General features: G+C 40.0%; 1 protein-coding gene and 1 long non-coding RNA gene across 3 annotated transcripts; one reads left to right on the top strand and one right to left on the bottom strand.

Annotated features, from left to right (window-relative positions):
* The first annotated feature begins 507 nt into the window (after positions 1–507).
* Positions 508–30888, top strand: LOC119739755 (PACRG-like protein). Of its 2 annotated transcripts, none has more exons than XM_038214807.1 (8): positions 508–612; positions 4841–5013; positions 7297–7364; positions 13395–13485; positions 15105–15239; positions 27545–27652; positions 28578–28658; positions 30707–30888. In XM_038214807.1, exons 2-8 carry the CDS (start codon positions 4855–4857, stop codon positions 30758–30760), a joined length of 696 nt encoding a protein of 231 aa, XP_038070735.1. In that variant the 5' UTR covers positions 508–612; positions 4841–4854; the 3' UTR covers positions 30761–30888. The 2 variants fall into 2 exon arrangements, with proteins under 2 accessions (XP_038070735.1, XP_038070736.1); XM_038214808.1 differs by having other exon boundaries at positions 553–607.
* Positions 30889–31430: 542 nt separating this feature from the next.
* On the bottom strand, positions 31431–34076 carry LOC119739756. Its single transcript, XR_005272627.1, has 2 exons — positions 33092–34076; positions 31431–32764 (listed from the first exon to the last, which is right to left on the bottom strand). It is a non-coding gene; the product is annotated as an uncharacterized LOC119739756 (long non-coding RNA).
* Between the last annotated feature and the right edge of the window lie 26872 nt (positions 34077–60948).

Here is a 60948-nt window from a genome sequence, read left to right as displayed (position 1 = left end):
AAACTTTCTTTCATTATTGATTGGCGTTGTTGTGTCAGTTCATGGCAGTAAGCCAATGAGCAAATTTTTCTCTCCGTGAAATAATTTCAATTATCATTTTATGGTTCACTATTTCAACAGAAAAACCGTGTCTCCCTGAAATGACAACAGCGCCCTCAGTTGTCTGGAAAAGCATGGAAAATTGTAAATGTTTAAAGAAGTGCACTTTTCAAAAAAATTATCCAAAAAGGAATATCAATTAGTTTTAAAGTAGCACAAAATAATTATGATCCTAAGAAATATTCACTTTCACAAGCCCTTTAAAAATTACTCTCACAAAATTGAAACCTACCTCTAAACCTACCTCAATTGTGCCCGCTCCAATAGTCTGTTAATGCTCTTGGATATGATTTTCGATTTGGTTTGATAAAATGAAATTTCTTAAAATTTTAAATTAATTTGACATTTTGTATTTTTGTATTTGTTTTTAATGATTTTGCATTTTATACAGGTTCATAAGATAAACATGTTTTTTAGTATTAGTAGCCACATCTTCTCATTCCTGTGCCTATGATTTAGATACTGACGGCTGCTGCTGAAAATGCGAAGAGGAAAGTCCCAGAAGAATGTAACGTAAGAAAACTGTTCGCTCTATAAACTGATAAATTTGATTTCATAGGAAATCTGTTAGAAATGTTAACAACTATCGACAGAAACTAGGAGCCTAACTCAGTTTGCACAGTCAGTGATATTGATAGTGATAATTAATCATATGTTATGAAGTTAATCATGTTAATGCCAAGAAGTTTTTGAGAGATTGATGGGCATGTTCAGCGAATTGAGATTGTTGTGCGCTTTCTAAGTTTCTTGCAATGTGCGCATTCTTAAGAATGAGCACGCATTCTTAAGAACGAGTGCGCATTCTTAAGAATGAGAATGACTGCTCATTCTTAAGATTGCGTGGGAACATTACATGCGATAAGTGTAGGCCCTGTTTTGTTTTGATTATAAAGATATTCCCTAGTCATGCTAGTCCATCATTTGTAATTTGTGCATTTTTTTCGTTTGAATAAAATTGAAGCAACAAAAGTGTTCAAAATTGAATGAAGGATACTGAACAACTAGCCTGATGAAGTTTCAGCTCAGCTTCAGCTGTATATTCCGAGAAAAACAGCATTTTAGGATCTCAATTTCAAATCAAAAGTTGCTGAATCATAATGTTTTGAATTGGGCCCGAATTCAGCGTCCGAGGCGCGTTTTCACTGAGCCGATTGCAGCTATACGCGATGTCGCGCACTCTTCCGACGAATTATAGCAACCGTGCGCGTGTGCGTCGTGCCAATGCTTGCGCGCGCTTCGCCGAATAACAAAACGAACTACTAATTTAAATTTTTCTACGGTGCGTCTTAAGACGGGTGCCTTAAGAAGCACCGTTGGAAAGGCCTTCTTTCGTTGATTACTTCAAAATGACAGCTTGCCAGAAAGAATAATTTCACAGGGAGTTTAGTCCCCTTACTATCTTTCAACCAAGTATGTTTTTCAACAATAATTACGCCAGTTACTTTTCGGATGGCTGCAAATGATGGACTATAGCTTTAAATTAGAGTCAAAGATGTTTTTATTGCTCAAAAATCACCTTTCCAATTCAAAAGCAGACTTCTCTCAATTCTAATGACACTTTTTTTGCCATCGGTTTACTGCTGGTTGGTGCCTTGCGAATCAGCGCGCCATGCATGTTCACGGTACATCGCGCGGTGATCGCCAACTTTACTTTCGGATTGCGTGTAGTTGCCGCACTGTCATCGTCATTTTACCTCCAAATTTTCCTCCAGAATTCTGCCCCCCTGCCCTCTATGACATACCTGTTTATTTAGAATGTCGCCAACTACATGTAGTTTGGTCGGTCTAATAATTTAAAGTGGATTTTGTTCCCTTATAGTAGAACTGAGTCCGTAGATACACTATCGCCCAAGCTATTACGTGTGCAATTTATGATTTTTAAATTTTGCGCAATCATAACAAACATTGCACGGCACAGTGGGTTGGCGTTGGTGGGCACAGTGACTGTGCAGTGTGCAATAACGTTGCACCACATGAATTTCCGAACTGTTTCGGGTTTTTGGGGGTTGATTTTCGGATTTTCACTAGATGGCTTAACCGCGACCCGACCTGACCCGAAATTCACAAACGCAAAACCGAAACCAACCCGACCTGACTGAAATGATGGAAACGGCCTAATCAAAATAGAAACTTTGGGTCGGTTTCGGGTCAGGTTTGCACAGCAATAATCATGCATCAGTTTCAAATGGACTTGGTGACAACATCATACAGACCTTATTATACAACACCTGAATAAATCCCCGTCATCTAATTGGTGGGTCGTTGATCACATGTCATTGAATTGTTCATCCCAACGCACGGCGCGCGCGTCGCGCAGCGCACAGTGCAATGGAAGTTCTATTGCACGGTGAATAGAACTTCCATTGCACGGTGTCACTGCTGCCGGTGGTGGCGCTGTTTTAAATCGAGATAAATTGAATATGATGGTTCTCAACCTGTTGAACAGTTTGCATGAATTAAATATGATGAACTTGTCGAACTTTTAAACAGTTTTTAACCGGAATAAATTGGCCATTTCGCCTCGTGTAATGGAACATTTCATCTGTCACCTCCTGAAATTATTCTTACCATTGCACTCACAAACATTCATTATTTGTATAATATCTCAGCAATTTTACACTAACTTGGTTGCCCCATAACGCAAGTCAAGTGACTGTTTACTTCCCAAGCAAAAGCTGTGGTCAAGTACCCCTCAGTGGTAAGAGATGGAGAGTTGGAGGAGACCACTTGAATAGAACTAAGAACTGCTGAAGACGCCTGACACTCATGCGAAGATGTTCTGGCTCTGTGCACATCCACAGTCAACATAAAATTAAAATAAAATGACTTGTGCATAGGTATTTCGCGCTATATGTGCACAAAACAGTACACACACACAATGTGTCCCATCCATGGGGCTCTGGAAAGTGGTAGATTTCCATATACGAAGTTCACTGATTTCCTCTGTATTGACTAACAAGCCCCCAGATAGCAATTTCATGTCATCAAAGTCAATTTGAGCAGTGAGAAAATAAAAGCATTTTCTTAGAAAACACTTAGAATTTTTCAGTCCAATCTCATAGGGTTTGTACACAGGGTGTTGAGTGAACTTTGTATGGAAATCTTTCCCTGGAAAGTGGTAGAAAAAAAGTAAACAAAGCTCTTTTGTTTGCGCACAGAGCCCATAGCTTTAGTACACAGTTTCAAAATAACATTTCAAATCCATTGAGGTTTTTAATATTCAGCAGTCAAAGGAGTACCGAAGTGTGATGTCATTTAGAACCAGAAAGTGTAGTGCAAACGAATGGAGTACGCGCGCGTGTTGGTTCACGGGCTGAATCACGCGCTAATGTCTTTCACACACATGTTGGGCACGTGACGTATTCACTTTGGTACTCCATAAGCCATTTGCGAATTAACTTCGAGTATTAAACATCTGGTACCCCACCTTGCTCGAATGCTTGGCACATTTTTAGTTTGCATTCTCCAGACCAAAGAGACTATATCACATGATTCGGGGCAAGCCTTACCCTAGCAACCCCAATGGCCTGAAAAGTGTCTTTGTGCCATTCTCATCCATTGTGAACAATGTACCGGTATTGATGCTAAGCATCTCTTATGTAACTACATGCAAGAGCTTGCCCCGAATCATGGGAAAGTGTTTTTGGTATAGCGAAGTAAAAATGTTAAAACGTGCCAAGCATTACATGTATGAGCAAGTCAGTGTACCAAATGTTATTCAAATTTAACTCGCAAAGGGTATGGGTTATTCGCAAGTGGCTTATTTGGTAGCTCAGTAGGATTATAGAGACTCATTTAGTAACCAGTGGAAGCAACTCTTTATCAGAAATTTAACTTTTGTAGTTTCCAAAAAACTTGAAAGGGAAGTAAATATAGGGCCTATAGTGGCTATATTGTTGGGACAAACTGGTAGCACATATGTACAACTTTATAGTATCAGAGGATTGAATTGGGCATGTTATAGTTTCCATGTATTTTCCCAAAGAAATTGTAAGATATGACTGTATGGTGGCATAGTTAAGAACTCATTTATTTAGTTCTTAACCAGTTTGTAATCTTCCAAAATATAAAACTGGAAACTCAGAAAATTTCCTTTTTGGGCCTTCTTATACTTTTCTTTTAACATGTTTAAAGCTATACTCCATCATTTGCAGCTATCCGAAAAGTAATTGGCGTAATTATTGTTGAAAAACATACTTGGTTGAAAGATAGTAAGGGGACTAAACTCCCTGTGAAATTATTCGTTCTGGCAAGCTGTCATTTTGAAGTAATCAACGAAAGAAGGCCTTTCCAACGGTGCTTCTTAAGATGCACCGTAGGAAATTTAAATTAGTAGTTCGTTTTGTTATTCGGCGAAGCACGCGCAAGCATTGGCACGACGCACATGCATGCGTGGTTGCTATAATTCGTCGGCTCCGTGTGCGACATCGCATAGCTGCAATCGGTTCAGTGAGAACGTGTCTCGGACGCTGAATTCAGGCCCAATTCAAAACATGATTCAGCAACTTTTGATTTGAAATTGAGATCCTAGAATGCTTTTTTTCTCAGAATATAAAGCTGAAGCTGAGCTGAAACTTCATCAGGTTAGTTGTTCAGTACCCTTCTTTAGATTTGAGCACTTTTGTTGCTTCAAGCGAACAAAATGCACAAATTACAAATGATGGACTATATCTTTAAGTGAAAACAGTATTTTGGTACATGTAGAATAAAATATGACTTTTTAAACCTGTTTTCTACTTAGTTGTCTGAGATGAAATGGCATCCCGATCCGCGCCCAGAACACCGGGGAAGTCTCCCTCCCAGCGGGCAGGTAGGCCGACCCCTGGGGGTATCGGTCATGGGGCTGGCGAAGGTGCAGCCTCCAGACCTGTGAAGAAACCCTCCGATAGACTGAACCCCAAAACTATTGACCCTGTGAGTCCCTTTTGTTTCTTCGGTATAAAATCGGGTTTTCGCGGCGGCGGGTTATCGCATATATATCAAACCATTACAATGTCTAGCCCCTAGGTTAAAAATTGGTCAGGTACTTTACCAGTGAGTTGCAACGATCCTGTTTGGCTTGAAAAGTTTTGGTCTCAAAATCAGACTGTGAAATTTTGTCAAGGTAGCGTTTGTTTATGGTGTAAATCGAGGACACACGCGTGCAACATCATCGGTGAATCGAGGACAGGAACCAAATCGAGGACGACCTCGATTAGAAAACGTGTACAAAACCAATAAGAGCTGTTGCAAAAAAAAGTTTGAGTGCAAACAAAGGAAAAGGGAAGGGAAACAAAAGAAAATCCTCGATTTACACCATAAACAAACGTGCTAGAAGAGGATTGTGTATTCCTTGGTGCAGGTAGACTAAAAATGTGAATTTCCCCATAAAATATTTGATGAAACGGATGTTCTTGTGTGGTGACATTGATGAATGCGCGAGTCGCAAGGGATGTTCATTATCCATGTCTTTGTTTATGCAGTCCAATTTTGTTCACAGAATGAAAATAAAACTTAATTATACCATGCTGTTCGTGCGGCATTATTAAAAGATCGGCGAAGCGTGAACAAAAACCTGCTCATGAAGTTTTACTTGTCTGTTGCATTTTGTGTTTCCGCGGTCTGGTGCCCTTGTCATTTGTGGAGTAGTTTCGCATCTATCAAAAGGTGGTGCATGGTACATATGAGTTTTGGCCTGACCCATTTTCGATGAAATCCTGTCTGGAATACTAGTATGGTTATTATTGTTGACATTAAAAACATTGCCTGAAGTTGCAAAACAACGGTAATTGGGTCATTTGTGTGCAGCTGCTCAGTGCATAAATTTGCTAAGCGTGAAGAAAAGCTAGGAACACGGTGAGAGCAAATTGGAAATGTTGGAATTTTTCAAATAGGCTAATATGCATTGAAATTCTCGATATCAACCTTTAGCAGGCATGAGAATCTTCCTGTTTAAACAGTTATTCCTGTTTTTTTTTGTTGCTCATATTTCTGTGTTTTTATTTATTTTTAGCCTGTTTTGGGGCTTTTTTGCCTGATTTCACATCTTTTTTCCAGTCTTTGCACAAGTTTCCTGGTTTTTTTTTCATTCAAATTCATTCTCATGCCTGATTTTTATTAGCTCTGCTACATGTATATCAGCAAAACGTTCAAACTTACACATCTAACCATTTTGGCGAGACATTTTGATTAAACTGAGATGACAATGTTCTGAAAGATATCGGTACACATTGTGAAGAAAACAGCCTTTTTTCAAATGAAGGAGTACTATTTTTTTTAACAAAAATGTACTGAACTTTTTATGCAGCAATTATTTTTCATCAAAAGTAAGTTCTTATATTAAGTTTGCAAAATTGCTATAGTCACTCAAGCCTTACTCACAATTTCCTTTTTTTGATCTCAAAATAAATAGTGCAAAAAAGTACCGGCTGCGTCGTCTTCATAATCGAAATAATGGAGATTGATTTCAATACAGGTACCGGTAGGTTGGGTTATAACACACATTTTTTTTCCGGCTTTGATAAGTCACAAAAAAGGTTGTTATGTAGTTTCCCAAACAAGAACGGAATTAAAATATAAATTGCTGAAAGGAAACTAAAGATGGCAGATCATCATAAACTGCCAGGGACAGAAATTTTCTGAGAATGAGAATCTTTCCTCATAGTCTGCTACTAAAAAGAACTTGTGGTTTTTGGTCTTAACATTTTTTTGAGAGTCAAAATATTGACCCCCGAAATTCATTCTCGGACATGGTCCTTGCAAGACTAAGGCCCCCCAAAAAATAATTCTGCTTTCGATTACATGACATTCGAAAATAGGATAGGTAGGTAGGGAATGTTTGTTTTTTTGCCAATTTTTTTGTGTGGACGATCATATGGAGGTGTCTGCATGTAGTCAAGGGTAAAAGGTAGAAAATGAAGGCTTTGGGTATTTTTATTTTCATTTCTCCCATAAAAAATCAGCGTAGGGGCTGTCAGAATAGGGTACATGTAGGTAGGGAAACCGGAAACAGAACTATTTTTTTTTGGCCTAATACAAAAACACTGAGTTTTTAAAGGATGGTTGTGTGGACGTTTATATCCTACTTTTTAATGCTCTTTCCAATTAACGTGACTTCGTTTAAAATGCATTTTGTAGCCCAATTGTGCACATTCAAGGATGTAAACTTGTCCTTTTAATTTGTTAATTTTGGTTTCATTTTGTCCCTTTTTATCACAGTTCAAGGAATCCAAGAATCCGAAGTCTGCCTTTGCAAGTGTCTATGCCAGTGGAGGCATTCCATGCAGGTACACGCACGCTCAAATTGTCATCTGAATTCAGTTTTTTTAACTTTTTTCCCCCCAGTAACTACAACACTGATGTACAATGTACAGTACTCCCAAATTTAGGCATCTGTAGGTGATGGGCAGGTATCAACTGCAGATTCTGCCTGGGGGAAGGAGGGGTTGGTGAGACTAAATATCATGATACCGTATTTTACCCTATAGCAAATGCCTTTCAATCAGTGTAGAATTACTATTAATATCTGCTCGCAGCCTGTTTGCATTGTTGAGAAATGCGATCTTGTGCATGTACATGTACATAGATCATGCGTGTCATTTACAGTTTTCTTGTTAAAGTAGGAATTTGACACATCATGGCTAATCATCATTGGAACTTGACCCATCATCAAAACATGTCCAATCTAAACAGAGCTTGCTTGTTAACTTTATGGACGTCATTCACAAGTACCGAGATAGTACCCCCTTAATACATGTAGTTACAACTTCATTCACAAGTATGATCTGAATGGTTACAAAGAGAGATTTGGGGAGACCACTTGGAGGGACATTTGTACATATTGCTGACGAAGCCCATGCAAAAACCTAATATATTTGTGTGTGTGTGCCATTCAGAATAACAACGGTCCTACGTACTATGCAAAGTGGTCAAAGAGAGCCATTTAACAATTGTTGACTGCTGTGATGTGGGATATGACGTTTTTAACACCCGAGGGGTGCATAGGGGGTGCATAGCACTACAGGCAAAGCCTTGATTGCTTTGCGCCCCGAGGGGGTTGAAAACGGCATATCCCACATTGGTTTGTTATATCGTGCCACTAAGTCACAAAGATAAATGGTTGTAACTTACCTTCTGAGAAATAAAGTAAATCACTGCAATGTAACCTTTGATACCTGAAGGTTTTGATGTCCTGGCGTACATGAGACTAAGCATTTGACGCAAGCGTGCCAGCAGGTTCCACACGCGCGCACAATGCACGCAATGAATGCAGTGCGATATTATCACCCTCAGTGTGTGACATGCATTTTTATTGGCTACATGTTGACGCGTGGCCGTGCTTGAACAATGAAACTACAACATCCAAGCACACGATATATGCTAACAACTTCTGTTGATGCATGGATTCCATTAGTTTTTCAACAAATCCATTTCACATTCTCCACTACCTTCTGTTTGGATGAATGTTATAGCCAACTTTTCAAATTTTTACTTGGTTTTTTTAATTTTTTTTTTTTTAGATTTAAACTTGTTCTTCAGACTGTAAAATTTGATAGTTTTCCTTTTTTGTTAACCTCTTATCAGCTGGGGAGAAATCTGGCTTTTTTGCACACACATTTCCCATAATACTACAATTGTAACTTCAGTGTTATAAATCTTAAGGATAACTGGGCACTGAATTGCACCATAATAGGGACAACAAAAATAAGCAGATTTATAGAAAATAACATTCAGGCAGAACTTTTCACGTCTAGCAGGAAAGCTAAACAGTGATCATATAGACAATACATGATTATTGTAATTCAAGTCACAAGTTTTCTCCCCTTTTTGGCATGATATAACACAACAATTATATTGTTGACTGCATCTTTTTACATAATCAAGTGACTTGTCTTTTTTAAGGTGTGAAAATTACATGCACAAATACAGTTCTAGTCAAGTATGTTATGATTCAGGAAAATGAAGGATTTCCAATTTACAGTGTATCACACTGTTCTCGGACCGTGCTATCGGTCGACCGTGCCGCCATCAGTTGATCGCGCTGCCATCGGTCAATCACCTGTTCTTTCTAGTTAAAACTCTGGAGGGTTGTTTTGAAAAAGGGAAGTAAAGTCTGAGATTTCCTTCGGGACCGATCGATCGAGTGAAGGCGCAGATCCACACATTGCGCCCAGCATATCCATAATCAAAAAACATATTTATGCTCATAGTCATCGTGGACAGAATTATTAAAATTTATCGTTTTATTGGTTGGTCTGGATCCTATGTCGTCAGCTCATGTTGCATACATGTTTGCGCATATATCCATTTTACTTCTCTGCAGCAGTGTCTGAGACATGTTCCCCATGGAACACCAGACGTGCAACTTCACACTGATTACCCCGACTGTAACGGGCTGTTTAACAAGATGTATCCAACATGTCATTTGCTTATTGATTCGTAACACTTGATACAGCACCCCGACGGTGTCCAGAATTTATTGGCATTCTTCACATTCACGGTTGGTGAAATTCACACCAGACCAGAGAATACATACCGGTACTTCATTCATTCATTCATTCATTCATTTTATTTATTCATCATGAAAATATGAAAATTGTCTTCCCAGTCATAAAAAACACACAAAAAACCATACTAATACATTTTACAACACCATGGTGGATAGAACAAGTAAAAATGCAACGAAAGTTCACAATGAAAATTAACACAGCACTTTGTATGAACTTTCTCGAAGAGGATGAATCCGGGAATGTTAAATTGAAAAATGTAGTTTTTATGAAACAAAGATTACAGTACTTATCTAGACAACATGACAGACAATGGAGAGAAAGCCAACATTTTGGGAAAGGAGCACCAAGAGCAATGGGGATAGGAATCAAGAAGTTTTAGCAAAATGTAATTGTAATTATTTTAATAATTTACAGTTCACAAATTAACTCACATAAACCAGAATAAACAGATGGAAACAGAAATTAATTGTTCATCATAAATCAAGTAAATCATACGAATTAGCCATTTCTTGTGAGAGGGGAGGGACATGAGCTTCCAGTGTGGGTGGAATCCTGATCTTGAGTTTGCAGGGGGAACATATTTCAGAAGTTGCGAGAGTTCTTGTCATGATTGGAGTTATCTTGATCAGCGACCTCTGAGACCAGGAGCTTGGTGTGACGGACAGGCATAGACCGGATCAGTGGAGCGGTCAGGCTAGCTGGGAACAGCACCAAAATGCTGGCCCGAGCCATAGAGGGCCAAGTCAGAGGTCAGTCCGGCGGCCGTTGTGGAAAGGGACTGTACCTAGTGCAGACGGCAACAGGCAAGGCACTGCCAAGTCAGTGGCACTTAGGAAGCCTGACAGTCGGGCGGCATGGCACCACCAGAGAGGGCTAGAGTCCTTCAAGGGTGAATTTCCAATGCTTTTAAATCCGGCGGGAAATTCCAACATCCATTCCACTGGTCAGGAATGTGGCTGGACTTTTGGCGCAAATTCTCCCATAGGGAACAAAAAGTCATAGCAGTTGGAACAAAGTAGGACAACTGAGGGGGCTATTGTGTTTTTTTTTACGTAATCAGTAATTTGCATTTACTTTAAAACTTTAAATTTGAATACTGTACATTTAAAAAAATTCTTAACAACATGTACTTCTATTGGCACACATATACATGTACAGTGAAATGTTCCCTGATCTTGCGTGCCTTGAACATTTAAAAAAAAACATCACGTGTACGCAATTACAATTACACACTTTACAAAGAAAGTAAAAGCATACAAAAATATACATTAATATTTATGTCATTAGTACTAAAACAGTATATAAATGGCAGCTAAAATAAAATGATGAAAAAAGAAAGAAGCCAGAACAACTTAACTAGTGTGGCATAATTAAAAATAAAAATTGCAGTCATGTTTACACCTACGGTATTTTGGAGTGCCATGATTAAGAATACAAACAGCTGTCGGATAAAAACTCGGCAATGTACGATTTGAACCAGATTTAATTGATGATATCGGTTCTTTGATCGTACGGGCTGGAAGAAGTCGTGTGCTGGATGAAGCTTGTCGTCTACCTGTCTACAATAGAGTGAGCCTTTTTCTTAACTTGAGAGTGCTACAAATCATCAAGTGATGGGAGTTGACATCCAGTGATCTTACTTGCAGTACAAGCAAACGATCCGACTGATATGCTTCCGGTATTGCCCAACCAAACGAGTAGGCCCCCTATTGACTGTGTCAAAACACTTTCAATCACCGCCCGGTAGAACTTCAACAGCAGTCTCTGACTGACATGGAAGCTTCTCAGCCATCTCAAGAAAAACAATCTTAGCTGTGTTTTTTTTACAATGAAACCAGCATTTAATCCGCATTTCAAGTGTGATGCTAATGAAAACCAAGGAATTGAAAATATTGCACTCTTTCAACTTCAGAGCTGTTGATGACTATTAAAGGAGCATAACTTCCTTCGTTTTGCTAACATTCAATTGTAAATTGTTCTCAGAGCACCAGTTTACAATAGATTGGACTTCATTACGATATGATGTCTCATCGTTTTTGATTAATCCACCCACAGTCGTGTCATCAGCATAATTATCGGCATAATTATTTAACAATAAAGTCGCCAGCAGAAGTAGTGACTCAATCGTATGTAAATAATGAGTACAGCAAAGGAGACAAAATACAACCTTGAGGCGTGCGGGTATTTAAAACCAAAGGTTTGGAATGATTATTACCGACTCTGACAATCTGGGAACGATCCAATAAAAAGTCTAAAACCCAAGTTTACAAACACTGACATTCAACCGTAACAAAATCAACTTGTCAACTAACTTTAAAGGAGAAATTGTGACAAAGGCTGAGCTATAATCAATAAATAAAAGTCTGGCATAATTAGCGATTTTCTGATCCAGAAACTGTGCAACATTTAATAATAGGGACACTGCGTCTTGGGACAGCCCAATTGGGCTACAAAACGCACTTTGAACGAAAAGATGTTAATCGGAAAGAACATTTGAAAGTAGGATATAAACATCCACACAACTATCCTTTAAAAACTGGGTGTTTTTGTGTTATTCCTGTATTATGTGTGCAAAAACGACTTTCGGGGTCCACTTTTGCAACCCCAAAAAGTCAAGCTGTTTGGGTGCTAGCTGTGATTTCATCCGTAAAGTGTTCACCTTTTGTGAACATGTAAGAAACCACATTTTGTGCATTGGTGATTGGTCACCGCTGTTCAGTACTGTGCTGTTGACACACACAACGTGTATATCGTACATTGACTGAAAACGACAGGAAAAGCATATTCGTACTCCGTCGTGTCCGATGTAAACAACCAGGTCTTTTTCGTCTTTTCTCGGGAACAGTAATACATTAGGTTGGTTTCCTTTCAACCAGATGTTTGAAATAGGATTTATAGTAAACAATCCAAAACATGAAATTTTCGGGGATTTCAGGACCTAGTGCCCTTTAATAATGCGAGAGAAACTGAATCCTCTACCGATCTGTTCTTTTTGAATGCAAACTGATATGGATCAAGAGTTGGTGGGATATTAGTTAAAATATATTGTCATACCCAGAGGCTCTAATCTAGACACTTTGTAACCATCGATGTCAATGCAACTTGGCGGTAATCATTCAAGTCGTTTAGGCACAGGAATGACAAATGATTTTTTTTGAATGCCTTTGGCACATGACAAATCTTCAAAGACCAATTAAATACTTCAAGCAAGTACTGTGACTAGTCAATTCAGTCAACGGACAAAAGCAGGCAAGTAGTAGGCAAAGCTGGCTTATCAATCACCTACAGTCAAAGCATAGCTGTATCAAGTTACATACATGTACAAATGTACATAAACAGTCACAGCCAGTCGATCCTGCTTTCTGTTGGCTGGGAGCTCTTAACTGTTGAAAACAGTCACTTGATTGATTTTGACTGAAAAGACAATGTATGTTTGCATAGGAGGGGTGTGGAAATTGTTAAAACTTCTACCGAAAAGTCGTGCGTAAATATAAACAAGTAGGGAATGGTTAGGCACATGGTTTAAATGTAAAAAAAAAAAAGGGGGGGGGGGGGAAATTGTCAATTTTGAGATTGACAAGTTCCACATCCTACCCGATACCGGGTATGTGTGCTCTAACCATATCTGTTCGTCTGCGAAACCTCTCTAATCTGATTAAAAGAAAAACCATTTGAAATTTGTTTTTAGGGTTGAAAACCTTGTTTTCCACTTTGCTCTTCAACATAGACCAGAATGCACTGTATCGACCAGAATGCACCGCATGATGTGTGATATCTTTTTTGTATTCTTTGTTTGTTTGTTTGCAGACTGGTCCACGGATCGGTGAAGCACAAGCTGCAGTGGGATTCCAACCCATCTGACCTGCCCTTTGACCCCTTGTTGGTGACCCTAGCCGAGGTAGGTTGTATTTTGTAAATATTCATTAAGAATAGGGGTGCATTCCTTCTATGCAAACAAATCTTTGTTTGCCAATTTTGACAACATTAGCACATGGGAACCAACTGTTTGCCACAATCGTTGGTGAACGTTGCCAACAAAGGCAAACAGGTTTTATGGGTCATTTCGCTGAGATTTTCCAAAATGGCTGCCTCACACATGGTGAACGTCATGCTTCTGTCAAATCTTAAATTTAGTTGATTTCTTCCATCTAAATTCCACCAGGAATCATATCACTGGCAAAAGTGTACTTCTAGTCACAAGTAATTTGTTGAAGGATTTTAAATGCTGCTATCTTAACAGTGACACAATTAGAATGGCTCTGCTGTTTTTACAACGATTTCTTTTAATGACATACATGTATTGTTCCATTTGGGGGTAGCCTTATAAATGTTGCCAATTTACTATACTAGCTACCTCCGTAAATAAAGGCCACACTTGGAACATATATCCGAACATGTAGAACTTTGTGAAATTTAGATTTTCACATTTGGGCTTTATTTGTAGTTTATTTGCACTTTAGAAGCATTCTCACCCTCTTTATAGCGATAGAACATTTATCCCCCCTTTTTCAGACATCTATATTTCGTGTAATTTCCAGGTTCGTTTGGACGCATTTGCATATCTAAATTCCAACACGAAATTACACAAAAAGTAGATGTCTCAAAAAGGGGGATACATTTTCTACCGCTATAAAGAGGGCGAGTATGCTTCTAAAGCATAAATAAACTACATGTACTAATAAAGCCTAAATGTGAAAATGCAAATTTGAAGTTCTACATGTTTGGGTACATGTTCCAAGTGTGGCCTTTATTTACGGAGGTAGTCCAGTAAATTGGCCACATTTATTGGGCTAACTTGGGGGTTGTACTTTAGAAGAGGCCCTCGCTAACGATTGATTCTCATGAGTGGAACTCATTGCCAGGGGTAGAGCAAATACACATGTATTGGTCCTAACCACCTGTATCCTTCGAAATCCACTCAGGAGGTTTTTGTGGATTTTGTAGGATCCAGGAAGGTACCTAGCAAAGCTTTTATTACTTAACATGAGTCCTGGATCCCTTTTAAAATAAGTACAAACGATGTGCCAGTATTTTCCTGTGTTCTGGAGCATTTGGGAAGATCCATCTCTGGGTAACCTAAGCCAAGACCTTAAAGTTTTGTGCTTATTTGTCTTTCCTCAAATCATGTCTGCATTTTGTGTCATCTACCTGGGTAGCTTGTGCCATGGGTGGCATTGGCGGCTAGTGCGTAAAGTGCTCGCCTCTCACCACTGTGGCCCGGGTTCGATCCCAGGCTCGGACCATATGTGAGTGGAGTTGTACGTTCATTCTGTCCTGTGCCACAAGGGTTTTTCTTCGGGCTCTCTGGTTTTCCTCCCTCCGCAAATATTAACAATTTCAATCTGGCTGTGCCCCGTGATCAGACATGGGTCGTACGGCAGCTGCCTAAGGCACCTTTACATGTGCACGCCTTCAGGTCAATCACTCTGCGTCCTTCGCAATTTAGCTTCTCAGCTTCGAGTAGGGATATTAGCCCCAAAATTATTATTGTTATTATTATTATTGTTCCATTTGCAGGGTCTCCAAGAGTTTAAGCATCCCTATCAGTTTGTTGCTCAGCAAGGGTTTAAGGAGCTGTTGGAGGTTCCTGATGCGAGCGTCAAGGCCTCGGTGGTCCTGCCAAGAATCATCGTCCCTCTCAGAACTGCCTTGGTAGGTTTATGCATTCTTGTCTTTCTTTAAGACACAAGCAATTGATATTGGATCACGACACATTGGCATCTGTGTTGTTTCACCCATAGTGACACTGTGAACATCCTGGATGTGATTTCCCTACAAAAATGGAAATGTTATTTGGGTGGATGTGATGTTGGAGCTAGAATGTGATTTTGGCAGGGATTATCCGAAATCACATCTGAGCCGGAAATCACATCCACTGTCTGGCCACTTAACCAAAATCACATCTACTGTACATGGGCCATATCCAAAATCACATCGTATTTTCACACCTCTCCAAAATCACATCCAGGATTAAGTCATAAACCCCAATTCCACATCCTGGTTGCCCCACTAGTCCAAGATCACATTTGTCAAAGGAGATTGACAGCTCTGTTATTCAATGTCACATCCTTGTGGTCAGGCGCACAACCATAACGGCCTATATTAATCACCGACTGACCACAATGTTTACCTATTAATTAGGGGACAATGACCAGGACATTTGTTTGTTTGCCTGTTGATATACTGCTCTGGCAGTTTTACCTACATGTATGCTGGCTACATTGCCATGTACAGTACACGCATTTATAGTTTGTTTTACAGTTGCTCTGCCACCACTTCCCTGAGCCAGACTTGGGCATCATGAGTCCACTCAGACTATTTTGACTCGCTCCCACAACCGTCATGGGAATATCCTGTATGGCGAGTTGAACAGCTTTTTAGGGGGAACCAATCAGCTATTGCAAAATTTGGATTGCATGATGATAGCACACACAGTTTAAATTTTCTGATCACGTGCAATGAACAACCTACATGTGCTGCCAGATTTCAGACCAAAAAAAATTGAGAACAATTGTCACATGGCAGGAATTGCATTCACAGTATCACCAACGATTAGTATGCCATGAAGTTTAAGAAATTTCAAATTTGGTATTCAAAGAAATGTGACTTACGATTTGCATGTCAACAACTCCTTTCCATGCACGAGAAGACACAATGAACAGAAGATTGGGCTTCATGACCATTCATGAGAGATAATAATAATAACAAGGCATTTGTAAGGCACACAGTATGTGACAATAATAGTCATTCAAAGGCACCGGTCAGTGAAAAGTCAGTGTGTGTGAAGGTAGAGGTCATTATGTGTGAGAGAGAAACTGATTGAAGAGGTGGGTCTTTAGTTGGCGTGTGAAGAGAGATAATTGGTGTGTTGCCCTTATAAACTCGTCTGGTAACGAGTTCCAGAGACGCATGTGGGTCTGTTCACACTAAATGTCACAACTGCACAACATGAAAAATAGCTCTCATTTAAACCATGTTAAAAGTCAAGAAATAAACTTAAATAATTGTAGTAGTAGTCATTCAATAGTAGAGATATAGTGTACATAATAATAAAGGATTTGGATGTTAGTTGTTGAAATAATGAGAAATTTGATAAAAATGTCCAGCTTATTTTGGGGGGTCCAGGTGGGACATGTATATAACTGTGTGTTCTCATGTTTTTCAAGTTATGTAAAATAGGCATTAAAATGAGGAAAAACACAGTTCATGGGTACTGAAAATGTTACAGATGAGAAATAAGTTGAAATCAAAAGCTCTATATTTTTTTTAAAATTAGTTTAAACAGGAATTTAAACGCAGAAAATTCAGCAATCACGTATGTCACGGCGTCTGTCCACAGAGTGACAAACGCGATACATGCTGTTTTTTCCATGTTATCAACAGCTAACTTCAACAAAAAATGTACATTTTGCTGAGGAAACTACTCACCTTTAATGCATATACTTTTTTGTGGCTTTTTGTTCAGTTTAGAAACAAAAACACGGATCCATGTAAAAGAAATACAAATGTCTGTCCATTTTTGATCACGTATGTCACATGATTTAATTTCTTGCCAACCATAAAAATCTTTAAAGACTAGTCTTATGAGTGCACATACATTGATAAAAAAGGTATGTGCAATACAACTGCCATTATTTTATTATTAGAAGTCAGTCCATTTTGTTGAACAGAGATCGAGAAGATCGTCTGTCCTCAGCTCCCAGAAGGTGACATACGTGATACTATAGTGTTTGCACATGTCTGTCCCATGTAACAAACATTACTCATTGAAACAAAACTACATGGTGTTCATATAAAATAAAGTAAGTCTTTATGTAATTAAGATTATTATAAACTAATTTAGAAAAATATTGGCTTACATATATATGATCAATACTGTTTTCATTCTTAAATTTGACTTTAAAACACAAAAAGTCTGTCCATGTGACAAACATGATAAATGAGTCTGTCCTTGTGACAAACGTGATTCATTGAAACAAAATTTCACGCTGTTCATCTATTGAAGTAGTCTTTATGCAAATAAAATGATCACAAATAAACTTGAGAGAATAGTTAAAACGTTTGGGTAATTATCAGTCACATTTTTATTTCTAGTTAGACATTTTGTACACAATACAGTATGTCTGTCCATGTGACAAACGTGATGTTTAATACACGTCAGCATTTATTCATGGTAATTTAATTATGTGGGTTGATCAGTCTTAAGAGATTGGAAATAGGAGTTTACAGGTGCCTTATCTAATAACCTTTAATGTTAAAATTATAATTTATTTTCTAAAAGAATTAACTAAGAAATTGTTTTGTCTGTCCATGTGACAAACATGACGTCCAATGTCTGTCCATGTAACAAACATGATATCAAAAACATGTCAGTATTTCTCACTTCCAGGTTATCACAGATTGACTGGCCAACGTAAACAAAATCTGCATAGGATTTTTAGGGCACTTACAACTTTGGTGTGATGAAAAAGGTCATCTTCGAGAAACAAACCAATCGTTAAAGCTGTTTTGTCTGTCCCAGTGACAAACGTGATTTTCTCTGCATCATCCACCTTGTAAATCCTGAAGAAAGACTACAGTCTCTTTGAAAGTTCCTTGAATATTAACATTGGGGTAGTAAATGACACCAAATCAAGTGTGATAGAATTATATGTAATTTTGTGGAACTAGGATGAAGCGAAGAAATATGTCTGTCCCTGTGACATACGTTATGTCTTCAAGATTAACTTGCCATAACTTCTTAAATACTGTTTGAATTATCTTGGCCTTTCTTGGTTAACAAGCATACACATGGATGTTAAACACAAACCAAAAAAGAGGGGGGAAATTTGTTGTTCAAATTTCTCCAGCAATGTCCCACAATTGTGACATTTACTGTGGACAGACCCATGTACATGTACATGTGGGACACATTGCCTGTGCTCACTAGTTCACACTAGTTCCCAAACTAGAGATGGTGGTGTCACACCCTCATTATTTGTTTTTGTCGGCAAAATCATTGTCCTAATTGCAAAATCGTGTCTCTGTCGGCGTACATGCAGTATGTATATGCCTCAATGAAGAGTGCTACATATTGGGTCGTATGTATAAAAACTAGCATTTGCTTTTACTACCCATTTTTAAACATTTACGTGCAATTGTATGAATAAAAATGAAGCAAATGCTTTTACTGGAAAGCATTTGCTGAAAGCTTAAAGTATTTACTTTTTACTTGCTAGCTTTCGCTAGACTAGAAGTGTTTACTTCATTTCGTATGAATAAAAAGGAGTAAATGCTTCAGATTTCAAGCATTTACTGGTCATTTTTCAAGGCTGGGTTGGGGCAACCTTGAAAATATAAAGCAAATAGGCCTACTTCTGCGCAAAAACTGCTGTATTTATTAATATTAATCGCCCCAAAATTGACACAAAACGTTAATAAACTACATATAATACCATACACTGTATTTTGACTAACATTTATGCCCAATTTAAATACTTATTTATTATGTATTTTATTACTAGAATTAGAAATGATAATTTCGCATTTTGTTCACGATATATGAGAAGTGTTAGCGTAAAATTCAGTGCGGCACAGAATGATTAAGGATAAATTTTATCCAACGGCACCCTGGGGACTGAACAAAATGAAATCATTTGTTTAGTTTATTAGGTCACCAATCTTTGCAAACTATTATTTTTTTAATATTTCAATAAACAAAACTCTTTGTGTATCGAATGTTGGTATGATTTCACCCACTTTAACACGTCTGTGATTTTTATGCAATTGTGACGTCTACAGGACACTGTGGACCTTTACAATTTTCATGAATGATGAAAGTATACTTTTTGTATTCTGCAATTTGAGGATCAAAATGTATGTACTACTACACGTACGGTATACATCACCTTGATTTGGACTATTACACCACGTGTAAACCCTCCGTGTGTGCGGCAGTTCGTACACACAAAAGAAACCCTATAGTGGCAATCATTCGGCCATGAAAACAATCCAACAGTAAAAAGCATTGGCTACCTGTTGTCTAGTAAATATTTATGCTGAACAGTAAAGGAAAACTTTTATTCAATTAATGCTTGTACTCCAAAGTAAATGCTTTTACTTTTTGCTTAAACTTCCTAGCATTTACTAGTTTTTACACATACGACACCCATTGTCTGATGGTGTTAAGTCTCATTTGCTTTTAAGAGTAATCCCAATTCGTAACATACATGTAGTGTCCTCTATCCCCTATCATCCCCCCCCCCCCCCAGCTTCTATGTTTGCGACGGCCAGGTCAGGGAAAAGTCCAGGCAACCTTCCAGCACAGAGTGGTCAGTTGGCAATTTAGTTGCTGCACCCCCCTTCCCCCCCCCCCTCCTCCCCAAGTGAAATTTGTTGGTTGAGCCCATGACATAAACCATCATTGCATCAGCACATTAGGTATAATGCAGCAATGCGGTCAAGGCTCATCATTGAGGGGGTGTTTGTGCACAGATTCCATGGCATGTTTACACAAAGACAGCATGTTTTGCCAATCACGGATAATTCATCCCCAATAGTTTAATTTGCGTACAACAGATACCGGTACATGCCATCTCCTAACTGAAGACTAAAGATAATAGAGTAAATATGATGGTACATGTAATTACCGGTATGAATATCAGCCAATCCCAGGCAGTCCATTATCAATCACTAATGCCCTGTACCAAGACTGTATAGACTTATTGGCCTTATATCCAATCAAGTCATTAGTCGCGCACTATTGCACCGGAAGGCAGGGATGAGTTAGTTATATGCACATGTTGATGTTGTACTTGACAGCTGGGTATACTCAAGCTAATATCCATGCATGAGGCATTCTTGATAATTTGCTCAGATCCGAGACTCAACCTCACCCAGACTGGATTTGTTTCATCTGTTGATAGCTCCCCCTGCCACCGCAGTAGCGTGACTGTGCACCACCTGCAAAAGGGGAGCAAAGGCAATACTGGCGCCTGTATACATGTACTTGCAGACTGTAATATTATTAGGTTATACTTCCACCACACTTCCTCTAGAGACATGCAATCAGTCACATGTAATTGGCAAGCAGAAAGTCAGTTAATTGACAATGCAGAAAGTCAGTTAATTGACAATGCAGAAAGTCAGTTAATTGACAATGCAGAAAGTGAGTTAATTGGCAATTCAGAAAGTCATTGGGTCGTATGTATAAAAACTAGCATTTGCTTTTACTACCATTTTTTTTTTTAGCATTTGCTTGCCTCTGTATGAATAAAATTGAAGCAAGTGCTTTTAATCATTTGCTAAAAACTAAAAGTACCGGTATAAACTTTTTTGTTTTTGTAGCTTTTGCTAGGCTATTTATAGCATTTGCTTCGTTTGGTATGAATAAACAAAAGTAAGTGCTTCGGGTTTGGAGTATTTACTAGTCATTTTCCAAGTCTGGGTCAGGGTAACCTTAAAAAGGGAGAAGCAAATACTAGTCTGCAATATAGCAGCTTTTATAAATGTGGTTCGCAGGATACACAGAAGAGGGAGTGTCTATAAAAATGAAAATACAAGCAGCTGTACCAGTTTGAGGAGGGAATTGTGGCATGGCCATAGTCGATTGAGTATCCCCTGGCACAGCAAGGGTCTAGATGATATGCAAGCAGATTCGGTGACTATGTCTTGATCTCCCGATTCTCCATAGGTCTTGTTATATCAGCCAAATTGTCTAATCTACATGACTTTGTTCAGTTTAGTCCACATTTCTGATCGAAATGACATCACAGTAACTAAAGACCACTGCGATTGGCTGGTGTGCGAGCTAGGTCTCATAAAATTTACATGCTATCATATAGCAGACGTTCAAGTTCAACTGTGGCTCTGCCCACGTGAATATCTGATCCTGAGACTAGGGTGGCCGACCATTTCTAGGAACATTCTGGGGAACGAAAAGGGGGAGCACTGACTGCGAACCAGCAACATGAGGTTCATTTCACTTAATCACCCTTGTTTGCTTTAATACAGGTTGCTCTGTGTGTCTGTGCGTACGTGCACGTACACAATACAGACCCAGTTGTTACAATCAGCTACAAGTGTGAAGCAATTACAACTATTTCAATTTAATAGCAAATGCTAAACAGGAAAAATTAATTTTTTATTCATACAGGTACATGCATTTGCTTTCCCTTAATGCTTTTACGCCAAAGTAAATGTTTTTACTGTTTGCTTAAACTTCCTGGCATTTGGTAGTTTTATTACATACAACCTATTGGTTTGAACCCAACCTACATTGTACATGTACAGGTACATGTAAACCTACATACATGTACAGGTACATGTAAACAAATGCCATGTTTTTTGATGGCCTGCTCTGCTATTTGCAGAGAAGTGCTCGGGAATATCCGTGTGATTCTATCACTGAAAACATATTGACTAACATGTCTTGTCTCTACATGTAGATCGTTTGCTCTGCAGCTAGTGTGTGCTTTTGTTCAATAGGGAGACACATTGGTAGACCTCATGTGGATCATTGTTAACTAAACATAACAAAACACACGTCAAAGATGGCTGCTAAATGCAATCCGTCTATTAAATGTTATGGCCTGTGTACGTAGTCATACATACATAGCTTTATTTTAGCATTGGCATCTCGGTACTTGTTAAACACACAAATCCTGGCTGAATGGATTTACTTTCAATTTTAGAATTTTTTTAATACTCATGAATGATTTTCTCGATAAAATATAAAATACTTTCATTGACGAAAACTGGTTCCAGATGTTCAGCGACAGCACTTGAATAAAACTAATTTTAAAAAGCCTGGAGCCAAAATTCCACTAGCAATTTCAAAAAAAAAAAAAATTCTTTTGGGGGGGGGGGGCCTGTTTTGCGGTCGTAATACATGTATGTCATCAAAATGTCAATTCGGTGTAACAATATTTGATCGGAGCTGCTCTTGATTGGCGTTTGGATTTGAGGAGCTTTAATTTGCATGTTTGATCCACATTCCTGACAAAACCATGTGGATCATAGGAAGAGATTATTTGTACACTGATGAGTTAGATTCCTTGGTGTTTGTCATTGATCTCCTCTTCAAATGTCATCAAGAACTTCAATGTTTAATTATCTGAAACTTCACTGGACAGGAGCATTACTCCGAATGCAGGTCCCTTGATTCACAGCCCAATTTTGCTTACATGCAAATAGGGCTTTGCCATCTTATCATACAGTTGACCCAGGGATGTAGTCGAGTCCCTCGAGTGTCTGCAATTCCTTGCAAGAACATCACTCGTATGTCCTCCAGTCCCAATTCGGTTCACAAGCTGTTCAAATGAGATTTGAAAAAAGCATTCCTTTGTTGTTGTTCATCCAGCCACGGGCATCACGAGGGGGAGGGGGGGGGGGCCAAGGGGGGAGGCGCAAGTGCCCCCCCCCCTTGGAAAAGCAACAAACAAACAAAAAAGAAAACAAAAACTAAAGGTGCAAAAAGTCATATTGCTGTTGATTTCATGCACATTTAACGACATGGGCGTCTGCAGGGATGTCAAATTGTGCCCCCGCCCAACCTCGAAAAAAATGATAAATTGAGAATATGCTAGAGAAAGTACCGGTATAAGGATTTTTGGAAATTGTGTGCTTTATCCCCTCTACCCCCTCTAGAAAAAAATCCTGGCGACACCCGTGCATCCACTTGTGAATGAACTTGTGACTTACTTGTGATTTTTTTGTGACTAGACTTGTGAGCAGACTTTAGATTTATACTTGTGATTTATTTGTGACTGGACTTGTGACTGGACTTGCGTTGATGCGATGACATCCCTGAGTCGACCCCAGAATGTACAAAATGTATAAGTTTTTTGTAATTTTGTCATTTTTCTTTTCTTTTCACGTGATTGGTAATTAAGACAGTCCAGCGTTAGATGAACTGCCCTCACGCAGGGAGTTTCGAAACTTGGAAGCCCTTGGTCTCTGGCTTTGCTTTCATTTCTGGATCATTAACTCTAACTGGCCTTTCTCTAGGCTCTAACTATCCGGCCTTCCGAGAATCCATCTGCATGTTTATTTGATTCTGTTGGAGCATAGAGATGGTTGGAGTGAGTCTACAGTAAACTAATTATGCAAACACGGGGTCAGGCATAGGGTACCACCATAATCAGAGTTCATTAGTTTGGGTGTATGAGTTACCATTGTGGTGTTGGTGTTTAAAAGAGTGAGAGAGATTCCTGGTAAATCGCTCAAGAGGTTAGGGTTAAATACTTTTTGAAGCCTAGTATATGTAAACCAAATGAAAGTACTCTAAAACTATCTGGCCTCATCTTATAGGATTGGATTTTTCTACAAAGAACTTGGACCCGTATTGAGTCGTAGGGCTGTGCCAAATTTACTGAATACAATTCAATTGTCAACGGAATATGAAAATAGTAATTAATCAATTGAAATATTTGAAAAATGGGAGTGGTCTCGATAAGATGATGAAAAAGATATAAGTTGCGTGGTTTTATTGCTAGTCACTACCACACCTTTGTTGAAAGGTTGAAAGCCATTATACTAATAAACGTACATACATAAACGTACATACATACATGTACATCAATCTTGTGATGAACATTCCCCATTCATGTCCCGACCAACTAATCGTATAGTCACTTTACTGCTAGTTGCGGCAACGCAACTAATAAAATGAATGGAGGTCCTGACTATGATGAATGGTATAGTGACTAGTGATGACAAGTTGACTATATATTCAGACTCAGTGGCGGCGCTACAGGGTGGGGGGCATGGGGTGGGGGACATTTGCACCCCCAATTGTCTTCCTTGCCCCTCCCCCTCCTCAAGGTTCCCCCCCCCAAAAAAAAATATCAAGCAGAAGAGAAAAAAAGGAAAACATTAAGGCAAAAGAAAAGGGAAAATGAAATGGCCCTAAAGTTATAAAACGTACACGTACCATGTACATGTACATGCATTGTTAATTAATACTGTACATGCTACGGTATGTTTTGAACAGTGCCCCCAAGGGTAAAATGATATCCAGCCCCCCACGTCCGCTTTTCTTTATTTCCACCTGCACAGCCGGTGATTTTTCTATGTCCCCCCCCCCTCCATCCCCCCCCCCCCCAAATTGTAAAGTCTGGCGCCACCACTGGTCACACTAGGCGCACAGCGCACAAATGTACATGTAGATGGAGGTTGCAAATTATGGCTCGTATGTTCTGTCGACATTTAGATCGTGTTGGATTGTGGAGATAAAGTTACAGGTACATTGTATCTCTTGCCTTGAGGGAGAATAATGTATACATGTAATCAGTCACGCTGCAGTTACATGTATTTGGGGCCATCCGGGTTTATTGTTCCAAGTTGTACCGTTTTGACTTATGCCAATTATATTCGACTAACAGATGGTGGAGCTTCACTTGGGCTGATTTGCATTAATTAAAGAGGAGCGATGACCACAGCATACTGCTTTTATGAATTTAATTTTTCTAACATTTTATTTGTTAAATTTACATGTAAGTGGGATAAACCGTCCAGCTGTTGTCGTAGATCTGTTTTGAGTGCCCAAGAAATTGCAATGTTGCAAACAATCACTTTAAGTGACGTTCAAAGAATAATTTATTCAACTTGAAGCAACATCATAATGATTCAGACTTTATAAAAATATATCCACAGGAACTGCAAAAATCTGTGTAACCTACCGGTATTTACAGTTTATATAAAAGTAAATATATAGGCCCTAGGCCTATGGCAAATGCCAATAAGAATCCAAATAATACAATAAGATATGGACACATAAATGTACATGTACATGCCATTCATTATGTGTGGAAAATTTAATTATTATTTGTAACACTGGTGCTTGCAATATCTGTCAATCTTTTCAAGCCTCACAAATATTAATAAGGTTATTATGGTGTGCAGTAAAAAATTGCATAAAAGCCTCATCTTCGTGAGTTATTCCTTGGAGATAATTCAAGGTGTAACACTAGCGTTTGCAACAACAGATTAAGCTGAAATTTGATATGTATATACTTAGATGACATAAGTGTCCAACTACTCGTGAAATAACACCTTGAGTAGATTCCTAGAAATTGAGATAAATACATGGGGAAGTTTTCGAACGATTTCTTCCCGACTTGGAAGGTCAGCTGCAGTAACCAGTATTGACATTTCAGCGTGGATGACGGCGATTTTTTCACTGACATAAAGTGTAGAATTTCTTTTTCTGTCATAATTTAACATTTCAATCATCGTGAGCATAAGTTTCTGATAAACACAACGTTCAAAATGCCATTTTTTTGGGTGGTGCATGAATTTCACTGCTCTTGTTATAGCGTCTAATTACGTAATCGGATTAACTTTGTTTATCAATGAGCCACGCTTTGCCTTCGCAACCATATGGCTGCAATCGTCTACATATGCATGTGTTGACTTCAACACCTCGTTCAATTGAAGTGCAATACTATTTATTGAAATATAATGAAACTGCCTGGGATGTGATTGAGTAGTTGTGCTTCCAAATCATCTTATACTGAATAAGAGCTCACAGGAATTTTTGATTCGGTGGGAATAAAACATGAGGGCAGATAGAATTCAAGGTTCCATTTTAGCTTGTTATTATGAACCCTGGACAAGACCACTCGAGCTGAAGGCTTTGCTGTAATACAGGTAGAGGGCTGTTTGCTTCGCAAGGAGAGGAAAAAGCTCAGGAAAAAAAGGGGGGAAAAATCGAATCGCACAACTTCACATCCCTGACAAAAGTGCATTCTTGTAAAACCACTCAGCCACTCAACAGGCACTAACTTTCTCTGAATTGCTCTCGCGGTCAAATCATGCTCAAAATCATTAATGAAGTAGGAATGAGACACCACGCTTATTCTTTCCGCCATGCCGTAAATTATGACAAGGGCCCCTGGTAATGGTTTGCAGAGAGCCGGGGTGCTAAAAGGGCAAGACATAATTGGCGATCTAACACGACACAGCCACCATGAAATTGAGATTAAATCCACCAACCAACCTTGAAATGAATATAAACTGTCAATGTGCATTCGATCAAAGACGCATCAATTGGTTAGCCATGACACCTTCCCCCCCCCCCCCCTATCCTAGACCAATCCAAGCATGCTAGCACAGTACATTCACATACAGAGGCCCCCTGCAATGGCGAAAGCGCTGCGCCAGCTATTGTACAAAGCAACTGCCCCATGACGGATTATCTGAACAATAGCTGTGACATGCTTTCGCCATTGATGGGGGCCTTCATGAGCTTACAGTAGAATTTTAATAGTGGACCAGCCAAAGTGGAATATTACACTTTATCTTCAAGCAAACCTGTATCCTGATTGGTCGATCTATGGCAACAACAGTGCGATATTACTGTATCGCACGGTCCATATTGCACTATTCCAAGATGCTAGTGACATTCCAGCTGCATGCGCTAAACCGCTAAAATGTTCGTGTAAAGCCAGCTACCGGTACCGGTAGTTTCCAACTTGACTGGACGTTCCAACTTTTGGACGCAGACACGTACAAAAATTCCATAGGGTTGTCTTAGGGGAGTGGCTAACTCGCAAACGGCGAAAGGTCAATAATGTGCGGCATGTGATCTGAGCGTGTGAATTGTGACACATGCTGGATGTGTGAGACTTGTTAGGTCTTAATACTTTGGACTCCAAAGTCCAATACCACACAAACCTACTTTAATAGCAAATATCTGTACTTACAGGGGCTTAATGAGAATGGTCCTGGTCCTTGCATAGTAATTTAAATGTTGAATCTTTTTTACTCATTAGCACGTTTTAACAATAAAGTTAATGCTGTCATGTAGGATGTGTTTTTAACACATGACACTTTTTGTTTTGCCTCAGGTGCCATGTGTCCCCCAGGTGTAAAAAAACTCTTTAAGTCTCGCATCACGTCAATACAACTTGTAACTATTTTTATGAGCTCTATATACTCAGTAAACTAATTCTTGCCTCTTGTATGGTATTATGTAGGGTTCATCCAATGAGTCGGTATTTGTAGGAGCTGTGGCTGCCCTCGTCCATCTCAGCATTGCGGTGGGACCTCAGCTTAATCCCTACCTCAAGTCGGTGCTCAGTTATGTGAGTAGGAGTAACAATCCGAGCCCCAACCCAACCTCTCACCTGCCACCGTGAACTCAACCTCACCCTACTGCATCCCCACCCCCACTTCGCTCCACCTACCAACACACCTCCAACCATATCCCACCCACCCCACCCATAACCAGACCTGCACTTCATTCCACTCCTTTTTTATTCAGCCCAAAACAGCCACACCCCACATACACTGCATCCTACTCTCTCTAGTCCAGCAGTCCACACCCCAACCCCCACCCAACCCATGCAATGCCTCAACCCACCCATCTATCCCCTCAGAATCTCAAGTCCCAACCCACCAACACCTCACCCAAACAATAACAAGACCACACCCCACCTACCTACCCACAGCCTAACCCAACAACATCCCAATCTATTCCCACTCCACTCCTATGCTACTAAGAACCCCACCCCACTCCACCCCACTCACGGTCATCTGGCCAACCCAGCAGCAAACTTCATGTACATGTTCGTTTCATCCTTAGGCCAAAAAATAAAAAGTCTCCGGTTTCTGGTGTGCGCGCGCGTCGCCGTAGCCATGCGCGCCGGCAAAATGAAAAAGTTTTTCAATGAAAGATGATGTCTCAAAACCACCTAACTCAATGGTTTGACTGAATTCCTGCTGCTGCACAATTTTAACATGTTTTTAGATGGGGTTACGATCAAGAATAAGCTTTATGTGGCCTCTCTGGACTCCCATATTTGCACTAAGTTTAGTCAGGCACCATTTGCAGTCATCACCCAACATTTGAAGGGAAAAAAAACCGGTAAAAACAAAAAAAAGCCGCGTTGCCGCACCACTTTTTGGGCAAGCTCCATACAAGAACCAGAGACTTTTTTTTTTTTTTTTTTAAATCAAGTTTTCCAAAAATTCTGAATTTCTTCTCCTGTGGCTCTTTATACAATGCAGCTGTCCAAGAAATTGATGGATAAGAATTACAAGGAATCTATCACAACAGCTCTGCAACAGATCGAGCAAGCCTGTGGCAAGGTAGGTGTTAGCTAGGATTACAATCCCACGTTCATCGTCTACGTGCAAGGACCAAGAAAGAAATCAATTCTTTTCTACCGTCTTTTTACTTGTATAAAGCCTACTCAGATGTACGTGTAACCTTAAGGCAGATTTACCCTAGTTCATGCTTTAACGGCAGTCCCTGGGGTGTTGCTGTCTCATTCATTCTTAAGGCTGAAATATTACAAATACAAAACCTACATCAGCCATTCCCTCGTAATTAATTTAAAAAGCAAGCGATTACCTTGTCTGGAGGTTAAAAACATATTTTAGCCCCAAGTGATTTGAGACCTTTTCACTTTTTATTGCTTCTTCTAGAGTTTCTGTGAATATTCCAAAATAACGTGATTTTACATCAACGTCACTCGTTCATCGGATTACATTAAGCCAAAGCATACTACATGGGGTAATAATGTCATGTTGTTTGAGGCTTACAACATCTCCCTTATGGCGAATTAACCTACTTGTCACAGTGCAATCCACAAGATTGCCTGCTTTCTAAAATTGAACCGCAAGTCCCACAGTGGTTTTGTATCGCAGTATTTGACTGTATAGATTGAAATATCAATTATTTAGACATGTCGTTCAAAACAGGAGCCTCAAGACATAGAGTACACATGGCTTTCCCCCAAAACCTTTTGAGCTTGCCTATTCAGTCACAAAATTGAATTCTACGTTTGGGAGGTTGTCAAATTGGATATTTTTGTTGAACCTGCACTAATTGAAAATCAGTGCAATTCCCCCAAAAAATGGAAACCTCTAGATCATCGCCTATACCAAAATCTTGCCGGATGAAGTGAGATTTGTTTGGATGCTGCTGTAATTGCAAGTCAATAATTGATTTAAACCCCTTGCCGTTGCCGCAATCTCCAGTCGAATGCTTGTCATGGAAGTCAACATGCATGACGTTGTGGGTCAATTGTGTCAAAACCAGCCCCAGGCAACACTGGACAACGTGAGCCGATTTCATCAAAACACCACTCGGGGATCAAGTGGGGATGTGCAAATGGCAACAGTGGAGTACCAATTTCCACCCCAAAAAGAGAACAAGACTTAAGTTTCAAATAAGCTGCCAAAATTGCCTTACAGCTCGTTGCTAGTATCTTCACGTGGAAGGATCTAATTTAGTGGACGCCACGTTATAAAAAGGGTTGACTTACTTTTGGAGGAGGGTAGTATGAGAGGTTTTTGAGTGGTTTTTCTACAGGGTTACTCAGGTTTTTTTTAAGGGTAGTAGAAACAAAAATATAAAAAAAAACCATACATTCTTCAGTTACCATTGTTACCTCTGCCAAGGCGTTTTTTTTTTCATCAGTGTTAGTTTGTTTGGTTGGTTGGTTTGTCTGTGAACAGGATGACTCCAAATGTTAGGGACGGATTTTCATGACATTCTTTTAGGGATGGTCCTTGGTACAACTACAAATCGATTAGATTTTGGAAGTGATCCGGATCTGGGTCTGGATGAAGGATTTTTTTTAAAAGGATTCTTCACCATTTTGTATGTGGAAATATGCTATGTGTAGAGACCATGAACCTCTGTGTACCACTGAACAGCGTCGTGTGCGTGCACTGACCCAGTGACCCTGTATGCCTTATCACCCACCTAATCTAACCACACAGGTCAATGGACTAGACCATTTTATACAATGGGGAGTGGAGAGGCACGCCGATACAGGAATAGTACATGTAGACTACAAATGTTTGAGTTTAAGGATTTGTTTTATTGAATAACTAACACTGTCTTGCACGATATAACATTGCTATTTTTCGATAAAATTGGAATATGATCGATCCTGTTGACATTTTAAATATGCAAATAAAATTTGGAAGCCCAGGGGATATGCGAGCATTTCTTTTGGGTGTACTGACAATATGGCGGGCAATTGTTCAGCCTTGGCGGAGGTTTACCCCTGTGGGTGCTTTCTAGTTGAATATAGGATAACCATTTCACTAATTTCACTACAATCTAATGAGGTAGCGGCAGACTTCTGTTCACTGTCCGATCATTTCTAATTTTTTTCCAACAGGAAAGCCAGGCAATTATCAAATCAAAGATCCCTACCTATTCGTCCATCTTATGATGAAGGGTCAGAAGTCGTGTGCCATTGTACATATGCTTCAGAGCAGCTGCTGTAATTGTGTAAGAGGTAGATGCAGTGTGGTGAGGACAGAAAGAGTTACCAGTCACAACAAAAGACCATCAGCCGAATCATCAATAGGTCATGCGTTACTCAATCATCATTGTGATTTTATCCCTTATGGAGTAGATTTTCTGATTTGCCCTAATGCGGTTGGGTAACAAGCCAGCATTTTCAAAGACCGATTCCAATGATGATGTAAAAATGAGCAATTTACATACATGTGTATATTGCTCCTTGAAAAAAAACACCAGATTTTAATAGCAGGTGAAAAGTTCCACTAATTTTCCATCAACCTTCTGCACTTTGGCTATTGGCGGTGCCTTAGGCTGTATTGATTTTGATGTGCATAGCTGAAGAAAGGATTCGGTGCTCTCCTCAGAAAATGGTTCCCCAATTGTTTTCATGGTACTACCTGTGCATTCACCATTTCAAGGACAACGAATATTCATGATATGTAAATGTAGGAATGAGAACATTGTTGTGTTTTAAAGAGAAACAGATAAATTTATATGGCTTGCTGCCACATGTGTTGGTAAAAACAAAATTATATTATATCATTAATACCGAATTTCAGCTTTGAATTTTGAGTATAACAACTGAGATGTACATGTTTTTTTTAGCAATGTTAAGGTTGGATGAAGAGATAGATTGCAACCGCCAACAATACCAATTTAAAAATGTAATTTTAGATTAAATAATTTGTGTTATTTTTTGAAGTTGTTCCTTAATCCAACATTCACTTCAATATACATGTACATACCAGTATTGACATGTGTAATGGATCTTGCATTAGGCCCTACATGTACATGTCTTTAATTGTTAAAATCCAGCTGAATTAGCTGATCTGTACGTGTCTGTAATCAGGCAGTTTTTAAATTGTAATTTTAAAGAGTTTGACTTTTCAATCCGTGTGGAAAATGTTAAACCTTGTAAATATTGTGTACATACGTTGATCATTACACTGTATAAACTGTGAAATGTCTTCTTTTATACCCAGCACGATTTGAGACGAAGGGTTCCCCCCCCCCCCAATCTCCCTATACCCTATGCAAACCCTCGACTATTGTTACCTAACACATCCCCCTAGATATCTTAAACGAATTCCTGAGATTCTGGCAACACAATGACCAACACAAAGGAGGGGGGGGGGGTTCCTTCCATCTCGTATCGTGCTACATATGTCTTCTTCGTCCCAACTGAAGATTGTTTGAGTGTAATTTGTAAGATTTCTTGTTCTTCATTCTTATTTGGAAATTATTTGCCCAACTTTCGTGCTTTAGTTGCATGACACTAAAACAATGAGATTAATCAATTCAAGTATTCGTTTGCAAGGTTGCAGTCGTAGTGTATTCAAGGGACAAACAGTATTTTGTAATTATGTTGACACATAGTGTGAAAGTGTGAACCTGTTTGCAAAGTTTTCCCTTTTTGTGCTGGCAGGCTTTGAAGTATTCGTAGTTTTTCCTTATTTTTCGTAGTATTTTTTTTTTACCTTGTTCCTCCTACTTTTCCTACTTGTTTCTTGAAGCTCCTGTTTTTTGTCCTACAACTCCGAAAAACTAAATTTCATTGCATCATTTTTCATAACATTGTTACGCACACTTTCGTATGTAAATTACACAATGAAGGGCTCGGGCTCAGGAGTACTGCAATTGTACAATGTACTTCCAAGAGCTTAGTTGAGGATGGAGCACAAGTGTTGTGAGTACAGAACATGCTAAATGAGGCTTATGATATCTGTGGACATGGGTGAGCATCAACGAAACCTACTCCTGAAAGCCCGCAAATGTCCTACTTTTATCCTGATTTTGTCCTTGCAAATGTCCTACTTTTATCCTGATTTTGGCCTGTGCTAGCCTCATAATCTTCTGAAGATGGCCCCAAGAATATTGACTGAAACATTGAGTAGTTAATATGCCTGTTTCTTCTCCAAACCGAAACCACCTCCAAGGGCGGATCCAGAACACAATTTTTTGGGGGGCCAAAAAAATTTTTGGTTCCCCCAAAAAAGTGGGTCAAAAAAATTACGGCGTGGGGTTCGGGGCCCGCTTAAGCTTATAAGGGCCCGAAAACAATTTGGATTCTAGATGCTCTGTGGTGCGATCTGAGGCAATTTCTGACCACTTTAACCAATTTTTTTTTTGAGGAAAAGATGGTGGTGTACTCATTGCCTGCCTTTATTGCGATGTCACATAAAAAAAAAAAAATTGGTTTCGTTTTGGGGGGGGGGGGGGGGCCATGGCCCCCCCCCCTGGATCCGCCCTTGACCACCTCTCACTTCAGAGTCTGCAAAATTGTGCGATTCAGCGCGCAAAACCTCAAATTGCAATTGTATGACCAAAATACATGTAGGCTACATGGAAAATCCAGAAATGTAGATTACTATGTGTGGGTCTGTGTTTGTATGTGGGTGCATGTTATGGTGTAAATCGAGGACACACACGTGCAACATCATGGATGAATTGAGGACAGAAACCATATCGAAGACGACCTGGATTAGAAACTTGTACAAAATCAATGAGAGCTGTTGCATAAAAGTTTAAACAAAGGAAAATGAAAGAGCAACAATAGAAAATCCTCGATTTACACCATTAACAAACCTGGATGGGTACGAGTTTATTTCTGCATTCAATAGGGGGCGTTGAACAAAAGAGGACAATAGGGTCCGCAATTCCCGAAGGTCCCCAATTTAGAATCGTGTACAAAACATATGGGAGGTCTTCCTAAAAAGTTGATTACAGACAAAAGAGGGACGATGGGGGGTCCGCGATTACAGGCAATTACACACGTGTGTGTCCAAATGTCGCTGGGAGTGGGGAAAAGATAAAGAGGATTCCCCCTCCCCGGTCACTAAGCCCCTGCCCCCACCCCCGCCTCCCCTGATGCATGGGCGTGTTTATTCATTGTGAAGAAGGGATCAAGTACCAACAAAAATGATCTAAAAGCCTTTATTGTTAGCTTTTAGATAATCGAGATGAAGTTTGCGTTCTGAAAAATCTACAATGATGTTTTCATGAAGTACCGACTTAAATGGGATTTACTTTTTAATTTGTATATAGTTTGAATACCGCATGATTCTGAGTTCACATTTTGATTTCAATGTACAGTTGTTTATGAGACTTTATCCTTGCTATTTGGTGCTGTGCTGCCAAATGGCGTTGCTTCCGTTGGCCAAAAGGCAAGTTAGTTGTTCTATATTGTTGAAAATGTATCAATATGCACTGTCTATGAAAAATAATAAAGTTATTTCATGAAGTTTTAATTGTTGACTTTGTGACTTAATGACGACTATTTTCCATGTGACTTGAAATTCCAATCGTGAAGCAATTTCTATTTCTAGTTTTCCGACCCATTGAACTTCCTTTGATTCATTCCTTAAAACGAAGCTTTGCATTTTCTCAAAAACCATAACTCCGATCTTACATTGCTTCACTATATAGGGTGGATAAAAAAAAAAAAAACCGAGATATTATTGCTAATTGGAACAGAAGTAGGGCACGTGTGAATCGAAGGGAGATATCCTCTGTTAGGGTTGAATCTCCTCTTTAAAATGACACCCTGATCATGTCATTACATTCACGGTTGACTGAGCAGGGACCAATTTTATGAAAGAGTCTATTTAGAGAATTGCACCACATTTCAATTGTGGTTTTTGTTGTGTCAATTGTCACAGAGTGAAAGGCTTTGGTTTCAAATCAAGGCAGGTGTGGGAAAAAAAGATTTCGCCATGAAAAGTGGCGCAAGTCTCTAAATAGACCCTTTCATAAAATTAGTCACTGCTCAGTCAACCGTGAATGCAAGGACACGATCAGGGTATCATTTTAAAGAGGAGATTCAACCCTAACAGAGGATATCGCCCTTCGATTCACATGTGCCCTACTTTTGTTCCAATTAGCAATAATATCGCGGTTTCCTATTTTTTTTGATCTACCCTGTATTGTACAACATTTTAATAATGCTTTCAAGCATCCTTCATTGACGTAACAAATGCAGAGAAAGGACCAATAGCTAGTCTTCAGCTGTCGCCGCTTCTTTCGAAATGGATATATATTTTTCAAAAAGAATTTTATTTTTCTCACGAGAGCTGGCTTGGCGTGATTACAACGATTTGATAGTCTTCGAAGTGCACAAAATACGTCAGCAACAACTTAACAGAACAAAACTTTCCACATTCCACAGAGGTCAATGTTATTTGAGTGTGACCTCATCAAGTTTATAATCACCTTATAACACCGCCGAGAATATAAAAAAAAAAAAATAGGTTTGTTTTAATGGGTGCGGGTCGCCGATCGTGTGAAATTGAAATACAATATGTTATTACCTTCGTCCAGCAGGTGCAATATGAGTAGGCTTGACAATTAAAATGACCGCACAGTAAAAATTAGCTGCAATTTTACAGCGGCGTTTTGTATCAGTGGAGATCGCCTTTCATTATATTACATGGTCTTGTGGAAGCCGCCTCCATCAAGCTACGGCCGACTGCGACGAAATTCACTCGTTCACACCTCCCTAATTAGTCTACAGAATATCCCCTTGCACGGGAAGGAGACAGAGAGGGCTCCCCTGGCCAACGGGCGACACTCGGACTACCTAATGTCCAAGAGACCAGTTGTAGTTCGCATACCACAATGCTTTTCGTTTCTTTCCTTCACAATATTTTGTGAACAAGATCATTGTGTACACCAGTGTCCTTGCGTGCAAGGCATATAGAGTATACGAGCAAAGTGTAGAGAGTGACGAGCAAAACAAAGGGAAGGATCTGTTTGGATGGGGGGGGGGGGGGGGGAGGGTTCGTTTAGCAGGCACTTGCTGTGCTCAGTTTGGCATGATTTCCCTATTTTTGCGACCGTGAAGAGGGAGTTTTAGACCCCTAACCCTCAGTAGATTCGGTATCCGCAACTTTAACGTCCTTCATTACCGAATGTCACTTGCGACTCGGACTGGTTGAAGGCTGGTGAAATTCGGGCAGTGCTATCGTATAGGATTTCCCCAGCGCCAATGAATAGGCTATACGCGGTCCCATTGTGTAAACCAGATCAGACGTATGAAAAGACTTCCAGTGAATCACCATTCTGATCATTGCGCACTGATAATACAACCGACATCATATCAGTGCGCATATTAGACCGCTTTACCAGTTTGTCTTATTATTTTCTATTGAAGCGTCGCCGTTGCTTCAATCCAGGGAAGGGTCTTTCTCTCGATCATGTGATCCTAGTTTGCACTTTTCTCCATATCGATTTTGTGAGGTTTTTTTTGTAGCAAGGAGTGCATCGTATTTCAGTGAAACAGGTATCCTCCACGCTCGGTTGTATGGAATGGACACCAAGCAGGTCCGTTTAGTCATGAAATTCTATATAGGCATGGGAGAGAATAGCTAACCAGAAGCTATCAGGAAATGCATCTCCAGCTACCTGCTTCACTTGCCGAATACAATAATAATATATATCGAGAGAGAGATATATATATAAAAAGGTCGAATAACTCTCATTAGCATCCAGGCGTAAAATACTATGTTGCTGGTCGTTCAACTTTAATATAGGTTTTCCCGGACAATTTTGGAAAATGTGCATTTGAATTTGTAAACCATTATTTTAATTTGGCGCTAGTTTTTAGAACGATATCCAGGTTTCATTTTCGCAATAACAGCATTCGATTTCATCATTCAAAATAAATGAATATGTATAACGTTTCATTTAAAGGATTACAAATACTTGATTAGGCTTGCAGTTCGACGTATGCGTTGCCGATTATTACGATTTTCATTTTTTTTTCATTGTGACACGGGCTGAGTTGAAGTCTTTTTGTTATGATTTCAATTGAAATAAAGTATACAAATCATGATATAACTTTGATTGCTTCACAAATTAATCAATGTATTGTATTGATCATTAATGTGTTTGTTCTATATACACAAAGGCCTATGTGAAACGTAGGGAAATGAAATGTTAAAATGATATAAATCTGACAGGCATATTGGGACGGTAAAAGGAAACATCACGTGTCATCTTACATGGGATCTGGGGACTTGTTATTGTTGGTTCTGTATTGTTATGTCTTTCTTAAAGTTCTCTCTCATTTGTTCACTTCGATTGTCTATCCGTCAATGACCTGTCTATACACCAAGACATCGAGGGAGATGTCTGAGAATAGTGCACTTCGCAGGTGCAGCCACCTCCTGGAGACAGAGGGATCTCCAGACTTGCAGGTTCACACCAGCTTAGACTCTTAATTGCGTCTTGGTCTCCAAATCTGTCCTGCCATTCAGGTAGCCCCAGCGTGCGCTTCACTCCCGCCTTGAAAGCTGAGTGCGCCATTTCCGTTGGATTTAAGAATGGCGAGTACGGGGAAGCAGCTTGATGGTAAAATTGCCAGCATTAGGGGTGGTTAGGCTCGGATTATGCGTTCACCTGCGGGGAATAACATACCACATTACCGTACAGTTGTCGCTAAGAACTCATCAAAAGTCCCTCTTGTCACAGTCCCTAATGATATCCTGTGAGCCACAAGTCCAACCTCACCAGAAATGGCAAACGTGGTGTTGACTTGCTTGCCTCTCTGGCCATGGACGACACGCCTCGCTTGCACTCCACGAGGAGCGCGACCATAAGACCGACGGATCTGAAGTTGTAACTAGTCTCGTCAATGAACAAAGTGTGTCCAAAGAACACCAACCAGTGAGAAACCAGTTTCCAAATATAACTCGTGCATCTAATACGCGTGGCTTATTCATGTGTTCTGGAACATCTTCCTCTAGTTTAAGAGTTATAAGCATATCATCTAGAGTTCTAGCGATGGTACTAGTGGTCACGAAGGGCTTATCGGGAAGATCAGCTCGCAGTTGAGCATTGAGTAGACGCAAATTTAGAAGGGGGTTATAATATAGATATCGTTGAAGGGCATCTCTCATGTCGCCGTCAATCTTCTGGTTTATTGGTCCTCCTTTCGGCAGCTTGTTAATACGACGACCATCTCGGAGATATGTGCCAACGACTGATCTGGCCGTTGAGTGCTTGATGCCCAGCGTATCTGCTACCTGCAGATAGTCAGCGTCGTCAGCCTCAAGAGCATCGATGAGGCGATTTCGGTCAACGTCCGAGATTCGTCTGTATCTCCCTCTTGCAGCCATTATTGGATATTTTAGGACTATGTGAACTGTGACACTTGGTTATATGATGCGATTGTGGCAAATGCTGAGCAAAAAAAAAAAGAACGATTTTCTTCAGCTTAGGTTTTTATATAGGATTTGTTACAATAGTTGGTAATCTGTTTTAAAAAAAATACAAAATTGGTTTAGTTCAATCACATGAATATTCAAACATTCAATCATTCAATCAAACATTTCTCGTGTTACTTTTGCTAACACATCAATGAATTCCAATGCTTTACCATGCATACGTTAAATAACACTGCTCGGGAAATCGGCTGCACGTTTACCGAAATAGATTGACGATAAATTAAAAGGAAAACAGGATTGCGGATGTGACTTCGATTTCGCGTTTAAAATGAAATGTCAATACACTAAATGCAGTGCACATTCGGGAAATCGTACGCTGATTTTTTTTTTAACAACTGAATGCACCTTTATGGAAATAGAATTATTATTTGTTAAATAGAAACAGGGACTTTAAACGTTCATTCTATTTCGCACGAAAATGAATGCTCTTTTTTTTTTACAAATTCGTGTACACATTTTCCAAAATTGTTCAGGAAAACCTATATATATATGGCACGAGATCCGCTTTATAGGGCCTACTTGAAGACAAACGTTTACCAGTGTGGTGTGAAATTTGTACTAGGAAATACGGACTCGTTGGATGTGTTGCGCATGCGCTTTCGTGATTATCTCCTGCGGCTGGTCACTTGAAAAATTTGACAAATGTGAGGACAGGACAGCAGTCACACAGGGCCTTTAGTGAGTTAATAAGGTTGAGATTAAAGGTTTAAAGAAATAGGAAACAATGGCATAATGGTTTGAAACAGTAACGAATAGGCCTACGTAAGAGATGAAAATTTGGGAATATCTTTGCGTCCCACCCCGAAACAGACCCCTTCCTGGTTGTGACATCATGAAATCGGTATAGAATAACATATAGCTTGCCAGATCTTGCTCACACAAACACATAGACACTTACGTTTGTTTATGGTGTAAATCGAGGATTTTCTATTGTTCCTTTTCCCTTTTCCTTTGTTTATACTCCAAAAACATTTTTGCAACAGCTGTCATTGGTTTTGTACAATTTTTATAATCGAGGTGGTCCTCGATTTGGTTTACCGTCCTCAATTCATCGATGATGTTGCATGTGTGTGTCCTCGATTTACATCATAAACACACAGATGGTGACCGGCAAGCTGAGCGGTACTTTTCAGATGACGTCACAATGAAATAGGGACCCCTATTCGGGCGGAGAAAGTTTTTATTATGCCTCAAGAATCACAAGAATTCTCTAAAATATTCAGTCACTTTATATTCATCATTGTTGCAGAACCATTAGTGGAGTTTCCCCTGTTTATTTTAAAGCGGCACCTACCTGTCGGCTCAACCCCGGCCACAGTACCTTTGTTCGAATTCTTTAAATGAAAATTTTACATAATAGCTTCTCCAAAACTCTCCAAAAGAGTTATTTGAATTTTGCCCTTAATTCCTTCTCATAATGTGAAATTATTTAAAATTAAGCTCCTTTTTCCTTAAACGTTGCTCCCCCGTTGCGGTTTTCGACATTCTGAAAGATTTGTTTTTTAATCGCTATGGATTTTTTTAACTGAGACATCGACCGAAAATAGTCTGCCAACGATTAGTTAGGAAATAGATATCCAAGTCATTTACGGCCAAAAAAATGTAGACGGATCTCCAGAGGCACAAATCAACCGAAAATAGGAGGTTGTTTTACCAGAGGATTGCAGACGCTTATTACAAAAGGTTGTACGATAAGAGGATTTTTATTTCTTTGAAATTAAAACATGACAATAAATCAAAACATAAAACTTCAAAAATGTTAATTTCCCAAAATGTATCATTCCTTCCCAAATATTTGCAGGTACATGTATATGTATCTTTTGCATGCATCAGTCGTGGAAAAAAGCCGTGAAATATAAGCTTTTGTGGTTTTATTTTTTGTTGTTGTAATAAATGGGTTGCTAACAATGCCTTTTTACTCAACGGGGTCGCCAAAACCTTTCGTCTTAACAGGAATTTCGTACTGTCCGTTTTCGTCTTAAGCGATTTTTTCCCCCATAGACATGTGCACAATTTTGCCGGGACCGAAGATATGTGTTTGTAATAACCTGAATTTCGTCCTAACCGTTTTCGCTATAATGGGAGCCGACTGTATATGTATCTTTTGCATTCATCAGTCGTTTTTGTGTGTGAGAGATAGCAGGACTTTTGTATTGTGTAACATAAAACTTATATCGAACCTTCATCAAAGAAGTACTTCGAAATGTTTATATTGTTGTTAGAAGGGTAGTCTCGATTTGAGTGATTTTGGGTGAGCACGTTGGCGTCATATTCCAAATGGAGAACAAAGTATGTATTAAATGGCTTTTATTTGGGGGGGGGAAATAATTCAAAGAATGACGGATTTTATTGTTTAAAAAGATAATGAAGTTGTTTAGTATTGTCGCTTTGGGGCTCTTCAACAGGGCCTAATGGGGGATTGTTCTTGCGACTGTACAATGTCTCTTGGTACATCTACGATCTGAAGTGCCTTATTTACCGCTGTGAGACCCTCCGAGATGTTTAGATTGAGGCTAGTAATGTGGCGTGTTGGTCCCACGCGTGGCAAGTCGGGTCACACAAGAAAAGGGAGCCTGACTGGCTTTCGAGGAATTTGTGAATTTGGGACTGTGAATGGCAAGTTGCAAAATAATAGGGTTTTTTTACTAGTCAAAGCCTATGCAGTACTCTTTTGTGTACCTGACTTCACTGAAAGATGGTTTACTGATTGGTTTTGATATCTCACTTATATACTGGTTTATACTGTATCTCACTGGCTTAATATATCTCACTGACTGACTGCCACTTGATTGAGCACTACACCCAAACTGATTGAGCACTCCACCCATGTGCATTAGTCTGGCGCCGATGAATTATTGTTTAATATACTTCCATACATGTTTATACAGGCAATAAGTCAAATTTTCATGAGATAGTACATTGTGTTGGGTTTTAGTTGTAATTATATGATTCTGATATGGGGTGCCAAAGAAACATTCAATCCCGCGAAAGGGATATCTCTATAACAAAATAGGGATATCACTATAGTTTCTAATATTTCTAATAGAGATATCTCTGTTTCTAACAGAAATATCTCTAGTTCTAACAGATATATCTCTTTTTCTAATATCTCTATTCTAATTGAGAAACATCTCTATTAAAAATAGAGCTATTTTTGTATTTCGGGATTAAATGTTAACTTTGCTCACCATATTCAGACCTCACTGGCAATCCGTTTCCGCAATCCGGTTCGTAAGACTCAGATTTGATTCATTGAAGTTTGCGACTTGAGTCGACTCAAGTCATTTTAAGGAAGTGACTCAAGGCAGCCGAGTCTAGTCATGATTATGTAAAGAAGGTCGAGTTGAATCGATTCACAGTGTGTGGTCAAGTCGAGTCAAATTTGTGCTAGAGTCAATTCGAGTCACTGGTATTTGAACACCATCAAATAAATTAGGGAATGGAAGAAGGTACACACTGCACCAATTTGTTCTATGAAGATCAAAGACCCAGCTGACAGCTCCGGCTTGACATTTCTACCAAAGATCTACATTACGGCTCGCAGGAAGTGAAACTTCGGTTTCATCTCTGGGTTTGCTTCGGGTCTGGAATCATTTTTATGCTGACAACATCAGAACCAAATTGCAACATCCTGATTATATCTAAATATCATTTAAAAGCAGAACATACATTTAGCTAGTTAGTTCTAGTTCTAGTTAGTTAGGCTTAGGAAATCGCCCGGCTGATAATGAAATGCGTTTCAAAGTCTGGTTCCGGAATACATGTACATGTATTAGTTTGTGCACTACATATAAAACCACGAGTTAGGAGTTTGTGATACGGGTATTTTGTATGCGATAAGCGGCCACAACTTGACGGTAATGCGAAGTACGCGAACATGAATAGCTTTGTCGTGTACCGTAAGTTACTGCAAATATATTTTTGCACAGTATTGGGACTCGAATGTTTTTAGCATTCGAGTCGAGTCGAGTCGAGTCTTCTGTTGAGGGACTCGAGTCGAGTCGAGTCATTTGCTCGCAGTGACTCGAATCGAGTCGAGTCAATTACCCGTTGCGACTCGAGTCAAGTCATTTACTCGACTCATTACAACCTTGTCGTAAGTGAATGCGTCATACACGCGCACGCACCACTGATAAAGTAGACTGGTCCCTTCCTCGTCCAAAATACCGGTAGCTAGCTCCCTTTTAAACCATTGGTTGGATAACCTCTGCGCGTGCGCAGCATGATTGTTTATTTTTGAAACGATATTCACAGCTTTTTCCATGGATGACATTTGAACACATGGTTATCAAAAAGACTGACTCTAGTCTACTGTCTAATTCGGAAGTTAAATCGCCAGTGTCTCCACGAAGACAACTTTAAGGCATTTTACTCCATAGGTTTAAAAAAAAACTGAATAGTAGTGCCCCTTTATTGATAGTTGCTAGAGACACATTCGAATCTAGCTAAAATCGAAGCTCATCGCCATAAAAATTGCACATTAGTAGCCTGTTGCCATATTACAAATAAGTTAGTTCCGCGCAAACATGACCGTTGGGGTTTTGAATTCAGGGAACGGGAATCACACCTATGCAAGTCCTGCATATAATGTGCATACATTAGGAGGAAAATGCATTCGGGATTCACTGCTAGCTACTTAGGACATATTGAAGTCCGAAGGACAATCGGAGGACCGGGAACCAGCCTATTGCTAAAGACACCAATAATGTACTTGTTATGGTGTCATACGAAAATCGGACTCCTATGAACTCTGGACTCTCTCTACCCTTTTATTGGTTAAACCCTCTCACGTGACCGGTGTCACGGTCTCACTTCTCCGGCGTGCTAGCTTCTCCAAATTGGAAATTTCGCTTCAACACGCATGCACAAAATTGCGCAGTAGTGTTCACTTTCGACAACTTTATGTGTGTGCTGAGTTCTTTGGGGTAGGATGTTTGTATGTATACGTCACAGGGTACCCTCGAATCCAGACCGGCATGGTGGGTTGCGCAATTAACTCCCAACATCCTAATAACCAAAAAGACTTGAAGGATGCACATTTATTTTAAACCGTGGTTGAACGTGGTTGCAAATTGGACATGCATGTGATATGGACCACGACCGAGCAAGGAACACGCTTCTTAATTTTTCCTCAATGCACACGCAATGACGATGGGAACACAACTTCAGAATGCTTGCAAAATGACTTGACCCCCAGGAATTAAGTGTTACATAACGCATTCTTGGGTGTCCCTCACTGTCTGTATGGACCGGTAGACTTTAATTACAACAACAACAACACAGCCCAAGAAAAGTTAGCACAGCGGACACATGAGCATGAATAGTGCTCATGTAACATGCACTGTAACGTGCTCAATTATCCGTCGATTCCACCCGGAGAAGCTGGCACGCTGGAGAAGTGAGACCGTGACACCGGTCATTCTCCTAATTATCTTCTCTTAGGCATGCGCAACACTACCAATGAGTCCGTATTTCGTAGAGTCCTAACTTCACGCTACACCGGTTCCAATGGTTCCAACGCTACTCTGTGTACAGTGAGCGTAGTTTAAGGTGAAATGACGTATCCAATATAATGTGTTATTAAGAAAACACTTTTATCCGGAAGTTTAATGGGGTGACTCCTTACGAATTGCACGCTAGTAGCTCTACAAGGCTTGCCATGTCTTGTTTGTGCTTAATAATATATATCAAGCTACAGGTAATATCGTTGAAAATATTGTATTCAGTGAATACTTTGATGTAGCACTCAGGTTTTGAAAAATATCGTCATTTAATACTATAGTGTCCCGTTCAAAAATACAAACTCATGACTTTTTAAATTTAACCTTGTTTATTCAACCATAAACTATAATAAAGTCCATACTTTCATGAGTTCAGTTTAAGTTGTGGGTTAAAGGTTGTGATTCATGTGAGATCCAATCTTCAATTTTATTATTAGTGTTTTGTCCAAGTGCATGATCAGACTTTTGTGCAGGATATGGACCTACCACACATACTTTGGCAACACTGCCGGGAAATGGTATCCCTTATTATAAGCAACGGTTCGAAACTTTTGGAATCCTGAAAAACATGGATATAAAGTTGAGAAAATGATATCGCAGCAATACAGACTATATTTTTACGGATGACCGAACGAACTGCGCTATGTAGAGTGAGCTAGCCCGGGGCCAAAGGCTCAGCGCCTCGGAAGACATGATCTCAAAGATTAGTACTCTTTCATTTTCACTCGTCAAGTATAAAAGGACACCACGTTCGCCGCTGTAGTGCCAAGAATTAACGGCTTATCGTCGGAAGAAGTCGGGGGGGGGGGGGAATGGCTAGCGGTTTCGCCAAAAGCTTTTTAGACACTTGGATGCTGCTCACACCTCGCACGTGCGGGGAATCAGTCTAGATTACATGTTGAGCTGAAGGGGGCTCGTGGCCCCGGTTATATCCCCACAAGACAAGGCGAGCTTCCCCCTTAAGTGCGGGGAGGCGGGGGAGTGATTTCCTGTAAATCAGTCACTAACACACAACTCACAGAGTGGGCTTTCCTGAGGCTTGCTTTCCGAATCGGCCCTAATTGTTTTTCCCCTGCAGTTTCTGGGACTCCTTTGTGTTTTTTAAGCCACGTATGATCATTTTAAATTACCCAGAATAGTCGATTTGACAACAAATCTTGCTCAAAGTAAAGGTAGGACTGCATGGTGTCAATAATCTGTGAATTCCGCCTGCAATGGTATCGTTTGGACGAAAACCGATCTTGAAGGTGGTTTAAAAACAGGGTGCCTGCGGGCGCACTTTCGTTCTTATGTTAGCATCGCCATCCAGATACGTGACCCAGAATAGGTGGCCGCAGACATCAGGGAGTTTTTTGTTTTACATTGCCTTAATTAAACCATCTGGCTCCCAGACCTATGCCCTTGAAACTCAATGGTAGCCTACTTAGGTCTGGAGTAATGAATGGTATCACAGAGCAACCAATGAAACCTGGTGTGCAAATGAAAAGATGTTGATGACGTCACTCCGCCCCGATCTATAGTGCATACGTTTTCTAAAAATGTATAGCATAGTATCTGCTGAGCTGCAACTTCAACAGTTATGCACCCTTACTTCGCCGCCTCAAAAAGGAAAAACAAAAAGCAAATTATCCCACGTAATTTAACCATAGAAGTTTTAGTTGTTAGTAAACTTATTTGATTTCAGTACTGTACTATGAATATTAATTATTTCATTCTAGTTAGCCAACGGTTAAGTTAACCCTCTCATGCCAACAAGTGACGAATCCGATGGTTGAGGCTGCCTTTTGCGACCTCTCTGTCTTTTAACTTGGATCACACCAGCGTTTCACATCCAGTACTAATCTCAAAGCCTCCCGAACCTTATTAATTGTTGTGTGTGGAATAAACTCATCATCGCCTACAGACACCCCAACCTCAGAGCGGGTGCATACCTATGTTCCCGGCCCAATACCGATGTTCCCCAATACCGATGTTCTCCGAAATCCTTACCATATAACCCTAACCCTAACCCTAACCCTAACGAGTTCGGGGAACATCGGTATTGGGGAACATAAGTATTGGGGAACGTCGGGGTGGACCCCCCCCCCCCCCAGAGCTATACAGCCTTAATTGTCAACAGTGCACTCACAGCCCCAACAACCATGAACACCCTGCAATAGCCAAAGATGCCAGCTCATTGCCCCAACATTAACACTCACACCCATATCAATTCGACCCAACAATGTTCCATACAACATTCCTTAAACTGCAAGTCATCTAATGCCATCACTCGTACACTCCTGTTTACGTTGGACAGACAAGCAAGTCACTACGGCAACAGATGAACAACTACAAATCAGACATCATGAACAGGGATGAACTGGGATGAGCAGAAGCCCGATGTTGCTGAGCATCTGAACTTGGTTGGTTCACTTCACCACTTCAAAGTAGGTGTTCTCAAACCAGGAGTGCGCATTCCAGACTAGACTTCATAGGCCGGGGAAGCTACTGAACGAAGGATAATTCACACCCTAAATATGAACTACATCTAATCAACAAGGACTGAATAGGGATTCTGGCTTTTTATCACAGCATGCACAGTACAATTAGTCACCACTAGGCTTTGATTGAATTGAACTCTTCACCCAGACAGTATATTAACTCTGACTGGGGTTGTCTGTCATCATTGCATTTGATGAGGCAGCTGTAGCTATGAAAGCTTATGCCATAATTTTAATTTTTTGTTAGTCTGTAAGGTGCTACACCTTCTAAAAAATCGAAATCCTCGCCTTGCTGCGCTGGACCCTGATTACCTGTAAACATTTTTTAGTTCTCCGTGGCCGACAATCATTTGCCCTTACCTTTGATTGTGCATTTTTCGATTTTGTCATTTTACCTCATATAGAGTAAATGTATGTAACTACTTTTGTGGTGATTGTTGCTTGCTTCAGTTAATTAGTAAGTTGATGCTGCATAGGGGGATCAGTAGGTGTCAAACACTCAAAGAAGCTCACTTGACTTTCGTAAAACAATTCCGACTGCAGCCACTCAATTCATGTTGTTTGCATTGAAATGAATCCACCTGGACCCGCCGCTTGTTCCAGTGGTGTAATGAAGGAGGATCTTTTGGGACGATCCTCCCCCACCAAGGCCCGTTCCTCCACCCCCTTGTGCCTTCACACTCAGAATTCGAGAGGACTGGTAAACATAAGCTTTTAACCAGAACACGTGTCAAGTCGAAAACATGAAAAGTACATAGTGAAATCTAAAACTTTGACTTTTCACCATCTAGAAGCGGCTCGACGTCAGTTAGTCACGTTGTATTTTAGTAATGCAGACTTGTTGTTGCTATATGGATGGCGTGTCGCAGATAACGTACATGCTGTCCCCAACGTAAACCTATCCGGTTTGCAATTTCCAGTAGGTATTAGTCACGAGAAATCGAGCTCGGGTCAGACCATTCGTAAATAACTTTGAGCAAATATGCTGCCTGATGATTTGCCTATTTTGGTCGGTAATTGGACGGGCGAACGCAATCTTTCACCACAGCAACAGCTGGTGGTACTGCGGATGGGTTGTCTGGATCGAGAAGAAAGAAAGACTGCAAAAAAAGAAGACATAATTAGCAAGGGAAGTACGTGTGTGTTCATCTTGGATTACGATACGAAGTGGGGATTTTCTTTTCGTTGAGCCCTCTTTGGACTTTAACTTAATCTGTCACCTGATTAAGTGCGCGATACTGCGGACGTATCTTCCACACTGGGGAAATACACCGGCCAAGAGACGGCGTGGTGTTCGTTCAACATGCGGCCTCGGAATGACTGACCTACACACGATGGAGAACACTACTCCCGAGATGTATCTTGTTTCGCAGTTTTGACTAACTAATCGAAACAGACTGTTTTTAATCATAATACTAATAATTACCGATAATTGGATATAAGGGAGACATCCCCATAGACTTGTGCACACATTTCCCCCCAACTTTAATGCTCCCTAAGCCCAATTTTGCCTCATCCTATCCCCGCGAATCTCGTTATTTTTTTTACTAATAGGACCACCAGCAATCGATGTAGCCTTTTTGCGACAATTAACTTTTGCCTCTAAATAAGGGTTGTGGCATTAGGGAGACATTGAAATGTCAGCCTAATTCCACATGTATCCCAAAGGTATAACTTAGGACGCTAAAGTGTCTCCCAAAGGTTACTGTAAAGCGCTTTTACAAGATAGATCAAAGTGCTATACAAGGAAAGACTATGATGTCTTGAAAAAGAAGCTTCTTGATAATGGTCAGGGATGGGGCGTCCGTGATGTTGATGGGAATAGTGGTCCATATTTTGGAGCCAGCTAATGAAAAGGATCTATCCTTAGGGATTGTGGAACCTTTAGGAGTAGAGAGAAGTTTGTCATTGCAAGATGTTAGTCCCGCCCTGCCTGAAAGTGAGTAAGTCACACAAGTAAGGAGGAGAAATACCATGTAGGCACGTGTACACCATCAAAGAACTTTGAATGGTATACACTGCTGGATGGGTAACTAGTGAAGATTTGTGATGATATAAGTGGCATCCACGGTGCATTTAACAGAGCATGCATGAGTGGAGCAGCACGGTTTTGGATTTGTTGCAGTCTGTGTTTTTCACCTTGGGTACTTTTGGTACTGTTTAATCAACATGCCTAATGTCCCTTCGGAGAGATGCCAGAGCCAAGCCAATGTTAACATTTTCAGCATATCAGAAAACGGTCATTGGACCAATGAAAAAAAGTATCTTTAAAATGATTGTGATCAGACAGACATGGCAGCAACTGTATAGCTTCTCAATAATTCACGAAATAAGATTTACGGGTTAATTTGGCAATACGCTAGCGGATGGCTGATAGACTTGATCGGAGGGCTTAGGTGTCTGGTCGGCGTAAATTGGCTCTAAATTGTGAATGATTTAGAGAACCTTGTTTCTTGCAAACTGCATGCGGACTGCATTGTTGTCCATGTTCAAATTTATCTAACCGTGACTGACAACTAGTCACATCTGCTCGAAATTGTCCATATGTTCCCCTTCGAGGTTGTTGCATTATTTATTTTTTATTTATATTTTATTTTATTATGGCATTATTTTGCGCTCAGAATCCCCAATCTGCACGTACAGACCTAGAACAGGGCCCATAATTTCATCCGCATTCTGGGCTCAGACATCCTACTCTTGATAAGACTGTAAACTCATAATCCTTAGAGGGAGCATGTCTCCAAGCATCCCTGCCCAACATCCATTCTGACACCTGCAGCTGCTGCCTAGTCCGAGTATCACCCGTTCTTAACGGAGCCCATCTCCAGTAGAACGTCTGATATATCTAAGCATGAGTGACGTCATTTCTTTCCGAAATCTGGACTAAGACTTTGATTGGTCAATTTCGATGCCACGTTTTGTAATATAACAGCCTGTACAAAAATGCTATACTCGTCGTGGGCGTGATGTTTACACGGGGAGCTCGCATTACGCGCGTACAGAAGGCGCCCGCTGATTGGTCAGTTTCTCGAGGTCATATCGAGTTGCATAATTTATCACTAAATCCGCTTACATCATAGACCATGGCCGGTTTCGCCTAGTCTATGTAGTAGTCTTTGTATGTATAAAAATTACACAGCAACAAAGGCTGTGGTCACGCGCTCTTTACTATGTTACGCAACACGGCGCGCGGCTGTTGTTGAATTAACCAATCACAGTTTTCAAATAAGTTAAGTAAGTATGTAGGTTACAATTCGTGTCAAAAGTGGGTTTCCTTCTTTTTGCACCACCCTGTAGTAAGCACAATTTTTGTGCTAACTGTTAAGCAGCGCTATAAGAAATTGGGCCTCAATACGCTGGGCCTGAAATACGCTGGCCCTTACCGAGGGTTCTTCTGCTGTGGTTAGGCCTATGGTTAATTTTGCGTGCATAATTAAGCATAGCCGTAAAATTAAGTTCAGCAATCCTTTGAAGGAGAATGTTTGAGTTTAGGAAAAAATGCGGACCATTCATAACATTTCTGAGTGAATACCATGGGATTGGGATGAAAGACACGTAGGATCATTTGGAATTACTAGGCCAGCAGCTGAAAATCCTAGGAGGCCTAGAAAATGACTTTCGACTGAACATTTTTAGGCAACTTGCAGACAGTTGATTGAAGATGATTCGAGGGTGCTGAATCCGAACCTGGATTTTCCCCGGCGCCATACTGGCACGTTTTGGCTGTAGATGCTCTTATAGATGCATTTCTTGAATCTTCTACTCCCTGACACACTTCACAAAAGCGGGACAGTGGGCAAGACACATAAATGCTTTCACATAGCCACAGAATTCCAGAGCTTATGATCCGCATTCTAGGCCCAGACATTCTGGGCCCAGACAAGACTGTAAACACTTAGGTAGAGACTTTTCCATGATCCTCAAAATCAATTCTGACACCAGAAATACGCTGACCTTTAGTGCGTTTTGTTCTGCTATATAGTTATGGTTAATATTGCTTACATAATTAAGCATAACCGTAAAATTAAGGTCAGCAAGGAAATGTGTTATAGGTATAGGAGAAAATACGGGCGATTTATTACAATTCTGAGCGAGAACTGTGGGATGAAAGCCACGTAGAATCATTTGCAACTACCCAGATAAGTACCCGTCGATTTAATGACATAAATCTTTGCTCAAAGTAAAGACATAGGACTGATAAAAATGATAACTTGCGAATAGAAATGAAAGTTATTTACAAATTAATACCAGTCTACTCTGATGAATAATTTAAAATTTGTGACTAAACACACCTTCACGTTAAAAGCAACATTAAACACAAAATGGAAGTGAGGCTTGGAACGCAGTCTGGCACCATCCCTTCAACAGTTTACAACTTCTGCAGTACATGAAGGGAACACAATGAAAAAACGGCTTCCTCGCAGACCAGTAAATAAGTTTCCACAGACCCCAATAATAAATGCCCCCACTTCAGAAATTCAGGAAAAATACTCACAACTCTCTGAGGTGTTCAAGACGTACATCAAATTAAAGAATATTTCATCATCTTTCATTTTCTGTTCATTTTTTTTTTGGGGGGGGGAACCGATGACTTTTGGGAGAAAATTCCATCCAAAGATGATCACCCCTAAAAGCAGTCTCAAAGCCCATCGCCATTTTGAAAATGGACGCCTACGCTCCAGTGCAAAATAGAGCCATTTTAGGGCCTAATCATCATCCACATTTCACAGAAATACGAACTCGCAGTCCTGTGCACGGCTTCCACCCATATTTTGTACGAACCCTCAAGTTCATGGCCCACAATATGCTAAAATACCGAAGAATTTGAGGGCATGCAAATCGTGATTTTGCCAGGGTAGACAATTTCGAACCGATTTACTGGTCTGCACCCGTAAAGTCCATTGCAGCTGGTTCAAAATAGTGTGCCATAGTGTATTCCTTAACCGTACGAGGCCTAAAAAAAATTGTGAAACATTTTCACTGCATGTTTATCAACATATATAGCATGCACTGAGCTGAAACTTTATTTTGTTTACCCTACTTAAGATCGTGAGTGGCGTGTTGCTTCAAACAGACCACAAAATACACATAAAAGCAAATGATCCAACCTTTTAATAGGGAGTGGCAAACTCAATCCACTTGGTGGTCCTCGTTGGATGTGAACCAGGATGTGAACCATAGGTTGAAGGTGAAGACAGTATCGCCGCTAAGCTAATGTGGTCCCTATTCCATGGAGCTGCTGAACAGAACATAAATCGCTTACCTAGTATTTTCTGTGCGGAGAACCTTTTGCAAGCAATATAGACCTACATGGCATGAAAACCAGTTTTTGAAAGACATTGCTTTTTATTTGGGTGGTTAGTAAAATTTGGTGTTTTGCAACCCCTGTCAGGATTACTAAGGATGTAAAGTGTTATGATTATTGTTAAGTCTCATAAGCGAAGATGGCAGTCAGTATGAGTCTGAATCCTGGCATTCATACCAACTGGTTGCACGACTAGTTGACAATGACCTCTGTACTATAATGGACAGGCTGACAATGCGCATTGAAACACCCTTTCATTACCACATTTTTTCAATCATCAACTAATAATTATTATTGCTATTATTAATCATTTCTTGTAACGAAATCAATGATTCCTAAAATGTGCTCTAGGCACTGTCGCTCGCAAGCCTGAAGAAAACCTTTTTTTTTTTACAACCTGTTACAACCTTCTCGGGCACTGCTCTTTTCATGACTTAGTATTCTACTCTAGCTCGGGCTACGGTCAACTGATTGATTTGGATGAGATTTGAGACTTTATTTCTGAGTAAATCGATCCGTACATACCGCGCCATCACTCCGATATTGACACTAACGGTTCCCTGTTGGCCTGTAAAATCTGCACGTCAAAAAGTAGCCTCAATTTCTGGACGTTTGCTTTTGAAATATTTAAAAAGAACCCTCGAGACATTATCGTTGACGTAGACCGAGAATTCACCAAGCCGCAACTGAATTATTCAATCAAAAACCTATTGCGTTTCTCTGTAATGCCCAACGGAACAATCTAGATCAATTTGGCTGCTTGGTACGAAATGGGATCTTTAGGCATCGCGCACCGCTTGTGTCGTTTGAAGAGGAAGTTGTCTTGATTGTCGTGGTTATGCTTCGGTGCGTGGTTGTGTGCGATTGGATTGACAGCACGTCCCTCAGGTAAATGGGTCTCCCGAGTGATAATTTGATCCCGCGTTCTTCTTCCACGGCCACGCACCCGCGCGCAACTCTGGGCTGCGCTTGCGATGAAATGTTGACCGACTCCGTCACGTACGTGGCGTCAAATTGGTACGCAAGGACATTTCCAACGTCACGTAGGAATCATTTGTGCAACTTTAAATTGTGCACTTTGATTCCGGCTGGGGATGCCTTTTGGGAATCTCCGCCCCCGTGTTGTCTATCATTCTGTTCATTTAGCTGGTTTGTTTACGAGCTGTGCTTGCGGGGAGATCGCCAATATAGTCTATATAAAACTCCATAGTTAAACTCCATAGTTCATAGCAGGCTGCTATACTAAAAGAGTAATCAAGTCATATTACTCACAAGTCATGCAGATGCAGTCATAATTCAAGGGACATGCTGTTCAAATGAACTTTGGCATAAAGTCATTCCTTTGTCATTGTTCGTCCTCTGTTCCTTGTGACCTGGTACAAGTTATGATACTGTAATTTACTTGTGCTGTACTAGTGATTGAATTGTGATTGACTCATGTGAATAACTTTTGATGTACTCGAATACAACTTTGGTTTTATGACACTGGCATTTTTACCCAGTAGTACAGTAGTTGGCAGACGTCTGTCGCGAGCGACAATGTCACAGTTAGACAGGTCCATCGAGGACGTCTTCGTCTCCTAATCTTTGTTGGTGGTCGTGTCTCATCCCGTCGCGCAGCATAGACCTCTAGCCAGATCGGTTGCTAGCCAACTGTGGCCATGACCTGGTGGGGATTTGAAAGTCTACCAAGTCTCTCTTCAGGACATCCTTGAATTGCAACCTGGGACGTCCAACTGGTCGGGCTCCTTGTTCAAGGGTTCCATAGAGTATGGAGCGGGGGAGTCGGAGCGGTTCCATATGGGTCACATGACCTGCCCAGCGGATACGGATGAACTTGAGCCTTTAATGACAATGACTGAGACTTGGTTATTTTGAACAGTTCCTCATTTGATAGTTTGTCCTTTCAGGTGTCTCCCTGAACCCGAACGAAGCGGGGGCATCTTGTCTGGAATGCACTCAGTCTGCCTTCTTGTCTTTTGTTTATCGGCTAGCCTAGGTTTCAGCATCATAAAGCAATACACTATAAGCACACAGGCTTCATAGTTGCGAACTTTGGTGCAGATGGGTGTTTGTTGTTCCATACTCGCTCAGAGAGCCGTTCAACTAATGTAGACGCAGCTTTTCCAAACTGAACAGAGATTTCCGGTCGAGAGTAGCGTTGGAGGTCATTGTGGAGCCGAGGTAGGTTTACTTGGTCCAGCGATATGTCATTGATGGTGAACTGGTGAAGATATGGTTTAATCCTGGATTCATTTTAAAACCAAGATAGGACTAAAATTTACCTAGCCAGTTTCCTACACTTTTCCCTATAGAACCCTGCGACAAGTTGATGTACACATTTTGTTCCATGGTCTCTATGTCTTACGTATGTGCCTATCAATTGTCTATGTCTTACTTGTCTGACCTCCCCCCCCCCCCAAGACGTGGAGATTGTCACTTTTGAAGTGACAAAATCCCCACCCCTCGGGCAAAATTTAAGTGACAATCCCTGACATGCATACGTGGGACGCACTAGTGATTGCCTTTCCATTGAAGTACGCCAATGATAACAATGTAACTTGAATGACCAAACTCCCCATCCTGGGGCATGAAAAACGTGACCAAATCCCGACATATAAGACCCGGGGCAGCGGGGGGGGGGGGGGGGGGGCATTTGATAGGCGCATTATATTTTCTTTGCATCTATATTACTAATGGTCCGAGAAATTTGAAGCTTCTGTCTATTACATTATGCGGAAATTTGCAAAACACAAAATCGCAGGTGTTGCATAAAGACGTACCGAAACTCTCAAAATTGCTATGAAAAATAGTTGCAGGGGGTTGTAAATTGGGGAGACAAGTCCTGATAAGAACTCCCGTCAAAACTCTTCGGTTTATAAACGAGGACTCTCGTCCAACCTATAATAAGAAATGTGTGGCCACTCTGCGGCACTCACATGAGTGAAGTGTTTGACTCTATTTCGAGCTCACTTGAAGTGAGCAACTTCTTCCCGCCACAAAACATCATTCATCATTCATCTCCGTGGCTCTTCACTCTTCGTTAACAAAAACTGGGTCTCCACATAAAAAAAGAATGAGAAAGGATTAGATCCCATCGAACCTCTTGGCGACTGTATGATGAGATCACTGCTTTTCAGCTTTGAATACCTCAGGGGATCAATCAATAATTCTTAAGTGAGTCACGTGTAGCCAGAGCGCGCAGGGACTACACGTTGGGTAGAGAAAGTGGTGCGCACTTTCGGGTTTATTGAACATAGCTGCAGGAGAGAGTGTTCCGCGGAATGTGCTTGAGGACGCCTCTTGAGGCTCGAGCCCTGAGCCCAGCACTATCGCGGAACGCCTGCTGAGCACTTCACAGGAAACAAAAATACCGAAAATCGAAGAAAAAGTACATACCCACTTGCAGCTGCCAATGTTGAGTGTGAAAAAAACCCTCTCGAAACTGGCCTAGTTTTGCCTACTTCGTGTTCCCTCCTCTTGTATAAGAGAATTTCCGGTAGTCTGCATGTTATGTCAGTATGTGACGGTACAAGCGAGATTGTGTACACGACAACTGCTCGATGTGTTTAAATATTTAATGAGTCAATATTACAGAGACGCGATTAAAATTCTAATGAAATTTTATACACAGATTCTGACATGTCTGTCCTAATATTCGCTTGGTCAAAGTGAGAGAGTTTGCGAACCTGCGCCTTGCAGTAGACGTACCGGTTTTTTTAAGTTTTTTTTTAAACACATGTATACAAATACGAAACATATGTATACGAAACTTCTAATCCATTTAAAAATGAAAATCAAATGTTTGTATCTATCTAACTCGTTTGATTGGCTCACTTTTGCAGATGTACAGAAATTATTTTCTTCAATTATTTTTCTGCTTTACGTTTCTATACGCGGTTCTGAAAGCACATGTGATTCGTCAACTTTGCCACACTGATTTTCAAATCATTATATTTGTATAAAATCTGATACATCGTTCCTTTGGAATTGAGCAGAAAATAGATTCTTTAAAATCGACACCGTGTATAGTACCTTAGAGAGTACTGTACTCAAAAGACGTACCAAATTGTCCCCGTCATCCTGTATACTCAATACAGTTGTTGCATTTATTCTGAATCCTCTTAATACCAACAAACTTTCCCCGAATATCCTTCACTGACCCAGAAATACTCATATAGTGCATCGTTCCATCGCCCTCATTTCTCTCCCTTGACTGTCCTCAATGCAATACATGTTGTACCTGTCTGTTTGCTTGACAACATAAAATACCGACGAGATCACCTACCGGTTGTTTTGGCACATGCCGTCGTCCAAACACAATTAACCCAGCTCTCTCCGGCAACTGTCAGGATGAAATTGCACCCTCGCGACAGACCACGAGTGCAGTGTCAATGAAGAAACCCCGTTGGGTGTTATCTTGCCGCAGCATATCGGCCATTACATTATGAGTTCCCGTCAGATTGCTGCGCCGGCTTGTATAGTTAGGACTTGCCCAAGGACATGCAGGAAGACATGCCGATGACGGCCGACCAATTAAAGGTACACGGGAATAGATACAGAAATAACATGCCACAAATGGGTCAGAAACAATGATTATTGCATAACATATAAAGAGCGAGATTTTTATTGTGCTGTTTTAGTTATTTATCTAGACTAAGGACACAAAAGATCTTTCCTTGTGCCCCGTTGCAATCCCCCACACCTTTCTGTCTTTGACATGAACAGATGAAGGTTGTCCGTCCAAGCACAATGAGGGTTATGCGTGACTCTCAATATCTGAATATTTTTTTTAATTTTTATTTTACATCTTTTGACATTAAACAAAGAGTTAAAAAATATATAAAATGATACCAATAAACAGGGGCTGTCAAGGATGAACAATAGTATAAAACTGTCATCTAACGATGTGTTTGTCCAGACCCCTGTACAGATAAAAATCATTGATATGGTAAAATTGCACAAATAATGACGATTACACCTAAGACCAACAAACAAGCAAACAGTAAACGTGCAAACTGACGAAATATCATACAAACAAGCAAATCAAAGACAAAGAGACAAACAAATAGATAATAAAGAACAGATAATTAAAAAATTATAATAATAATAATAGAAATAAAATCAAAATATGCATATAACTTGCACATTAAACTAAAAAATAAAAAACACCAGTGGCAAACACATGCAACGTATTTAATTCGGGGAAAACAATATAAGCAAAATGAAAAAGAGAAAAAACACAGCAGTAAAAAGAACCACATATTACAAGCATGATAAATCCCCTCAAAATGTGAACGAAACACCCCTACACCATCCAAAATATCCAATATCAGGGTAAATAGCTAGGTTCTACTAGTATGTACCTACATTCGTGTCATTTTATGAGTTAACATTATGTAGCAACATGATACTATAGAACATGACCACGCAGGTTAAAAGTGCATCACTTCCCACACTATCTATCGGTCTAATCATTTCCTTCCCCTTCTCGACTTCTCCTCTCTCTAGCTCTCCGTCGTATCTGGCAAATCTCCCCGGTCCTTGAGGGAAGCAAGAATTTTAGAGTCTTTTTTGATGCAGGAGTTTAAGTGTCTTTCGTCGTCTCACGTTTCACACCTTAAAATTGGCTGCGCGTATGTTTGCCTGCAACTCTCCTTGTTTTGCGGGTATCGTTCGCGAATTTGGGAGCTGAAAAATGAACCATAGTTATACATTTTAATATCACCTAAAGATGAAGTCCATGATCGACTGATTGATTCTCCTCGCGCGATCATAGGGGTCCAGACCAGTAAACAGACTGCCATAGACGTTAGTGGTAATTACACGCACTTCCCAAAATTATTTAAAAAAATACTCACAACTCTCTGAGGTGGGTGTTCAAGACATGCATCAAATTAAAACAACTTATTTTATCATCTTTCATTTTCTGTTAAATTTTTTGGGGTAATCCAGTGACTTTTGGGAGAAATTTCCACCCGAAGATGATCACAGCAAAATTAATGCCTCTGCCGCGCCCCGGCACCATATGGCAATTCTCAACTCATCACCGGTTCAAACATCTTGTCTAACTTACACAGTATATTTTTACATTGCATTCTGCTCTAGTAGAAATAAATTTTAAAGCATTGTAGAGACATCTGGTTTGCTTCAGCTGCGAAATAACAAGCAGTGTAGTCAAGTTTGACACCATAACTGTTTCCTTTTGCTTTAGAGTGATATACATTTTTTACGTCAGTCAGTTTTATCAATAATGCGCATGCTCAGAAAAAACTTGAACATTGTTTTCTCGTAGTCTGGTTCCCCGACCGAAACATTCTGACTATTATGTCTAACGAATATTATGTCAGGTAGCCCTCACAGCTAAAATTAAAACATGGTGTCCTTTCTCAAAGCTCCGTTTCGTTTCACGTTTGGCTGTATCTTTAAAAGCTTGTAATGTTCCGAGCTCCGATCAAATAGAAACAAATCCTTGCTTCATATATCATATATATATATAAACAGTTTGATATTTCTGTAAGAAAACACTGACTAATGTTGAGCTGGAATCTTCAAAGTGAAACCTTAGCCCAAATAACAGGTGAAGCCGAATTGAAGACGACGCCGAGTTTGGAATACTCCTAGGTAACCGTCGTCAGATTCAAAACAGTACCGTACATGACGCAGCAAAGCTCGCCCCTCGTATGATCCGAGTACATAGTTGATGCACAAAGTCGTCATTAAATTTCAAATATTTTTTTTAAATGCATGCAATAAATGTATAATTATCAACTCATTGTGTAAATAAAGCCTATTTTGTGAAATACGCGGGCGCTTTCCGTAAGCGGGAGGCACAACTCCTGTCTTGGTCACATGACAGTAGATTGAATTCATAAGAAATAATCAGAATGTTTGGGTCTGGGAACCAGACTACATTATGTTTGTAGGGAAGTATCGTATCTGCTGCCACCAAGAGTTTGAGTAGGCTCCAACTGGTGTGACTGAGGTGCAAAAGTGTTGTTGAACGTTTAGTCAATAATTTGCTGATGTTCGTTACGGTAGCGCCAGTATCACAACTCCAGTGCACTGGAGTTGGTACCACTTATGATAATTTTTGTTTTACCTTTGAATCACTGCAAGACACTAAGTTCTCGTTCTCTTTTCCTATTAAATTAAAATTATATCAACGATACGCTCAGAGAGGAAAAATAGCTGATGAGCAGCGACGACGTGGACTCGAACCATCTTTGTGTTCATAGCTCATCTCGCTATCCACTAAGCTATACTGTGTGGTAGCTCGACGACAACCGTTCTTTAAAATGCTTTAATGTATTGGGTTGACTAAATAATCAATGTTCTTGATATCATTGTTCTCTCATGAATAAACATACTGGCCCGTTGACGTACGAATAAATTATCATAAATGTACCACTGGAGTTGTGATACTGTCCCTACCGTTCGTTATCACGTTAAATCATGCAGTCTACCCTATACATGACCAAGAGCTGTTGCATTCATACATCTCATCAACATTAATTTAAAAGGAGTGGGCACATTAGTAATAACCCGGAAATAACAGATTTAATGAGAAAACCTTGCCAGAAATGACTGTAGGAATAGATGCCAGATACCCTGTGAAGTAATTCCGTCTCTAATATCGCGCTCGGAGAAAAAGCAATAATTGAAGATGCCCACGAGCACAATTTTTTTTACGTGCGTTAGCAACGAAATCGGTTACGAGACCCCTACTAATTGTATATAGGGGCCAATGTTTGCTCTGCTTTCTCAAATGATAGTAGCCACTCAGCTAAAAATTTCCATAAGTTAGTTGTGCGCCCTATTTAAGATTTAGAGTACTTTTGTTGCTTCAAATGAAAAGAAAATGCGCAAAAAAGGCATTTGGTCTATACGTATCTTTAAGTGCTATAAGCAAAGTGCACGCAACTACACATCTATACTGTGCAAGACATAAAAAAGGTTTTAGATATGAATCAACCATCGATCAGGACATCTTTAGACTCTCTAGAAGCAGTCGCCAGGGGATACGATCGTATCAGACACGACAATCTCAAAGGGAATTCAGGGTTACGTTTCCAACAACACAAAGGCATTTCACATACACACAGCCTCTTCATTCACTTTTACATGAATAAGCGAGTTCTTCGGTATTCCAAAATGCAAACAAGCCTATGGTGGACGTGGTAACCAAATCTGCATTCTGTGCAATTTTTCGTGCAATCCAAAAGAGATTAACATTTTGACACACAAGACATCTAAAAACACCTCACTTTTTTGTGTGCAAAATGTTATACTTCAGAAGACGATGATCTCTTCAATTTTGCTGGTACCCCGCTATGCTTTTGCACGCATGCGATGACATTTTTTTCCCAAAAGAAAAGTCGTCAAATCTTGATGTGTACATGCGCAGTTGGAATACCGAACTGGCTTATTGTTGCATTGTGTAAAATCCTACTACATTATTTTGTTTGTCACTTCTTTCAAAACATTTACCTTGGAATTTTATCCTCATTCAAATCAAATTAAATTTGAGATACTTTACCATAAATAGAACCCTGCTTTGCACTCTTTACAGGGAATTCTCCTCGCCGTACTAACTGCCTTATTAATTTTTGTCTCCGGTGAATTCGTAGGTATTATTGGATTTTACTCAGACGAGTTAACAGTCAGACATTATAATATCCTAAGCTATACTGCAGCAAACGAAGCATTCAAACATGATGGATTTTGTAATAAAGCAAAATTAATGATGTTTTTATTATAAAGGTTATATTAAGTGCGTACGTAAATAACATATTATTTGACATTTAAAGATGCACACCCCATGCTGTAAAAAAGGACATTTTTCTCCGAACGACATTTCATTTTTATCTTGTTTTGTTTAAGGAGAAAACAATACTTTACCCCGATTTTGCGCGCAAATGACACGCCCTGCGAGAGCAGAATTATTGTCTGGCGGCCAATAATTCGAATTTTGTGAAGAAATAATTCAACAACTAAACGTTTAAAGGGGAATATACAACATTTCTTTTGCTGTAATTTGCAGAAACGGATGTATTTGGGGTGTTAGTATTTTATGGCATATATTGACTTATTTGACGTGTTGGGTTCGTACTTGCTGGAAAAACTAAGAATAACAATCATGTTTGTGTAGTCTGGTTCCCTGATCCCACATCAGATGAAACGGGGCAATTAATAGACGTCTGGGAATTGTAAGGTCAGGGAATCAATAGCTGGTTTGTACCTGTTTAAAGGCTGTGAAATCGATTGCAAACATAATGCGGACTAATTAAATATGAAAAAGTGGGTCGGAGCAGTAATTGAATAAAAGCCAGTTATTGTTCCAACGCTGGTTGGCCAACCAGCGTTGGAAATTAATACAAAATACCACTTTTCTTGAAAATGTCAGCACACCAGGTGCCGTGATTTTACAGGATGCCATCGAATGTCGTTCACTAACAGTCCAGTAAGGTATTTTATAATAATTCGGTAGTTTTTATATTTAAGCAAATGTTGTTTACTCCCTTTAACTTGCGAGCGATTGCCCAAAGGCCTTTTACTCATTAATATGTAACCGGCAACTTGTGACTCACGTTGTTGGATTGGGT

Source organism: Patiria miniata, unplaced genomic scaffold (assembly GCF_015706575.1).
Source record: "Patiria miniata isolate m_02_andy unplaced genomic scaffold, ASM1570657v1 HiC_scaffold_4, whole genome shotgun sequence".
Taxonomy (NCBI): Eukaryota; Metazoa; Echinodermata; class Asteroidea; order Valvatida; family Asterinidae; genus Patiria; species Patiria miniata.
This window is presented reverse-complemented; position numbering and strand designations above follow the sequence as displayed.

Coding starts and splice junctions, on each gene's coding strand:
- LOC119739755 (XM_038214807.1), top strand. CDS start 4,855: ATGGCATCCCGATCCGCGCCCAGAACACCGGGGAAGTCTCCCTCCCAG. Junction 13,486..15,104: donor TGTTGGTGACCCTAGCCGAG/GTAGGTTGTATT, acceptor TTCCATTTGCAG/GGTCTCCAAGAGTTTAAGCA. Junction 27,653..28,577: donor TCAAGTCGGTGCTCAGTTAT/GTGAGTAGGAGT, acceptor TATACAATGCAG/CTGTCCAAGAAATTGATGGA.